We start from the raw sequence: 72089 nt of genomic DNA, 5'->3' as shown, positions 1-72089 counted from the left end.
CAAAATACCACACACATAACACATATAAGCCACTCGAGGCTATAACTCTATGGGTCCGTGCACCCAAACTCTGTGAACCCTCAAGTTCTAACTCTAGGAACCCTTCGGTTCCAACTCTGCAAACATTCACAGCATAAATCACATAGAAATAATGCAGTACAACACATAACATACATAACATACAAATACTCTGTCACATAACTTTGGTTACCTACTCAAGGTAAAGTATAGTGAGAAGACTCACCTGGCAAGCAGAAAGTAGATATCTCCATACTTGAATCTCGAACTCGCCACCGCCTAACACGTAAGGCAAAACTCTCATGACTATAACTCTCGAGACTAGAATCAATCCTCTCAATGCACCCTCTTAAGGGTAAAAGACTATTTTACCCCTCTCTTGGCCCAAAGGCCACATCGCTGACCAAACCCTAAAAGTCAACGGTCAACCCTTGGTCAAAATGAAAGTCCTCAGTCAAAGTCAACCCCTGACTGACCCTACTCGCCGAGTCAACCCTATGACTCGCCGAGTTCCTATAATCAGAACTTCACTCAATCCGCGACCTAACTCGCTGAGTCACTCCGAGACTCGCCGAGTCTAACAACTCTGAGTCCACTCGCACACAACTCACCGAGTCATCCCTTGACTCACCGATTCTCGACTCAACCAGGGAATATCAGGACTCTTCGACAAGACTCGCCGAGTCCAAGAACAGACTCGCCGAGTCCAAGACTATCATCAACCTACTCGCCGAGTTGTTCATACAACTCGCCGAGTTCCAGGCCATCTTCATCCAACTCGCCGAGTTGTTCTTCCAACCCGCCGAGTCCTAGCTCATCTTCAAGCAACTCGTCGAGTACACCCATGTGACTCGTCGAGTACCACCGGTCTGAATCCATTCAGAAGCATTCTAGGCCATGCAATTGCTCCAAAACATAGATCTAGCCTCCTACCACTCATCCATCATGTAAAGTGGCAAACTTTACGTGAATCCAAAGAGATCTAGGCCATTTGCACATTGGGCTAGTGTTTGGGACATGAAAGCTTCACTAAACACTCCAACACAGGGACTTTCATGCTCTCTGATTCTTCTCCCTTCCAGATCTGAGGTAGCAACCTCAGATCTAACCTCTAGACTTCCCATTACATCCATAGACAAGTTCCCACAACCCCAAAATGAAGAAACAACATAACAACAGCCCAAGAACGAGATATTACCTCCAAGAGATGCCCCAACTGCAATGTAATTCGAATCCAAGCAAAGCCCCCTGCTCCAAGCCTTCAATCTCCCGAAATTCCTTCAACAATTACTTCTCCAAGCTCCAATCCACTCAACAATGGTGCTTCACCGCGATTTAGGGTTTTCTGGGGCTCAAGGGGTGATAAGGAGGTTGGGAGGAAGACATAATGTTCTTTATATAGGGCTCAACCCCGAGAATTAGGGTTTTCTCCAATCAGCGCCTACTTGCCGAGTCCTCCTCACTGACTCGCCGAGTCGGCTACTTAGCACGCGACCCAGTCGTGACTCTACTCGCCGAGTCCATCCATGGACTCGCCGAGTCACTCTTTCACAACTTACTCTTTTAGCCCTTCAATTCTACTCTTGATATTTCGGGATGTTACAATTGTGTTGACATTTCTGTGCCCATTCCAGTTAAAGTTGGCTTTGCATATGAGTTCTTAGAGTCCTCAATTGGTTGCACAGCTACTTGGAAGCTATGGCAGGCCCTTGCGCTGCCAAATGGAAAGAACTTAAGATTGCACAAGTTTAGTCCGTATGAGTTTGGATTTGTCACTAACCTTGTCTTGTGATTATGGTTTTGACAAATTCATATGGGTAGGAACTCATACACCATAAAAATCTAAGTGTCATAAGGTTTCTCTCCGATTCATGAAAATGATGGTGAGGAAACACTTCCACTAAGTAGATTTGTAAGTAGATAGTAATCTTTGCATTCTCAAAGTTGTTAGTAGGCACACTAACATGGACTTATGGAAAATAGCAAAGGTCTAAACAATTAAGACTATGATTATGGAATCCCTGTTCATAGTTCTGAAATTGTTTAGACACACCTGTGAGCTATCTAAGATAAGGTGTATGATTTTGATAACGTCTTATCAAAGCAATCTAGTATCAGAAATATGAACTTTGGTAAAAAAGTCAATAGCTGATTTCTGAGTACATGTCAAAGCTAGTGGGAGCATAAGTGTTATGCTAATAATCATCATGTTAGTGGGAGCATGATAATTATGATAAGTATTGCAAGTTAGTAATGTTAATTATAGAAAACAAAAGTTTCAATTCGTGAGGTTGCAGGGGTTGAAAAAGTTGTTTTGCTATAATTAAGGGAGAGGAAATTATACTTCATTTCAATTATGAAAAGCTTAGATTGAGTTTATAATCATTCTAAGAGCTTATATTGAGATTTTAATCACCTTTAGTCAAGAATTTATATATGAATTTCATGTTGGATTAGTTCAACTTAAGAAAATTCTATATATTGCGTTCTCAAAATTCGATTATGATTACGACATCCCTTTTCATAGTAAAATTTTGAGAATATGGCAAACAAAATTATTATGGCAAAAGACTGGTCTAGAACCATGTCTTTGTGTGAAATATCATGAATCGTGTCCCATTTACTTTGGGTACAAGATCGATTACTTGTGCTATAATATTTATTCTTTCTAAATTTTCCAAATGCCTTGGGGCATTAAGGAGGAAAATGTGTAGAATTAGATATGACTAAAGTGATTAAGCAATTGTCGAGGATAATATAAGGTTTACCAAAGATTGGTTACTCAAGGACAGTTGGAAGTATAGTGTGAATTTTGGAAGGGCCATATTGACATAGTCTGAAAAGAGGCAACTCTTGTTCAGAAGTAGTAGACAAAATGGGAATATAGAGTTTTCTCTATAGATAGAAGCAATCTGTGTAAGATTAGAAAGAACTTAGTGCAAGAAGCATGTTCAAAGCAATGCATACTTTGAACATAAGGCTTTGTGTCCATGGAGTAAGTCTTCATTGGAATACCCTGTAATGGTTGTTGACAAGTCTTTGTGACTTTGTACACATTCATTGCAAGAGGGTAGTGCATTTAAGTTTAAAATCTAATAGATTTCGATTTGGGAGTGTGAAATTAGAATCATTGAAGGTTTGGTCAATTGGTTTATTTCACAAAGTAAGGATCATAGACAAACGTAGAGTACTTGGTGTATGGCAAAGCTATTGTTTAGAAAAACATAGTGTACATCTTGGAGCATTGGACAACTAGTGTTTTTAATTCAAGTATAAAGTTGATAAAACCGAAACAATGAATAATGAGTAATCGTATGGTGATAAATAGAAGTGGTCTATTTATATTCATAGGGTTTGATACCATATTTGATTCATTTATTCTTGTGTTTCACTTTGCATGTTTTGACTTCCATAATAACTAGGTTATTCTTGCGGAATGACTAAGTTATTTAAACCATCCACAGTCGGTCATATGTTGGAAGTAGATATGAATCAAGACTGTCATGGGTTGGCTTGTAGAGGTCCAAGTTGGTGGACAAAGTTGTGCTACAACAATCATGAGTGCTCATAAGTTCTGAGTATTGGATTCAACCCGCACTCATTTGAATCACTTCATGGATTTTATCACGAGTGATCATGAGATGATAATATCTTATATTCTTCAACCCTAGAGATATGAGTTGTTACTATGAGTTTGTTGTACATTGCTTGCGCGAAAAAACATTGGTAATTCGATTTTATAAAACGTGCCTTTGTGTATGATTCAACAAGTAGTAGAACAAGCCATATGAGTCGAAGTTTATCCATTCATTTTACCTGCGGGATAAAAGCGATATCTGTGGGCCCCTCGATGATTTAGCGATGGCACATGTGAGTGCTTGGCCAAGCCAAGACTGATTTCATTTGTTCAATCAGTCAGTCGTCATAAATCAGAAATCGGGAAACAACAAATGGATAGAGAGAATGATTTATAATCCATGTCTCATCTAGAATGGAGGAATATATGATCCCTTATCTAATGGACAAGTCATCGACAAAGGTCAGATATCATCGGCAAGGTCAGAGTTCGACGGAAGCTTTTGAGAGCTACGATTGCCAGTCGGTTCTTGAAATCATACGCAATAATAGTTTTAGACTTATCCAAGTAGGAGACTATTGGATTAATGCCTAAGTCCATAACTATAATTGGTAAGACTTGACCCAACCCGGCATGGTCCATTTGGGTTGCATGGCATCATGCATTTGGATAGACTATAATGAGAGAAATAACACTTAAGGTTTGTTAATATATTATAAGTTATAATATATTAATAAGATTATTTAATTAGTATTGATCAAGAATTAATCTAAAATTAATTAAGTGATCAAACGAAGACTAATTAAATATATGGGTTGATTGTGTAAATCATCCATCCTTGTATAGTGGGCTAATGCTCCATGGATTATCAAGTTAGGCTAAAACCCATATGATGCTCCATGGTGTATTTGAACCCATGGATCCAAGGAAATGGAAAGTCATGACAATTAGGGTTTACACTAATTGTAACACTATATACAGATCATACTCTTGGAAAAATCGGCCACTTTGGATGAATAGAAGGGCTAGCCGATTTTAGAAGTGTTCAAGTTTCTCTCAAGTTATTCCAAGTGTATTTTGGTGTTGTGTGAACCATTTGAGGTGTCACACTTGGGGCACTAGGCACTCAAGCTTCATGAGGACATTCTACATCAAAGAGGTATGTATTCTATCTTGTTATATTCATTGTTTTGTATGCTAGATTAGGATAATACCTTGGATGTTCATATTTGCATGTATAATAGAGAAAACATAGATCCGAGGTATTTAGGGTTGCATGTACACTTAGGAGTGTTAGAATGCTCAAAAGCCAACAGTTACTTGTCTGAAATGGCAAGAAATATTATTTCCTTTCATGGTTTGTACAAACAAGGGTTTCCCTTTTCTTTTGATAATGAAAATGGTGGAATAAATGCTTTCTTTAATAATGTTCTTTATTTTAAAGCATTACCTTGTGATGGTGTGTATGAAGCTGTATCTGTTGTAGATAATCTAGGAAATAATGTGATGTGTATTGATTCTTCAAGTAATAATAACTTGGATAAAGGATCATTATGACATTGTCGTCTTGGACATGTGAGCAAGAAACGCATATGCCAAATCCAAAAGGATGGAGTCTTGGAGTCATTTGACCTAAAGTCAGATGATAGTTGTGAATTATTCTTACTTGGAAAAATGACAAAGTCACCCTTCATTGGTTCTTGTGAAATGGGTGAAGGTTTGTTGGATCTCGTACACACGGATGTGTGTGGACCCTTCAAAACAGCCACAAGGGATGCTAATCGTTATTATTTGAATTTTACTGATGATTATAGTAGATATGGATATGTCTACTTAATCAAGCATAAGTCAGAGACTTTTGAGAGGTTTAAAGAGTTTAAACAGGAAGTCGAGAATCAATTAGGCAGGAACATTAAGATGCTTCGATCCGATCGTGGTGGAGAGTATCTTAGTACAGAGTTCCTCGACTATCTTAAGGAATGTGGGATTATCTCACAATTGACACCTCCCAGGACACCACAGTTGAATGGTGTGGCTGAGAGGCGTAATTGAACCTTGTTGGATATGGTTCGTTCCATGATGAGTTGAGCTTCGCTACCAATCTCATTTTGGGGGTATGCCTTGGAGACTGCCGCCCATATCCTTGTTCTAGTCCCTACAAAGAGAGTTGCCAAAACTCCTTATGAGATGTGGACTGGTAAAGTTCCCAAACTAGACCACATCAAGATTTGGGGCTGCAAGGCTTTCGTGAGACGCACGACTCGCGATAAGCTCGAACCATGAAGTGAGAGGTGTATTTTCATCGGCTACCCACATAAATCCTTTGGTTACCTCTTTTGCAGACCTAATGACAATGTGGTCTTTGTAGCAAGGAGGGGTGTCTTTCGAGAGAGAGAGAGAGAGAGAGAGAGAGAGAGAGAGAGTGTTTATAAGTCAAGGAAACAGTGGGAGGCTAATTGACCTTGAAGATATTCAAGAGTCAAGTGGTGAAGGAACTTCAAACCCTAGCGCTCAACCTGAGGAGGAAACTCTTGTTGAGCCAATTGACAAGTCTGAACCTCTGAGGCATTCCACAAGGGTTAGGAATGCACATGAGCATTATTATGGGTTCCATATTACTGCGGAAGGTGAGACACTTATCAGTGATGATACATTGGTAAGTCGAGATGAACCTAACAGTTACGCGGAAGCCATGGCAGGCCCCGAGTCTACCAAATGGAAAGAGCAATAGACAACGAGATACAGTCCATGTATGACAATCAAGTTTGGAACTTGATTGACATCAGGTCGTAAGACAGTTGGGTGCAAGTGGGTCTTCAAGAAGAAGACCGACATGGATGGTAATGTACACACATATAAGGCGCGACTGGTTGCAAGGGCTTTTCTCAAACTCTAGGAGTTGATTATAATGAGACCTTTTCACCAGTAGCAAAGATTAAGTCCATTAGGGTCCTGTTAGCCATCGCTGCATTTCATGATTATGAAATATGGCAAATGGATGTCAAAATCGCCTTCCTTAATGGAAGTTTGGCTGAGGATGTTTACATGAATTAGCTAGAGGGTTTTGTCAGTACAGAGTACCCTAATAGAGTGTGTAAACTCAAGAAATCCATTTATGGATTGAAACAGGCACCATGGAGATGGAACCTTTGCTTTGATGGGAAAGTCAAAGAATTTGGATTTTCAAGGAGTAAAGATGAGTCTTGTGTCTATGTCAAGGCTAGTGGGAGTATAGTCAGCTTTTTGGTTTTGTATGTGGATGACATACTACTCATAGGAAATGACATCCAAACCCTGCAGGAAGTGAAGTCCTGGCTTCGAAAGTGTTTCTCTATGAAAGATTTAGGAGAAGATGCCTATATTCTAGGGATAAGGATTATGAGAGACCGGAGTAAAAGACTAATTGGACTTAGTGAGAGTACTTACTTGGAGAAGGTGCTGAAGAGATTCAACATGTAGGACTCCAAGAAAGTAGAGTTACCCATACAGAGTACCGCCGGACTGAGTAAAACTCAGAGCCCGAGTACTGAGGCCGAGATTGTAGAAATGAGTCGAGTACCTTATGCTTCTGTAGTAAGTTCGATCATGTATGCTATGACCTGCACTCGACCTGATGTAGCCTTTGCTTTGAGCATGGTTAGCACATATCAGGGGAACCCTGGCAAGGCACATTGGACAGCAGGAAAGAATATCCTCAAGTAACTGCAGAGGACTAAGGACTGGGTCCTTACCCTCGGTGGGAGTGATCACTTGAGAGTTGTAGGGTATAGTGATGCTAGCTTTCAGACTGATAGGGATAATTTCCGCTCTCAGTCAGGCTGGGTCTTTACCTTAAACGGAGGAGCAATTTCTTGGAAGAGTTCCAAGCAGGAGATAGTGGATGTTCAACTTGCGAATCAGAGTATATAGCAGCAAGCGAGGAAGCAAAGGAGGCGATATGGTTGAAGAACTTCATTGGAGACCTTGGAGTTGTACCAGCTATAAAGGAGCCAATGGAAATTTTCTATGATAGTGAAAGTGCAGTTGCCTTAGCCAAGGAACCAAGGGATCATGGGAGATCCAGACACATCGACAGAAAATACCATTTCATTAGACATCGAATAGAAGGACTCCTCGTAGCAAAGAGGGTATCATCGGATGAGAACCCAACAAATCCCCTCACAAAGGGACTGAGTAGGGTTAAGCATCTCCAGCATGCTCGGAGCATAGGGTTGAAGGATGATATTAGTTTTAGTAGTTAGATAATTTGAAATTTGTAAAGTGTAATTGACATTTGATGATGAATAAAAGTTGTGTTTATTTAAGAGTAAAGTGTTGCTATCTTTTGTCAATCGTTTACTATATTTCTTTTGCATGTTTTGACTTCCAGAATAATTATGTTTGGTATATCATATTATTCGAACCTCCATAGTCGGTCATATGTTGGAAGTAGGTATGAATCAAGACTGTCATGAGTGGTTGCGGAGGTCTAAGTTGTTGGACATGGCTACAACACTCATGAGTGCTCATAAGTTCTGAGCATTAGACTCAACCCACGCTCACTGGTATCACTTCATGGAATTTATCTCGAGTGATTGTGAGACAGTAATATCATATAAGTCTTAAAACCTAGATATATGAATTGTTACCTATGACTTGGTTATGCATTGATCATACGAAACCGCATTGGTAACTCGATGTTAAAAAACATACTTTTGTGTGTGATTCAACAAGTAGTAGAATAAGCATATGAGTCGAACTTTATTTGTACTTGACCCAACCCGACATGGTCCATTTGGGTTGCATGGCATCATGCATTTGGATAGACTAAATGAGAGAAATAACACTTTTGGTTTATTAATATATTATAAGTTCTAATATATTAATAGTATTATTTAATTAGTATTGATCAAGAATTAATTAAGTGATCAAAAGATAACTAATTAAATATATGGGTTGATTATGTAAATTATCGATAACTTGTATAGTGGGCTAAAAGTCTCCATGGATTATAAAGTTGGGTTAAACCCATAAGATGCTCCATGGGAGTTACAAACCCATGCGTCATGGAAATGAAGAGTCATGACACATTAGGGTTTACATGGTGTAACCCTAGATGTGACACACTATATAAGCTACATGTTCTCTACCAAAATCGGCTACACTAAGTTGTAAGAGGGCTAGGCCGATTTTTAGAGTGTTACATATTCTCTTAAAGTCATTCCAAAGCATTTGGTGTTGTGTGAAGCATTTGAGGCATCACACTTGGCGTGCTAGGCTCTCAAGGTTTTCAAGGAATCAAATCAACTACAAGGTATGTAATTCTAGCCATCTTAGTACAGAGTTCCTCGACTATCTTAAGGAATGTGGGATTATCTCACAATTGACACCTCCCAGGACACCACAGTTGAATGGTGTGGCTGAGAGGCGTAATTGAACCTTGTTGGATATGGTTCGTTCCATGATGAGTTGAGCTTCGCTACCAATATCATTTTGGGGGTATGCCTTAGAGACTGCCACCCATATCCTTGTTCTGGTCCCTACAAAGAAAGTTGCCAAAACTCCTTATGAGATGTGGACTCGTAAAGTTCCCAAACTAGACCACATCAAGATTTGGGGCTGCAAGGCTTTCGTGAGCCGCACGACTCGCGATAAGCTCGAACCATGAAGCGAGAGGTGTATTTTCATCGGCTACCCACATAAATCCTTTGGTTACCTCTTTTGCAGACCTAGTGACAATGTGGTCTTTGTAGCAAGGAGGAGTGTCTTGAGAGAGAGAGAGAGAGAGAGTTCATAAGTCAAGGAAACAGTGGGAGGCTAATTGACCTTGAAGATATTCAAGAGTCAAGTGGTGAAGGAACTTCAAACCCTAGCGCTCAACCTGAGGAGGAAACTCTTGTTGAGCCAATTGACAAGTCTAAACCTCTGAGGCATTCCACAAGGGTTAGGAATGCACATGAGCATTATTATGGGTTCCATATTACTGCGGAAGGTGAGACACTTATCAGTGATGATACATTGGTAAGTCTAGATGAACCTAACAGTTACGCGGAAGCCATGGCAGGCCCCGAGTCTACCAAATGGAAAGAGCAATAGACAACGAGATACAGTCCATGTATGACAATCAAGTTTGGAACTTGGTTGACATCAGGTCGTAAGACAGTTGGGTGCAAGTGGGTCTTCAAGAAGAAGACCGACATGGATGGTAATGTACACACATATAAGGCGCAACTGGTTTCAAAGGGCTTCTCTCAAACTCTGGGAGTTGATTATAATGAGACCTTTTCACCAGTAGCAAAGATTAAGTCCATTAGGGTCCTGTTAGCCATCGCTGCATTTCATGATTATGAAATATGGCAAATGGATGTCAAAATAGCCTTCCTTAATGGAAGTTTGGCTGAGGATGTTTACATGAATTAGCTAGAGGGTTTTGTCAGTATATAGTACCCTAATAGAGTGTGTAAACTCAAGAAATCCATTTATGGATTGAAACAGGCACCATGGAGATGGAACCTTTTCTTTGATGGGAAAGTCAAAGAATTTGGATTTTCAAGGAGTAAAGATGAGTCTTGTGTCTATGTCAAGGCTAGTGGGAGTATAGTCAGCTTTTTGGTTTTGTATGTGGATGACATACTACTCATAGGAAATGACATCCAAACCCTGCAGGAAGTGAAGTCCTGGCTTCGAAAGTGTTTCTCTATGAAAGATCTAGGAGAAGATGCCTATATTCTAGGGATAAGGATTATGAGAGACCGGAGTAAAAGACTAATTGGACTTAGTGAGAGTACTTACTTGGAGAAGGTGCTGAAGAGATTCAACATGTAGGACTCCAAGAAAGTAGAGTTACCCATCCAGAGTACCGCCAGACTGAGTAAAACTCAGAGCCCGAGTACTGAGGCCGAGATTGTAGAAATGAGTCGAGTACCTTATGCTTCTGTAGTAGGTTCGATCATGTATGCTATGACCTGCACTCGACCTGATGTAGCCTTTGCTTTGAGCATGGTTAGCACATATCAGGGGAACCCTGGCAAGGCACATTGGACAGCAGGAAAGAATATCCTCAAGTAACTGCAGAGGACTAAGGACTGGGTCCTTACCCTCGGTGGGAGTGATCACTTGAGAGTTGTAGGGTATAGTGATGCTAGCTTTCAGACTGATAGGGATAATTTCCGCTCTCAGTCAGGCTGGGTCTTTACCTTAAACGGAGGAGCAATTTCTTGGAAGAGTTCCAAGCAGGAGATAGTGGATGTTCAACTTGCGAATCAGAGTATATAGCAGCAAGCGAGGAAGCAAAGGAGGCGATATGGCTGAAGAACTTCATTGGAGACCTTGGAGTTGTACCAGCTATAAAGGAGCCAATGGAAATTTTCTATGATAGTGAAAGTGCAGTTGCCTTAGCCAAGGAACCAAGGGATCATGGGAGATCCAGACACATCGACAGAAAATACCATTTCATTAGACATCGAATAGAAGGACTCCTCGTAGCAAAGAGGGTATCATCGGATGAGAACCCAACAAATCCCCTCACAAAGGGACTGAGTAGGGTTAAGCATCTCCAGCATGCTCGGAGCATAGGGTTGAAGGATGATATTAGTTTTAGTAGTTAGATAATTTGAAATTTGTAAAGTGTAATTGACATTTGATGATGAATAAAAGTTGTGTTTATTTAAGAGTAAAGTGTTTCTATCTTTTGTCAATCGTTTACTATATTTCTTTTGCATGTTTTGACTTCCAGAATAATTATGTTTGGTATATCATATTATTCGAACCTCCATAGTCGGTCATATGTTGGAAGTAGGTATGAATCAAGACTGTCATGAGTGGTTGCGGAGGTCTAAGTTGTTGGACATGGCTACAACACTCATGAGTGCTCATAAGTTCTGAGCATTAGACTCAACCCACGCTCACTGGTATCACTTCATGGAATTTATCTCGAGTGATTGTGAGACAGTAATATCATATAAGTCTTAAAACCTAGAGATATGAATTGTTGCCTATGACTTGGTTATGCATTGATCGTACGAAACCGCATTGGTAACTCGATGTTAAAAAACGTACTTTTGTGTGTGATTCAACAAGTAGTAGAATAAGCATATGAGTCGAACTTTATTTGTACTTGACCCAACCCGACATGGTCCATTTGGGTTGCATGGCATCATGCATTTGGATAGACTAAATGAGAGAAATAACACTTTTGGTTTATTAATATATTATAAGTTCTAATATATTAATAGTATTATTTAATTAGTATTGATCAAGAATTAATTAAGTGATCAAAAGATAACTAATTAAATATATGGGTTGATTATGTAAATTATCGATAACTTGTATAGTGGGCTAAAAGTCTCCATGGATTATAAAGTTGGGTTAAACCCATAAGATGCTCCATGGGAGTTACAAACCCATGCGTCATGGAAATGAAGAGTCATGACACATTAGGGTTTACATGGTGTAACCCTAGATGTGACACACTATATAAGCTACATGTTCTCTACCAAAATCGGCTACACTAAGTTGTAAGAGGGCTAGGACAATTTTTAGAGTGTTACATATTCTCTTAAAGTCATTCCAAAGCATTTGGTGTTGTGTGAAGCATTTGAGGCATCACACTTGGGGTGCTAGGCTCTCAAGGTTTTCAAGGAATCAAATCAACTACAAGGTATGTAATTCTAGCCATCTTTTAGATTAAAAGTTCCCTTGTATGCTAGATAGGATCATGAACCTTGGAAATCATATTTTGAATGTATTTTAGACAAACATAGATCCAAGGTTTTCTACGGTTGTATGTACACTTAGGTATGCTAGAATGCTCAAAGCCCATCAGTTACATCTGTAGCATAACCTCTTGTTTGATGTACACTTGCTGGCATAATGTCCCGTCTTTCCACATTTGTAGCAAGTCACCTCCTCACAACATTTCCCGAAGTGCTTCTTTTACACTTCTCGCACCACTTAGCTTCACCCCTTCCTCCTCCTTCAGACTTTGAGAATTTTCTTTCTTTGTTGGACTTTGTAGATCCCTCATGCTTCCTTTTCTCGCCAACTTTAGCTTTCTCCAGACTCTTTTCTCTTATCTGGGTCTCCACATTCTTAGCAGCCCAGATGTCGGCTTTCAGAGTGGTTGCTTGTTTGACTGTTGGACCAAAGTCCGCTGGTAATCCATGGGCAAACTTGTTAACCTTGGAGAGCTCTGTTGGAACTAGGTAAGGAACAAGCTTCGTCTTCTCCATAAAACTTGCAACATACTGAGTGACACTCGTATTTCCCTTCTTCAGATTCTGGAACTCATTGTTGATCTCTAGGAGATCCTGCTCAGAGCAGTACTGCAGTTTTAGTTGCACAAGGAAATCTTCCCAACACATCTTGCTTGCTTCTCCCTTCGACATCATATTGGCCAATAGCTTCCACCAGGTTAGCACCCCAAAATTTAACATAGGAATCGCGAGAACGGTCTTCTGTCTATTGCTACACTCGCAACTCTCAAACATTGTCTCCATCTCGGATATCAAGTCCATAACTTCCACCGGTGATGGGCTTCCAGAAAGACTCGGGGGTTTGGATGCCATGAAATCCTTGTACTTGCATCCATGTCTGTCATTTCCTTCATCCTGATTGTTTCGTCTAACTATCGGTGGGTTGCCTTGACCAACCGTCCCACTGTAGTTCCCTCCTTTTGATTGCCCATCATTGAGCTCGGGCTGTTCAATAGGCACCGTAAGTTCCTCTCGATTTTGTTGAAGTAGACGACTTGTTTCCTCCATTTGACGATCCAACATCATTTGGATCATCGCTTGTACTCAGGCCATGGTGATTGGCTCTGGAGCGGCTACCATAACGGGTATTTGCTCAATCGCTGGAGGTTGATTCTTGTTCCCATTTGCATTCCCGGCTCCACTGTGGGTTCTTTCCATTTTGATATTTACACCGAATAGAGTGAATTTAGATTTTTACTTAGGATAGACGTTTAAATCATCCTTATCCCTCCGAAACTTTTAGATGTTAGTTCTAATATCGTAGTCATACGTTTAAAATCTTAAACACATAAGGTTTCCAGATCCGGTCGACAATAGACCATAGATCCGAACAAATAGCAGCATATCAGGCACAAAGCATTTAGCACATAAAAGCATTTTAGGCACAATTCCTAAAATAAGCTAGTGCTCACACCTCACAATCATCGCTTAGCATTCTAAGTTTAAGTCTAGAAATCCTACAAATTCCTAGTTCGCTTAAACTAATGCTCTGATACCAACTGCGACATCCCCATTTTCACGGCCATAAAAGACCGATTTTGTTTATGCTTTACAAAAATCAGAGTATCTCTTTTAATAAAAATGTTGCGGAATTTGTTCCCAGAAAAACATGATAAATATATTATCACAACATTTCCGAAGAAATGTATTTTTATTCATTTTTAAAATGTTTGGGATGTCATCGTCAATACAGAAACATAAGCATAAACAGAACTTACATTCATTTACACTAGTGATCTACATCTCTTTTAAATCTCTCAGTGTAAAGTAGCATCATCTCGACACCTGTGATACAAATAAGCTTGAGTGGGTCAGGTTGGGAAACCTGGTGAGTACATAGGGTTTTAAACCCACAATAATATAATTATTATGTTTAATCATCAAACAATTAACCCAATTACCCATCCCCATTATCTTCTTTACTCTTAAGGATCTACCCTAAGAAACAACTATTCCTCGTTCATTCATTCCTAAGGATCATCCTAAGGAATCGAAACGAAGTCCATCATCACCAGGGTTTAGGCACTAAGTCTGCATAGTCGCCAGGATTTATACAACAGGCACTAAGTCCGCATAGTCGCCAGGGTTTAGGCACTAAGTCTGCATAGTCGCTAGGGTTTATAAACAGGAACTAAGTCCGCATAGTTGCCAGGGTTTAGGCACCAAGTCTGCATGATCGCCAGGGTTTAGAGTACACCGGGCGAACACATCGTTCACAACACCTATAGGTTGCGAGCCTACTAGTGTTCCACTGGACTGTCTAGATTAGTCTGTGGTTGTCATCCATACTCTACTAGATGACAGGGACATCATTTGGGAAAAAGGCTTCTCACATCGTCCACTTCTCACCCTTACTTTGTGATCTATATCACCTCTTAACTCATCATCCAACTCATATTTCATCTACCCATGTTTTACCCAACGTATTATGTAGATATAAATACATATACGGTTTAAATCATATAAAACTTGTATAAAATCGTTCATCCAGCATAGATAGCAAGTATACAGATAATATGAACATATAGCACGTAGTTTATATAAATTACTTCATATCTATATGTAAGATGAAAGTAACTATGCACTCACCTGAAAAGGTGGTGACTCGGCACTTGGACAACACTTCGTTTCTCTTAACACAATTTTCCTCGGACAAAACCTATTATCATTACCACTAGAGTTTAGTCTAATATTCACTGAGACTAATTAATAGTCTAGCTATTATTACTATTATATAAGCGTTAAACAATACTTATATAACCCATAATAATAGCCCAAGTACTTATTATAAGTTCCTAATAACGTTACTATAATTAAATAAAAGCTATATTAAAAATACCGTAGGCGTAGCTCACTTACAACGGATTTTATAGAAAACTGGGTTTTGCTTGGAGCAGCGTTTCCAAATCGAAAGACCCTTTTTCTCGGGACTCCGGGAACCTCGGGGCTTCCTTCAGGTGCTAGGGGGTTTACCTAGGCTTTTAGGGGGTTAGGGTAGGCTAAAGAGAGAAACTAGTTAGAGAAAGAGGGTTTGAATGGTGTGAGAAACGAGTTGCCTTTGGACTCTTTTATAGGCACCAGTTGCAGAGTACGCTGGGCGTTCCAGCTAGGGTATGCGGGGCGTACCTCGTATGCAAGGCGTTCCGGCCTTACATTGCGCATTCGTACAAACAAGTTTCCGAATCCGGGTGGGGCGACATAGATCATTCCGAGACCAAGAAAATCCAAACACGGGGCATTTCTCTCTCATACGCATTGCGTAGCGAGCCAGCTGTCACCCATCCGAAGCGAGTCCGTGATCCGGAAGCAACGGCCGGTATGCGGCCACGTCATCACCCCCCTCACAGATTCACATTTTTCTTTCCCAACTTCTAAAATTCATAACCTTCGCATACAAGCTCCGTTTTTGACTTTCTTTATATCCACACATAGGTGGGATCGTACTCTACAACTTTCGTTTAGACTTTGTCGGCTAATTTTGAATTTATTTTAAATTTTTAATTTTTAACAGGCCGGGACAGGATTGGTCCGTTAAAAATCCATAACTTCTTCATCCAACGTCCGTTTTTGTCTGCATTTTTACCGTTAAGCTACTATTAATGAGTTCTTCGATTCTCGTTTAGGTGGTGTCGGCTAGAAACTGCTCGATCTAATATTCAAACTTCGGGCTGTACACTGCTAAGTCGAAACTTCGAAAAATCATAACTTCCTCATATGAAGTCAGATTTGGGCGTTCTTTTTATGGATGCTCTTAGTTTAACGTATTCTATGACTTTTTTTTAGGTTGCTAAGGCTAAAAGTCGCTCTATCGTAAATTCACTATTTACGCTTCCCGGTGTTGTGTCGGTTCCGTCGCGAAACTTCGACGGGTCATAACTTCTTCGCTATAAATTGGATTTCAGCGTTCTTTATATGTATGGAACCATTAATACATATTCTAAAACTTGGTTAAGATTATTTATTCTAAATAATCTTTTGTCGAAAAGTCATTTTCGACCCCTATTATCTCTAAATTGACTAGCCTGGATCTACGCGTATTACATTTCATGAACAGGTTCAGGGCTGAGTTTGCACTGGTTATCGAGGTTCAACAGTTTGCTAGGGAGTTCCAAGATCTCTAGCAGATGACAAAGACTGGGGCGGAGATCACCGCTATGTTTAGGGAGAGGGCCCTTCTCGTTCCGCAGTACGCGGCGGACGAGGAGATGAAAAAGGCCTGATATCATGAGATGTTGCGGAGTGATATCTGCCAGTTTGTGAGTTGTTCCAGTTGCAAGACACTAGAAGACCTGATTGCGCGGGATCGTGAGAGGGAGATTGATCTTGAGATGGAGAGGAAGAGGAAGCCAGAGGCGGCGTCTCTCGCAGCAGGTTCGGGCAAGAAGTCCAAGGTGTCTGATCGCAGGTCTAGGGGACAGTAGAGCCACATTCGTTGTGGAAAATTTGGCAGGTTGAATGATGGGGTGTGCAAGGCGGGGAGTTCAGGCTGCTTCAAGTGCGGCCGGACTGGGCATATGAGTAGGGATTGTACAGCTACTACTACTACCACCACCACAACATCTGATCTGATTTGCTTTCATTGCAATTAGAAGGGACACAAGAAGTCCCAGTGTCCGAGTTTAGATTTAGTAGGGAAAGTGGTGGCACCCGCTCCTACCTCCCTGAGGATTACAGACGGCCGATAGGGTAGGGCCAAGGCGCCAGTGGCGAGGAGAAGGGCTTTCCAGTTGACAGCAAAGGAGGCACGAGCGACTCCTGATGTGGCTACGGGTATGTATCTTCTACATCATTTCTTTATTATTGTTTTGTTGTCGCTCATGATTATGTATTTGTTTATAGGATCGTTCCTAGTGAACGACATTTCAGCTATAGTATTGTTTGACTCGGGGGCTACTCGGTCATTTGTGTCGCTTGCACTTATCAAATGATTTAGCAGAGCTTCGGGGGAGCTGGATTGCCCACTCGATGTTGAGATAGCCGATGATAGGACTGTCCTAGTCGCGAGGGTTCATAAAAGATGTATGTTGCGGTTATTTGATGAGCAATTCCCAGTGGATTTGGTTCCTATTCCCCTGCGAGGGAATAAGGTTATAGTGGGAACAGATTGGTTGAGTCCCAATGGGGCAGTGATAGATTGTGAACAACAGTTGGTTAGAGTTTGCACTCCCAGTGGGGGAGAGTTAGTGATTCAGGGCGAGAGGCCCCAGCGCGGACCGGTATTCTGTACAACAGCAAGGGCAAGACGCCACATTCAACAGGGTTGTGTTGGATACGTCACATATGTTATGGATACCCAGGATAAGGGTAACACGACGGTAACGGTGGAGAACCGTTACCAACTCCTGAGGATAGACGATTTGTTCGACCAGCTTCAGGGAGCATCTTGGTTTTCCAAGATTGATCTACGGTCCGTATATCACCAGATGCGGGTCAGAGATGAGGATGTGTAGAAGACCGCTTTTAGGATCCACTATGGTCATTATAAGTTTTTGGTGATGCCGTTTGGGCTCACCAATACTCCAGTCGCGTTCATGGACCTCATGAACCGCGTGTGCAAACCGATGCTGGATCGGTATGTGATAGTATTCATTGATGACCTATTGGTTTATTCCAAGACCGAGGAGCAGCACAAGGAACACCTGAGGGAGGTGCTTGAGACCTTGAGGAGGGATAAACTTTTCACAAATTTCTCAAAGTGCGAGTTCTGGTTGCGCGAGGTGCAGTTTCTAGGGAACCTTGTCAACCAGAAAGGTATATTAATTGATCCGGCCAAGATAGAGGCCGTGATGAAGTGGGAGGCCCCAAGGTCTCCATTCGAGATTCGGAGCTTCCTGGGTTTGACAAGGTATTACAGGAGATTTATCCAGGACTTATCAAAGATAGCAGTTCTGTTGACCCGACTGACCACGAAGTCAGTGGTGTTTCGTTGGGGTCCTGAGCAGCATACAACCTTCAAGGCGCTTAGGAAACGATTGTGTGAGGCGTCGATTCTGACCCTACCAGAAGGAGTAGACGAATTCATAGTCTACTATGATGCTTCGATCACAGGCATGGGAGCAATGTTGATGCAACGAGGGCATGTGATAGCTTATGCCTCGAGACAGTTGAAGCCTCCCGAGGCTAACTATCTGACACATGATTTGGAGATGGGGCGGTGGTGTTTGCCCTCAAGATTTGGCGGCATTACCTCTATGGGGTTCGTTGTACTATTTACACGGACCACAAGAGTTTGAGGTACCTCATGGATCAGTCGAGTTTAAACATGAGGCAACGTCGTTGGTTAGACGTGGTTAAGGATTACGATTGTGAGATCCTTTATTACCCTGGCAAGGCCAACGTAGTGGCCGACACCCTGAGCCACAAGGCGGTAGCGGCCCTGATCCGAGATATCTGTCTGAGGATGACATTGATTACTCCACTGCTAGAGCAGATCCGTGAGGCACATGTAGAGGGCCTGAAGGAGGAGCGCCAAAAGTGCGAGAGGATTACAAGTTAGGTGGCCTCTTTTGACTATGACAGCCGAGGATTGTTGACCCTGCATGGGAGGGTCTGGGTTCCATACCGGGGCGGAGTACGACATGTATTGATGGATGAGGCCTGCAAGTCCAGGTTCTCCATCCATCCGGGAGCGACGAAGATGTATCGGGATCTTCGCCCTGACTACTGGTGGCCCTGCATGAAGCGGGATGTTGCGCGGTATGTAGAGAGGTGCTTGACCTGCAGGAAGGTTAAGGCGGAGCACCAGAGGCCACATGGTAAAATGCAGCCATTGGACATCACCGTGTGGAAGTGGGAGGATATTACTATGGATTTTATCACTAAGCTTCCCAGAACCGCACGTGGGGTCGATTCGATATGGGTCATCGTGGATCGGTTGACCAAGAGCGCCCATTTCATACCGATCCAGAGAGCATCTCGGCCGAGAAGCTGGAGGAGATTTATCTGCAAGAGGTAGTGGCACGCCATGGAGTTCCTGTCTCGGTGGTGTCATATCAAGATGTCCGATTTACTTCTAGGTTTTAGAAGCAGTTTCACGAAGAGATGGGTAGTCGTCTCCATTTCAGCACCGCTTTCCACCCCCAGACAGATGGGCAGAGTGAGAGGACGATTCAGACTCTTGAGGACATGCTTCGGGCATGTATGCTAGATTTTGGTGGCAGTTGGGATATGTATCTTCCGCTGGCGGAGTTTTCGTATAACAATAGTTACCACGCCAACATAGACCGACCTCCCTTTGAGATGCTCTATGGGAGGAAGTGTAGGACCCCAATCTGTTGGGACGAGGTCGGGAAGAGGGTCATAATGAGTACGGAGGTAGTAATCAAGACCACGGAGCATATTCAGAAGGTTCAGAGCAGGCTCCAGACTGCCCAGAGCCGATAGAAGAGCTAAACCGATAAGCGGCGTTTGAATTTGGAGTTTCAGGTAGGCGACATCGTCCTCCCAAAGGTGTCACCGTGGAAGTGTGTCATCAGGCTCCGGAAGCAGGGCAAGTTGGGCCCCAGATTCAATGGCCCGTTTAGGGTTTTGGCCCGGGTAGGCCGGGTTGCTTACCGGTTTGACCTCCCAGCAGAGCTCAGTCAGATTCACATCACGTTCCATGTTTCTCAGTTATAGAAGTGCTTGGTAGATGATTCAGCAGTGGTACCCCTTGAGGATATTCAGGTTGACGACAGCCTGAACTATATCGAGAGACCTGTGAGGATTTTAGATCGCAAGACGAAGGAGTTGAGGAACAAGAGGATAAAGTTGGTGAAGGTGCAGTGGCAACACCAGAAGGGTTCAGAGTGGACGTGGGAGCCCGAGGAGGAGATGAGGGAGCACTACCCGGAGTTGTTTCCAGAATCAGCATAATTTGAGGATGAAGTCTACGACAAGTGGGGGAGAATTGTAACGCCCCATTCCTGGTACGTATTTAATTCATTAACTGTTCATTTTATAACAGATACTCGACGAGTTGGTAGCCCTAACACGTCGAGTAGAGGCCAGTCGAAGTGCATGTTTAAATGATACCTACTCGACGAGTCGAATCCTAGACTCGGCGAGTTGGCCGAGCTGGAAGAAACCCTAAGATTTTGGGTTTGCACCCTATTTAAGCAACATTATGGAGTTTTAGTCCAACCTCCATCACCTCCAGAGCATTAATCCCGAAACCCTAATCCTCCATAAGTGAACTTGAGCTTTCTTGCTTATTTTGAGTGTTATTTGGTGTACTTTGAAGCTAGCGGGAGAGTTGGAAGATAGAAGACTGAAGGGAGAAAGAGTTGATCCAGGAATTACACCCCATTTGCCATCTTTTCTGGTAATCAAGTTCCCAACTTGGTTTTCTTTCTCTTAGATCTATTTGCCCCAATATTAAGAAGGTTTTCACTCAAAAACCTTGTTCCTTGGTGTTGGGACGTCCGAAGTGGTTAATGTCTCAGATCTAAGTTCTAGGGAGGGTTACATGGGATAAAGATGCAAAATTTAGGGCCATGATAGCCCCATGCACCTTGTAGACCTCATTATTGGGTTTTTTGAGGTTAAAGACCCATGCATGGATGTAAAGTTCGTGAATTTACGTGTTATATTGGCCCTAGGAGGTCAGATCTACCCTTTGGATGAGATAAGCTCAATAGAAATCGAGTTTACGGACATGGACTTTGGGGACTCGACGAGTTGTTCTTGAGACTCGACGAGTCGATATTGGCTCCCCAACCTTTTCTATTCCTGAGGAATCTGTTTGAGTCTAAGAAGGAGGACTCAACAAGATGAACGTGATTATGGACCTGGAAACATGGGACTCGACGAGTGTATGAACAGATTCGACAAGTCCAAGGCAATCTCCCAACCCATGAAGACGGACTCGATGAGTTGTTCATATAAATCGGCGAGTGATAGACTGGACACATTCATATGATGAAGGTGGACTCGGCAGGTCCAAGGAAGAACCCGATGAGTCAGTTGAAGATTATCCCGATGTTATAAGTGAAGGAGAACTCGTCGAGTTTATGCTAGAATCGACGAGTAGAGCCGGGGTTGTATAGTTTGAAAGACTAGGGACTCGACGAGTTGATGGACCAACTCGGCGAGTCAAGTGAACTGGAGGTTGACTTTGACCAGAATGTGGATTTTGGCCAGGGGTAAAATGGTCATTTTTACCTTAAGAATAGTTATCAGTTTTTGACTAAGTGTCATTGTGGAATTATAGCCGGAGAGTCGCCGGAGCAGCAGCCGAATATTTCGCACTCAAAGTTTTAGCATTCAGTCACACAAGGGGAGTTTCCTTCCAGTAGGAACGGGTCTACGGCCACAATGCTAACCTGTTTAGATGATAGTAGTTCCGGACTGTGGTCCGATGCCGGGGTGGTCCCGAGAAGTAGTTATGAATGCTTGATGTCTTCGTGATTTGTGTATGCATGTGTTATATGTTATATGCTATGTATGTTTAGCTTATTCCGGATTTCGGTCCGATGCCGGGCGGGGCCTGATGCAGTGAGCGGGGCCCAAGTTATTCTGGACTTCGGTTTGATGCCGGGCGGGGACCGATGCATTGGGCGGGGCCCAAGTTATGCCGGACTTCGGTCTGATGCCTGGCGGGGCCCGATGCAGTGCGCAAGGCCCAACATGTTTATATGTGTTATTATATGGTATGTGGTAGTTTGGGGGAGCTCACTAAGCTTCGTGCTTACAGTTTTTAGTTTTTGTTTCAGGTACTTCCGGTAGCAAGGGGAAGAGCTCAGAGTGATCGCATGGCACACACACCACAGTACTCAGCCTAGGATTTTTTAGACTCTGATATTTTTCATATGTCTTGTCACAATATTTGGGATAATGTTTTTTTACACTTGATACATGTTATTCCTTATGATTCTGGGATGATTTAAGGTTTATTATGATTTTCAAAATAAACTTTTGGGTCATAATTTTGGTTGTTAGACATCTCGGCTATCTCAGCCTCTATACTCGGGCTCTGAGTCTTGCTTAATCTGGCGTTACTCTGGATCGGTAACTCACCTTTTTTGGAATTCTACATGCAGAACCTATTCAACACCTTATCCAAGTAGGTACTCTGACTAAGTCCAATTAGTCTCTTACTCTTGTCTCTCAAAATCCTTATCCCTAGGATATAGGCAGCTTCACCAAGGTCCTTCATAGCGAAACACTTCCCAAGCTAGGACTTCACTTCCTGCAGAGTTGGGATGTCATTTCTTATGAGTAGTATGTGATCCACATACAATACCAAAAGCTAACTATACTCCCACAAGACTTGACATATACATAGGACTCATCTTCGCTCCTCGAAAAGCCAAACTCTTTGACTTTCTCATCGAAACAAAGATTCCATCTGCAAGGTGCTTGTTTTAATCCATAGATGGATTTCTCAAGCTTACACACTCTATTAGGTTACTCTGTACTGACAAAACCCACTGACTGATTCATGTAAACATCCTCAGCCAACTTTCCATTAAGGAAAGCGGTTTTGACATCCATTTGCCATATTTCATTATCATGAAATGCAGCAATGGCTAACATAACCCTAATAGACTTAATCTTTGCTACCGGTGAAAAGATCTCATCATAATCAACTCCCGGAGTTTGAGAAAACCCCTTTGCAACCAATCGCGCCTTATAAGTAATTACATTACCATCCATGTCGGTCTTCTTCTTGAAGATTCATTTGCACCTGACTGTCTTACGACCTGCTACATTGTCAACCAAGTTCCAAACTTGATTGTCATACATGGACTGTATCTTGCTGTCCATAGCCTCTTTCCATTTAGCAGCCTCAGGGCCTGCCATGGCTTCCGTGTAGTTATTTGGTTCATCCAGACTTACCAATGTGCTACCACTAATAAGTGTATCACCTTCTGCAGTAATATGGAAACCATAGTAATGCTCAGGTGCATTCCTAACTCTCATGGAACGCCGCAGAGGTACAAACTCGTCAGTCGGATCAATAGGAGTTTCCTCCTCAGGTTGATTACTAGGTTTTGAGGTTCCCTCACCACTTGACTCTTGAATTTATTCAAGGTCGATTTGCCTCCCGCTATTTCTATGGCTTATGAATTCTCTCTCGCGAAAGGCTCCTCGCCTTGCTACAAAGACCACATTATCACTGGGTAGCCGATAAAAATACACCTCTCACTTCGAGGTTCGAGATTATCGTGAGTCTCGCGCCTCACGAAAGCCTTGCAACCCCAAATCTTGATGTGATCTAGATTATGAACTTTTCCAGTCCACATTTCGTGAGCTGTTTTGACAACCTTCTTTGTAGGGACTAGATTAAGGATATGGGCGGCAGTTTCTAAGGCATATCCCCAAAATGAGATTGGTAGCAAAGTTCGACTCATCATGGAAGGAACCATGTCCAACAATGTCCAATTACGCCTCTTAGCCACACCATTCAAATGCGGTGTCCTGGGTGGTATCAATTGTGAGACAATCCCACATTCCTTAAGATAGTCAAGGAAATCTGTACTAAGATACTCACCACCTCGATCAGATCGAAGCATCTTAATGTTCCTTCCCAACTGATTATCCACTTCCTGTTTAAACTCTTTGAACTTTTCAAAGGTTTCTGACTATGCTTGGTTAAGTAGACATGTCCATATCTACTATAATAATCAGTAAAAGTCACATAGAAGCGGTTAGCATCCCTTGTGGCGGTTCTGAAGGGTCCACACACATCAGTATGTATGAGATCCATCAAACCCTCACCCCTAGCACAAGAACCAGTGAAGGGTGACTTTTTCATTTTCCCAAGCAAACAAGATTCAAAACTATCATCCGACTTTAGGTCAAATGACTCCAATACTCCATCCTTTTGGAGTTGGCCTATGTGTTTCTTGCTTACATGGCCAAGACGACAATGCCATGATGATGCTTTATCCAAGCTAGTGGAAGAATCTATACACAACACATTATTTCCTAGGTTATCTACAACCGACACAGTTTCATATACACCACCACAAGGTAATGCTTTAAAATAAAGAACATTATTAAAGAAAGAATTAATACCACGACATTCATTATCAAACGAAAAGGTAAAACCTTTTTTGTACAAACCAAGAAAGGAAATAATATTTCTCGCCATTTCAGACAAGTAACAACATTTATTCAAATCTAATGTTAACCCACTACTTAGCAATAAAGAATAAACTCCAATCTTGTGACATGTGAAGCTTTCCTATTCCCCATGATTAAGTTTATCTTCCCATGCTCCACATTCTCACTTCTTCTTAGTCCCTACAAATCAGAACATATGTGAATACCACAACCTGTATCAAGGACCCAAGAATTATAATATGGTGAATTATTAGACAATATAGTGTAAATACCTGCATGGTTGGGTTTCACTTTCCCATCCTTAACATCTTGCAGATACTTTGGGCAGTTTCTCTTCCAATGCGACTTTTCATTGCAATAGAAGCATTCCACCTCTTTAGGGTTGGCAGAAGGAGTGACAAAACCTCTTTTGGTTCCACTCGAAGAGGAGCCAACAAGGGACTTTCCCTTGGTACCCTTCGAAGGGCTCTTCATATTCTTCCCTTTACCTTGCCCGATTGCCAAGACAAGGGTTGCGGTAGGAGTAGGAGTGGTAACAACCGATTTACCTTTAAGACCACTTTCCGCGGTCTTCAAAAGTCCTTGAAGCTTTCTGAGTGTAACTTCCTCCTTGTTCATGTGGTAGATCATTCAAAATTGATCATAACAAGAAGGTAAGGAGTGCAAAATGATGTCAATTGCCAACTCCTCGGGGAATTTCACATTCAATTTCAGCAAACGGTCCACATACCTTTGCATTTTCTGCATGTGGCCCGTGATGGGTTCACCATCCTTCATCCTGGTTGTTATTATGGAGGAGATGATGTCATACCTCTCTTGAAGAGCACTTTGATGGTAGCGGTCCATCAAGTCCTGGTGCATCTCAAAAGGGTATAGTCCTCATAGGACTTTTGGAGCTCCACTGTCATCGTGGCCAACATGATACATGCCGCTTTGGTGGCATCTCTCTCATGAGTTCGATATCAGCGATCTCCTCAGGAGTAGCAGACGACTCATCAAGTTCTTTAAGCTCCTTGTCGAGGACATATTCCTTGCCCTCGTAACGAGTGACCATCCTGATGTTTCGGATACAATCCATAAAGTTGGAACCATCAAAGATGACTCTCCCACAAAGGTTCATGAGAGAGAAGGAGTTGGCAGGGTTTGAGCCAGAAGCAACATTGTTGGAAGACATCTGAAAAGAAAGAAGTGTAAGTTTAGATTACATATAAAGATATTCCTTAATAAGACACCCAAATGTAATGTTAAGGCTATGACCCAACACAATATTTTATAACTTAGAAGAGGGATGCCGTAATCCAAGCTATAAAATATTTGAAGGTAGGTGAATGACGATTCACCAATTTCCAGCATGAAAAATGAAATGAATTATTAGGTTTTAATTGGTTTTAAAACTCCTAGATTCTTTTGAGATTCAATGAACTTTTCAATGGCATGTTTCAATCTCGAATGTGCCCTTTAAGTTTTGTGACCGGGATGCCGAGGATCACAGAACAAGGTGTGAATTAACCATGCAAATTACTTGGTACTCTTAATGTTTATCACCTAATCGATGTGCCGGTTTACCACACGCGCTCCACTGGTCTATGATAAACCTTAAGCCACCCTTTGCCTACCTTGTTAAGTTTAGGTTAGTGTGTCGGTTAAGCACACACGCTCCACTAACCATCATACTTTTAATGAGGATTTAAAATCATTGTCATACCCGTTCGGCTAACGACCCTCCACCAGTTAAGGAAGCAGTGGGTGAGAGTAGACACCCATTAAGCTGCCATTTTATAGGCAACAACCTTATACCCCCATTATAGACCGACTTCGTGAATGAGGCCTACTAACGGTAAAACAACTTGATCTTATAAATATATATATATATATATATATATATATATATATCTATATATATATATATATATATATATATTATTAACTTATAATATTATAAAGTATAAGGGTTGAATTTTAACTTTTAAAATTCTAGGGGTTGGAACTAAAGTTTTCTAAAGTGACTTTATATGTTCCAAAACGCGAGGGCAAGTTTTGTAACCATTCAAAACTTTTCAACTTCATAACTTATGATTTATTAGTTTATTAAAATGAAGACTCTTCATTTTGTGTAACCGATGTGTTCATTAATGGACTTTAACAGGAGTGACTTTTGGTAATCCATAACTTGAGGACAAATTATGGATTCCATTAAAACACATAATGATCAAAAATTAACTAACAAACAATTTGCAAATAATTCCTATGATCTTACTAAAACTCATAAGTTTATGAACATTCATATCAACCATTTCAAGAATCATATAAACACATATAAACTTGAAATTTTGATAATAGCCATTGTAAATGTATTAGCATAACCATTACACCATCTAAAACAAGTTTTATAAGACCAAAACGATTTAGGGTAATGTTTCTAGTCCATTTCCAGCGGCAAAACTTGAAAATCTGCATTCAGGGCCTCCTACTCGTCGATTGCAAGAACTCGACGAGTAGGATGAAATAACACATGGACTCGTCGAGTCCCCCCATGGACTCTGCGAGTTCACTCAGCAGAATGCATAAATCTTGAGTTTTTTCAACAATTTGCATCAGGTATCAAGAAAACAAGCCTAGGCTCTGATACCACTGAAGGGTTTTGAGCATTTTGACACTCCTAAGGTGTACATGAAACCCTAAAAACCTTGGATCTATGTTTTACTAAGATACATGAAAATTTGATTTTTCCAAGGTTCTTAACCTAACTAGCATGGCATGGGGAACTTTGAAACATAAAAGCTAGTAGGAGAACATACCTTTCTTATTGCTTGGATTCCTTGAGAACCTTAGGAGCCTAGCACCTCAAATATGATGCCTCAAATGTTTCACACAACACCACAACTCTTGGAATAACTTTGAGAGAAGTACACTATCACTCAAAATTGGATAGCCCTCTTGTTCTACACATAGTACCGATTTTGGTAGCCCATGGTCCTTTTATAGTTGTGTCACAATTAGGGTTACAACATGTAAACCCTAATTGACATGACTTTTCATATTCCATGATCGATGGGTTTATAACCTCCATGGACTATCCATGGAGCACTATATGGGTTTTAGCCCAATTCAATAAACTATGGATCATTAGCCCACTATAAAAGAATGGATGATTTACACAATCAACCCCATATATTTAATTAGTCTCCTTTTGATCACCAAATTAATTCTAAATTGATTCTTGATCAATACTAATTAAATAATATTATTAATATATTAGAACTTATAATATATTAATAAACCTTAAGTGTCCTTTCTCTCATTTTGTCTATCCAAGTGTTGCAATGCCATGTAACCCAAATGGACCATGCCAATCGAGTCAAGTACATTCATGAAATAGTTATGAACTTAGACACCTAATCCAAAAACATTTTCCATAATACTTGATCGCTAGTGAATGCTACGGCTACCCCCGCACTCTTACAACACTTTCCATACCGGTCGAACACGCACTCAACCAAACACACAACTAAACTTGAGTCCTAACTGGAGCTCTAACATGGTTCCCGAGACCTGCTATCTAAGAGTCTCGAAGGCTGTCTACTGCTCAGTCCCCCAACGAAAGGCCACTGAATTCTTGGTCAGTCGGGTGAAAGGAACCACAATCTCGGAGAAGTCCCGTATAAATCTCCGGTAATTACCCGCTAGACCCAGAAAACTTTGAATCTCAATTGGAGACCTCGTAATCTCCCACTGCATCACGACCTCTGTCTTGGTCGGATTGACTAGAATACCCTTCTGGTTGTCAAGGTGCCCAAGAGATTGCACCTCGCGCAACCAGAACTTACATTTGGAAAACTTTACAAAAAGTCAACTGCCTAATAGTCGACTGCCGACAATCTGAGCTTACCAATGCTAACAATCAATTACCAGTCAAACCTTAAGATAGCCCATCCTCTAAAATCTTGAAGAGTACTCTTGAAATCTGGTCGAATCTGACACCTCAATCCATCCCCCATGCTGTCAACCGAAGGCCTTAATCTTCACTCTGGCTGATGAATCCTCGTTTCCACCCCCAATCTCGCAGCACTACTGAACTCTGACCGAACACAACCCATGCGATAAATGCAATTCTCGTGAACATCTACTGACCGAACACCCATGCGTCTAACACTCGCAACTGACTCCACTATATTCATGCTACCAGTCCTTCCCTAGCAACGGTAGTGCCTTGAACTCCAAATTTTATCCATAGACAATTGTCGACCATACCCGAACCATGAGAGAACCACTGAATGTTGACTTCATTGTAGAACTATCACCCTAACCTTGACCGACTATCCTCTAAATAATACTCTTGCATAGATCCCGAAAAAGATCCGGAATGATAACGGTACATGCGGAACCCACTCCGCAAGATACTTCCCTCTGTGGGTTCATGAAGGACTTTTCGGCATGCAGGATGGCATATATGATCCGTGATAAACCATACACTAGCAGAAAACCGACCTGAGATTTGACTTATCGGAACTCACTCACAATTTGAAAGCGACACGTATTCCCAACATCCATCTAGTAGCAGTAGAAGATGCGATACCCGCAACATCTGGAGGAATACTGATCACCTTCAGCTGACATGATCAACCCTGTCACACCTGTAGCATCCTAAACCTTTGGAGCGACAAACTCCCCTGTGCACTTTCCCGTACGTGTTGCACTGACTTCGGCCCTGCTGGCCTTTCACCCAATGATCAGAAGTCATGGTTCTCTCCCCGGGACGCTCTACTATACGCACCTGGCACAACCCTCTCTTCCCAGGGTGCTCCAAATCGCTCTGGCATCTGCAAACTCTTGGAAATCATATCCTCTAGGGTCTGACACCATGTCACGCTCACTAGTTCACTTGCCAATGGCTAAGCTGCAACAGTTGGAACATCCTCTGTCCCTAAACCATGTCACAAACTCCTCCCAGAAGTTTCTCAGATTCTCTAAGACTCTCACCGATTTGAGTATGGAACCTATGCTTTCAGTAGTTCGGGCCTAATACTACCTTCCACACCTGTCCATACTTTCCTCAGCAATCCTCCCGAATCCTCCAAGTTAGTTCCTCCAACCGATGCACCCAAGTCTCACTAAACCTCACTAATAACCCACTGAAGAATATCCTAGACTTTCCTAGGTTCCCGAACTCACCAAGTCCTCAGCTGCTGAAAGATTCCCAGTAATGTCAACTAGCTACCTCATGAATATAGCCACATGCAATAGAGATCAGCTAATCCTTCGAGTAAAAGACCCATCCCTAGAGCGGTTGGACTCAAACAAGAGTTGCACAATAGGTTCAAATCTATCACTCTAAGATTATCCAGTCTGTGCCACAAGTGACTTAGCATATTCACTTAATAGCTAGCTCACATTATTAATAGTCCCACAAAGTACAGAGCAAGCATCATTCAGACAATGGAAAATCTAACCATCATATTCCAATCGAACCATTCTATCCTCTAATCAGGAATCTGTATATGCAATTCAAAGGCTCATACAATCAGGCATAACCTAAACAGGCTATCCTATCACTGACTGATCAATACTAGCATGAAAGTCTATATGCAAATACAATAGGCATATAAGACATCCTTCATAGATCCTTAGACCTAATCTAGCATGCACTTCTCATAATCATATCATAACATAACATATCATAACTGTTGGATTAGTGTCTAAGTCCATAACTATTTTGGTATATACCTGACCCGATTATGAGCATGGTCCTTTTGGGTTGCCTTCACCATAGCAACTTGTAGGATGAATTATGGAAAGAGAAAGGTTTAATTATGATTTATTAATATATTATAAGAATAATATTTTAAAGGAGAAATCATATTGTTTAATTAATATTAGTCAAGAATTAATTAAGAATTAATTTTGTGGCTAAAAGAGATTAATTAAACCTAGGGAACTGGATTTGTAATTATAAGATAACTACAATTGGGCTATGGATCACCTTGGAATATAGGTTGGACGAATTCTATGGGAAGCCCAGAGGGAATTCGTCCAAGAGTTATTCTAAAGGAGTCCATGGGCTGCTTAGGGCTTAAGCAGTCAGATTATGGTTTCCTAGTTGCAAACCCTAATAGCCTACATATATAAAGGATCCCTATGGCCCCAAAAACATGGCTAAGACTCCCTTTAGGGTTTCTAGGCGGTTTTGGTTGCCTGCTCTCTCCTCCCTCTTCATCTTTGTTGCTCATGGTGTTTGTGACTCCATTAGAGGGGCAACATTTGAGGCACTAAGTTTTTCGAAGTCAATCAAAGGAAGGAATTGATTGTTATTGCTACATAACAATCGAAGGTAATTTCTAAACTCTAATTCAGTTCATATTATGATAGATATAGGGTTTAAGAGACTTGGATGAATTGCATGTACAATAGAGAAACCTAGATCCAAGCATCAGGGTTTGTATGGGCACATAGGAAAGTTCTTATGCATAAAACCCATCTGTGGTATCAAAGCCTTGATTGGTTTCTATTTTATGTGAGGCCTAGTATATTCATTTGCTAAAAAATGATTTTCTGGCCTCTTCTCGACCTAACTCGGTGAGTCAGCCCAACTCGGCGAGTCTAGTGAGTGACTCGGCGAGTCGGAGTGTCTGGCAGAGGGAATATCGGGATTTCTTGCTATTTTGCTGAAGGATAGTTGCCTAATCTAGTTTTAACTGATAAAATTCGATTTTTACTGTTATTATGACATTATCCTTGCCAAAAACAAAATATAATTACCAATTGATTAGATAATAAATTCCTTATATGATAAAATTTGATTATTTGAATTATTGGGTAAATTATTTTGCAAGAAATTGGACTAGTTCAAAATTAGATAATTGTCTTATTTGAATTATTGATCTAGAATGTTCTTGATAAAATTTGAAAAGTTTCAAATTACACCCTTTAGATTTCATAGTTTAAATTTGAACTTATTAGTTTTAGTTTTTGAAATTTAAATAGTTGAACCATAATGTTTTGAAAAGTTCAAAACTTGCCCTCAAGTTTTGGAATTTAAAATTTGATTAAAAGTTTATTTTTGAAATATCAAATTCTAAAACCCTAGTATATTTGAAAAGTTCAAATTACATCCGTATGGTCTTATTAAGTTAATTATATGTATAATTAAAAGAGAGTTAATAATTCCATAAAGTTTTGGTTTACATTTAAATAAATTAAAAGTATAATTTATTAAATTACACCACCTAGTATTTTAAAAGTGTAAAATACACCCTTATACTGTATGTAACATTAAAAGTCTAATATTATATATATATATATATATATATATGTGTGTGTGTGTGTGTGTGTGTATGAGTAAAGAGTCAGTCTTACCGTTAGTAGGCCTCATTCACGAAATTGGTCTATAAGGGGTGTTTAAGGAAATTGCCTATAAAATGGCGATTGAATGGGTATCTACTCTTACCCACCACACACTTCACTAGTGGAGGGTCGTTAGCCAAATGGGTAGGATAGGACGAAACCTTCCATTATAAGTATAATGAAGTACAAACTAACTAAATACTTTTACAAATTCCCAAATCATAGTTATTTTAGGCAAAATGTGAAATTGTATGCTAATCCATGGAATTACACTTCATACCATTGTCGAACGTTAGTGGAGCGTGCCTGGTTAACCGGCACACTAATTTGGGGTTGACATTGGTAGTGAAGGGTGGCTTGATGTTTATCATAGATCAATGGAGCGTGTGTGGCTAACCGGCACATTGATTAGGTGATAGTAGCATTGAGTGCACCATGTTGATTCGCATGGTTATTCACACCTTGTTTGTGATCCTCGGCATCCCAGTCGCAAACTTGAAAGGCATAATCGAGATTAAACATACCATTGAAAGGTTCAACGAATCTCAAAAGATCTAGGAGTTTAATTCATTTAAAACCTAAAATTCACTTTCGTTTTTCATGGTGGAAATTAGTCATTTACCAACCTTCAAATATTCTACAACTAGATTACGACATCCCTCTTCTAGGTTGTAGAGTATGGTATTGTATCCTAGCCTTAATAACTCATTTGGGTGTTTTATTAAGGACTCAATCAGCATGACTTGAATTTTCTCCCGTTTTGTAGATGTCTGGTTCTGATAATCATGGTCTTCCTGAATCTTTTGAAGATGATATTCCATGATATGATCGAGGAACAAGAGATCATGCTTAACTTCCTCCACCTCCTCCAATTGTTCTCCCTGACCCACAAGTTCAAAGGCTTGAAAAGTTCAAGCTCACTCAAGCCCTTTTGGCAAGTAAACACGAAGATGGGAAATCTATGTGTGCACACATCTTAGAGATGAAGTCACACATTGACAGGTTAAGGATGTTGGGTGTCGAGATTTTAGGTGAGTTGACTGTTGACTGGGTTCTTCAGTCGCTTCCTGAATCATACAGTGAGTTTGTAAGAGAGTACTATATGATGGAACACGACGTGACCCTCATTGATCTCACCTATTTGCTTATAGCTGTTGAATCACAAATGATTTGGCGTGTTGGTCAAGCAAATTTGTCTGGTGAATCAAACTCCCAAACTTCAATTGAAATTGGAAACATTGGAAGTCCAGAAAGGACTAAGTCTGTGATTGTACGATGTGTTGTGCCAAGGGAGTCCATTTGCATCTATTGCCAAGAGAAGGGGCATTAGAGACGAAGCTGCCCAATCTACCTGAGAGATCTAAGAGATGGGAGAGTCAAGATGTATGGCTCTATTTCTGGTAAAACCCACTATCTAACTCTTTTAAGTTCCTATTTTTGATTCTTAATACATGATCTGATAAGATTACATTTTGATGTTTTGTAGGATCGAAGAAAAGAGAGGGAGCTTAAGGGAAGGAGCGAGCTGAATCTGATCATGAAGAAATGGATTTCGATCGCATTGCTTGAAGATTGAATTCTTGAGCTACTACTTGGAGTTAGAATAAATTGCTTAGAAATATGTAATAGCATAATTTCATTTGAATTGCATTATAAGGACAAGTTTTTCTGCAATAAAATAAATCTTGAGTTTTATCTTATTTATTTATCCTTGCAATGGCATGTGTGAAAATGGATGTTTGTGTATTTCTAATTTTAGCAATGTTGAATTGGATATGATTCTAGGTTTTTTTCCATTTGTGGTAAAGTCAAAAGTTTACCAAATAGGGAGAGTTTCTCATCGCCCAAGTTTCAATTGGACAGAAACTTGGAATCATGCAACCTGTATTGTATGATGAATGAAAAACTTTCAAACTTGGCAAATTGAGACTAATTCCTTGACTAAGAGTCAAGTGAAGGAGTAGGAGATCAGGTACCCTTGGTTGTGCATTGGTGAAGTCCACCACAAAGAAAGATAAAAATAATTCGTCATGATTTACTAATATTTAGTAAATATGGTTTTACTTATAAAACTAAGTGTAATTCTGAGTTGATTGAAAAGGTTTCAATGAATGACAGAACGAATAAGAAGAATCAATTTGGCAGAAAGATAAAAGTTTCTCCATTCAAAGAAGAAGGGAGAGTACCTTTTATTGTGTTTTATGATAAGTCTTAATTATTAAGAACCATTTCTCAATTAATCCTCTAATTGAGTCTTAATGCATTTGTATGTCTAAGAAGAGGAATCGAGAATTGTGGAAATAGTTAAATCAATAAGTCAATCATATTGCATTCTAAAATCAAGTCTTAGAGTCATACTCCAAGATTGTGACTTGAGTGACACGTCTTAAGTAGGTTTATAACACTCATCAAATGTGGAGTTTGGGGAAAAGTTTTCTTATTATTGCACATTTGAATTTGGTAAGTTGTGATGTCTTGGATAAGACAAAGACCAACTAAGACCAATTATGTGAAGTGTTTTGTCTTGATAAGAAGTACACTAACTCTTGAATATTTGTTTTATCAAGGAATGTTTCTTGACAAAAGAATCATATATTTCAAGAGGTCAGTGGGAGTTTTAATGATCTTGAAAAAGTTTCGAGAATAAATCGAGAATAAACCTTATCAATCATCACTAGCACGCGACTTGAGGTTTACAACCTATCGTGTTGACAGGTTTGTTCTCTGTACCATTCCACTTTAATTCATCTTTTCATATAAGTTCTATGAGTTCTCAATTGGATTGCATAGAGGCAAGGCATCCTGATCAACGAAAGTACATTGATAGGTAAGGGTGAGCTTCTTGACAACCTGGAAGCAATGGTGGGCATTCGTGCTACCATGAGGCGAGAAATCAAGATTGAACAAGTTGAGTCCATATGAGTTTGGATTTGTCGCAAACCTTGGTTTTGACGAATTCACATGGATAGGAGCACATACACCATAAACTCTAAGTGTCATAAGTTTTCCCTCCTTCATGAAAATGATTATGAGGAAATACTTTCACTAAGAGAGATTTTAAGAAGATAGAAATTGTGAAAATTGTATTCTCAAATTCGATTATGATTATGGCATCCCTTTTCATGGTTCAAATTGTGAGATTTAACAATTAGTCTGAACATTTTGGGACCTTGTTCTAAAATTGTTTAGATGCACATATAAGCAATCTAGGGAAAGGTGTATGAGTTTAAGAAGCTTAGCTAAAGGATTATCGAAGCATCTAGTATTAGAAATATGAATTCTGTGGAATTCAATAAGTATTGTTTTCTGGAAGTTCAACTGTTTTCTGAATACATGTCAAAGCTAGTGGGAGCATAAGTGTTATGCTGGTAAGAAAATAATCATCATGTTAGTGGGAGAATGATTATTATGGTAAGTATTGCAAGTTATCAATATTAATTATAGAAAACAAAGATTCACTTTGCAAAGTTGTAAGAGTTGAAAAGTTGTTTTGCTATAATTAAGGGAGAGAATATTATACTTCGTTTCAAAATCTAAAGCTTAGATCGAGAAATGTTAATAAATTTATTCAAGGATACACAGTGCATTCTCAAAATTCGATTATGATTACGGCATCCCTCTTCATAGTTCGAATTGTGAGAACGTGGCACATAAAATGTTATGGCAGAAGATTGATAAAGTATCATATCTTTATATAAGACATTATGCATTGTGTCCCATACGCTTCGGGTATAGGATCGATTGCATATGCTATAATATTTGACCATTCTAAAATTTTCCAAATGCCTATTGCATTAAGAGGGAAAAGGGACTAGAATCAGTTTTTACTAAAATAATTTAACAATTATCAAAGGACGATCCAAAGTTTGCTAAGGATTGGTCGCTTATGCGTAGTTGGAATTATAGTACTGGATGGACCATATCGACATTATTATGAATAGATAAGATTCTATTTAGAATGAGCTGTCATATGATAAATATGGAAATGTTTCCATAATGGGAGTTGGATATTAAGAATCTATTTCTAGATTAGAAACTTTTATGCAAGAAGGATGTTCAAAGGAATGTACTTTGAATGAGAGACTTCACGACTATGGAATTGTCTTGTAACAATTTCTAATAGAGAACCTTGTGATTTCATTGGCCGAGTATTGGTGACTTTGTGTATTGACTTTACGAAAGGATCGTTGCGTAAAATGTTAGAATCTAGCATATTTTGATAGTGGTCGAAATTTGATATTCTTACACTTATGATACGGATTAGGAATTCTGAAATGAGCATCATTGGAAAAGTTTTCAATTGATCTATTTCACAAAGTAAGGACCATAGGAAACATAGTTTGCATGCTTGGTGCATGGGACAACTATTGTTATAATTGAAGTGTTAAGTTGATTATCTAAAACATTATGCAATCAATAATGAGTAATCAATATGGTGACTAAATAAGAGGTCTTTTATTTATACTCAAAAGTTTTGAGGCCATATAGGATTAAGTATTATTATTGTGTTTCGATTTGCATGTTTTGACTTCCAGCATAACTGGGTTATTCGAACCTCCACAGTCAGTCATACGTTGGAAGTAGGTATGAAGGAAGACTGTCATGAATCTGTCTGTAGATTGTCTAAAGTGTTTAGACATAGCACAAGTTTGTTCCAGAGTTCATGAGTGCTTTAATAAGATTAGAGTATTGGATTAAACATACGCTCACTTGAATCACTTCATGGCTTTTATCACGAGTGATTGTGAGACGATAATATTGTATATTCTTGAAACCGAGACGTGTGAGTGTTAATTACGATTTGGTTGCACATTGATAATAAGTAAAAGCACCAGTAACTTGGTGTTATAAAACTTATTGTTGTGTGTGATTTCATGAGTAAGAGCAAGCGAGCATTGGAGTCGAAGTTTATCCATTCCTTTTATCTAAAGTGGGATAAAAGCGATATCTGTGGGCCCCTCGATGATTTAGTGATGACACCCTAAGCGCTTGGCCAAGCCGGGACTAAGTTGACGTGTTCAATTGTAGTCTGTTGTCAGTCATCATAAATCAGAAGTCGGGAAACAATACATGGACAGAGAGAATGATTTAAATCCATGGTTCGTGTCTATGTACAATATCTTGTAGAATGGGGGAATATATGATCCCTTATCTACAGGACACGTGTATCTGATAAGATCAGAGTTGATAGTGGCTTTTGAAAGCTATGATTGCTGATCAGGTTCTGAAGTTATGCAAAATAATTATTAGACTTATCCAAGTGGGAGACTGTTGGATTAGTGTCTAAGTCCATAACTATTTTGGTATATACTTGACCCGATTATGATCATGGTCCTTTTGGGTTGCCTTCACCATAGCAACTTGTAGGATGAATTATGGAAAGAGAAAGGTTTAATTATGATTTATTAATATATTATAAGAATAATATATTAAAGGAGAAATCATATTGTTTAATTAATATTAGTCAAGAATTAATTAAGAATTAATTTTGTGGCTAAAAGAGATTAATTAAACTTAGAGGACTGGATTTGTAATTATAAGATAATTACAATTGAGCTATGGATCTCCTTGGAATATAGGTTGGATGAATTCTATGGGAAGCCCAGAAGGAATTCGTCCAAGAGTTATTCTAAAGGAGTCCATGGGCTGCTTAGGGCTTAAGCAGTCAGATTAGGGTTTCCTAGTTGCAAACCCTAATAGACTACATATATAAAGGACCCCTATGGCCCCAAAAACATGGCTAAGACTTCCTTTAGAGTTTCTAGACGTTTTTGGCTGCCTCCTCTCTCCTCCCTCTTCATCTTTGTTGCTCATGGTGTTTGTGACTCCATTAGAGGTGCAACATTTGAGGCACTAAGCTTTCTGAAGTCAATCAAAGGAAGGAATTGATTGTTATTGCTACATAACAATCAAAGGTAATTTCTAAACCCTAATTCAGTTCATATTATGATAGATCTAGGGTTTGAGAGACTTGGATGAATTGCATGTACAAAAGAGAAACCTAGATCCAAGCATCAGGTTTTGTATGAGCACATAGGAAAGTTCTTATGCATAAAACCCATCAATAACATGTATGGGTATCTTGGGGAAAACTAACTTGAGCTCGGTTGATTGCACGCATCACACACCTTGTTCTTTTCAAAGTTCAAACTTCTTTATATAAAATGATTTTACTTTTGAAAATTTTTCATACCATGTCCTTAGTTTGAGTCCAGACACACTCGAAAGTATGTCCGAATCCCTCAAACCAAGGCTCTGATACCAACTTGTAACATCCAAAAATTCAATATCAAAAATTTTGTTTTTAGTTTAACAATTCATAAACCAACAGTATAAAAACATTCATAATACTATCTCATGTCAGGTCCAAAGTGTCAATAATCAAAACAAGTTATCATAAAATAATATCAGAGTGAAATCCCAAAGATCTCATGTGCAGAAAATCATAGTGTGATGTGTTGGGATCGAGCTCGGTTGATTGCATGCATCACACACCTTGTTCTTTTCAAAGTTCAAACTTCTTTTTATAAAATGATTTTACTTTTGAAAAATTTTCATACCATGTCCTTAGTTTGAGTCCAGAAACACCCGAAAGTATGTCCGAATCCCTCAAACCAAGGCTCTGATACCAACTTGTAACATCCCAAAATTCAATACCAGCAATTTTGTTTTTAGTTTAACAATTCATAAACCAACAGTATAAAAACATTCATAATACTATCTCATGTCAGGTCCAAAGTGTCAATAATCAAAACAAGTTATCACAAAATAATATCAGAGTGAAATCCCAAAGATCTCATGAGCAGAAAATCATAGTGTGATGTGTTGCGATCGAGCCTGCTCCTTTCCTTTGAAAATGAAGTACCTGAAACCAAAAGTATAAATCGTAAGCACGAAGTTTAGTGAGCTCCCCCATCCTACAACATACCATACAAATCACATACTGTCAGGCATACTGGGGTGCCCGACCTACCCCATGTCAGGCATATCTGGGAGCCCGACCTACCCCGCTGAGCATACCGAGGTGCTCAACCTACCCATGTTAGGCATATCGGGGTGCCCAACCTACCCCTGTCAGGCATATTTGGGTGCCCAACCTACCCCTTCAGTCTTGTCGACCGGTAATCGGGGACTATTTCACCCCTTACTGCTACCACACAATATCATATCACATATATCATAATCTGTCTAGCATAGCTGGGTACTAAACTACCCCTTCAGCCCTATCGACCGGTAACCGGGGACTATTCCCCCTATTACCACTATCACATAACATCATATCATGCCAGCACATAAAACATATCAGATAGTGGCTAACTAGACAATTATCACAAAGACAATTATCTAACAAACAACTCCTACTAGTGGGCCGACATTGTGGCCTTAGACCGACTTCTAATGGAAGGTAACTCCCCTCACACTTCTGAAGTCCCGCAGACGAAACCCTGGAAGCAGGATGACAGCTTCCCGAACTGTCAATATCAAAACAAAACCCAATTAATAATTGGGTTCTAACACATAACCATAAGTACATACTTGGGGTAAAAACTACTTTACCCTAAGTTAGCTTTATTCAAAACCAAGGCCCAATCCAAATGCCCAAAACTCAACTATGAGTCAAAGCCCAACATGTGGCCTAATTTTCTAAATTCGGCACAAACCTTTACATGGTCTTATTCTATGGCTTAACTATTTAGTCCAGTCCAAACATTTGGCATTAAAATGGCCCAATATCTCATAATCATCAAGGCCAAATTATGGCCCATCAATGGCCCAATTTTCCAAATTGGGCTCAAAACCTCATATGGGCCTTACCCTAAACCCATCTAATTATTCTAGTCCATATGATTGTTCTTAGATGGCCCATTAGTGGCTCAAACACCAAAGCCAAATAGAAAGGCCCAACACAAAGCCCAAGTGAAATTAGGGTTTTCACATAAAATGACGATTAGGGTTAAGTGTTTCTCACTTAACCCATTAAGTAATTAATCCATTAAGCCATTCACTCTAGTAGATAAGTCATATGGTGTGATTAGGTGTAATTCACAATTCCATTCCAATGGCCCAAATGTGGGTCCCGATATGTCCAAGGCCCATATATCCAAAATTAGGGTTTTCTAAACCCTAATTAGGGTTTCCAACCCAATCATAGCCCAATAGACCCAATAGGTAGGTCTTTTGATCCATTAGGGTTCATTAGGCCCCTTAGGGTTTCACTAGACCCATTAGGGTTTCGCTAGTCAGGCACCACCCACTACCACCTCGGGTAGTGGTGGTCAACAACGGGTCATGGCGGCGGTTAGGGTTCTAGTCCAATCAAGTCCAAGCACTCTAAAAGCAATCCAAACACCAACTAAGCACACTGCCACCCAACACGGTGGCCAGTGGCACAACCACCACCCTACAGTGGTGGTTTTGAGTTTATTTTCATTATTCTACTTTCTAATTACATTTTACAAAGCTTTAATCTCTAAAATAAACACACACTAAAAGATAAATACACACACACACAACCACCTTATGGTGGTACATGGTGGCAGCCACCACCTCACGGTGGTGGTGGTGGTTGTTCTCGTGGATTCCGGCCAAACCAACACCACATACAAGAAATAACACACACACCACACGAACTTGAAGCAGAATCACACACCTACACAAACTAACAGCCACCTCCCATGGTGGCTGGTGGTGACGAGATAAGGCAGCGATGACAGAAAGTAGAAAAAAATGGCGGCGGGCGGTGGTTTTGCGATGACAGCCACCACCTTACGGTGGTGGCGAAGGTTCCTCTTGATCTTTTACCCATCAACAAGTCGACACATGCACATATGGGACACACACGAACCACCGACGACCTTGTCTTCACCGAAAACAGGCGGCGGCGGAGAGAAGATGCCACTGTGGTGGCGATCACCTCACCAAGGCGGTGTTTCGATGGCGGAGCTACAACAACAGTAGGCAGAACAAGAAGAAGAAGACACGGAGGGGCGGCAACAGCAGCGACACGGCGGCGACAGTCGCTCTATTGGCCGGAGATGGCGGCTACAATCTGCTTCCCTTCGTTTCCGGCTGAACGACGACATCACATGATGGTCTCCGTCTTTAGCAACGACGGAAAGGCACAATGGTGGATCAGTGGACGGAAAAGCAAGTGAGAATAGGGTGGCGGCCCGTTGTGGGAGGCATAAGGGGGAGGTGATGACTGTAACATGGATTAGGGTTATGGTTGGGACGGGGGTGACGGGATTAAATACCCCGATCCCCACAACTTGTTTCCATAATGACCAAAATGGTCCCTCCTTTCCCCATTTCTTTCAAAATAAATCCATATTTTTCCTTTTTAACCCCTGCCCACTAAATTCCCTTCAAATTAAGTCCATTAATTTACCAAACAGCCCCTATCCTCTGAAATCTTGACAATTCAGCTCCATATGTTACCATTTAACCCCTAAGCCTCCAAAATCTCTTTAAATTAAGTCCCAATAATTTACCAAGGAGTTCATGCCTTCATAATTATTTACGAAACCAATCCGAAACTTACACTTTTAACCCCAATCTCTAAAATTATGACAATTAGCTCCTCGAGATCAACACCTTACTATATATAATTATTGATTTTAGGGCTACTATACATTAATTAATTAATTAATTTATTTATTTAATAAATGGGGTGTTACATAATGACTGAATGTGTATAGTTTAACAAGTTGAAGGGGTAAATGTGGACGAAAAAAACTCAGTGACCAAATGTGTACAAATCGAAAATATATTACCCTTTATCTCTAATAATGCATGTGAGCTACTTTTAGAGCCAGTGGTTAGTTTTGTCTACTGTGTGTCATATGTTTCTCTATTTACATGAACGCGACCCGTGAATTTTTTTGTTTTCTATGTAACTTTTTATATATAGTGTAACATCCTGAGTTCAGGAGTGCAAGTTTAGGGTTCAAAGTGAAAATGTATAAGGGCAACTCGGCGAGTCCATGGGTGGACTCGGCGAGTAGCGTCGCGATTCTGGTCGCGTGTTAAGTGGCCAACTCGGCGAGTCGGCGGCTGGAGTCGGCGAGTTGGTGCTGGGTGAAAAAAACCCTAATCTTCGGGGTTTGCCCCCTATTTAAAGGATGTTATGCCTTCTCTTCAGCCTCTATTTTCCCTGAGTGCTCCAGAGAAAACCCTAATCGTGAGAAACTCCATTATTGAGATGATTGAAGCTTGGAAGAAGGAATTTGTGAAGAGAAGTTGGAAGAATTAGAGGATAGCACCAAGAGGGCTTGTGGATCTGAAGTCTACGTCACTTTAGGCTCATCTTTAGGGTAAGAATCCTCTGTCTTGAGCCCTTTTTCCCTTATTGTCATCAATGGTGGTTGTTTTGGGGGTTTTGGAGTATTTCATGAGTTATTTCGGGATTGGAAGACGGATCTGAGGATGCTACCTCAGATCTGGAATAGTGATGATCCAAAAATGCATAAAGTCTTTGTTGATAAGTGATTGGTGAAGCTATCTTGTCCCAAACCAAACCCTAAAGTGTAAAATGCCTAGTTCTCTTTGGATTCACGTAAAGTTCGCCACTTTACGTGATGGATGGGTTGTAGGAGGCTAGATCTACTTTTTGGATCAACTGCATGGCCTGGAAGGTTCTGTTTGGAATGAGATCTAGAGGCACTCGGCGAGTCACAAGGGTGTACTCGGAGAGTTGCTTGAAGATGGTCTAGAACTCGGCGAGTTGGAAGAACAACTCGGCGAGTAGGTTGAAGATAGCCTTGGACTCGGCGAGTCTGTTCTTGGACTCGGCGAGTCTGGTCGTGAGGTCCTATCCTTTCTTTTGGTTGAGCTGTGAATCAGTGAGTCAAGGGATGACTCGGTGAGTCGAGTGTGAAAGGACTCAGAGTTGTTGGACTCGGCGAGTTGAGTCACGGATTGGGGAAAGTTCTGAGCATGGGGACTTGGCGAGTCATCGGGTTGAGTCGGCGAGTAGAGTCAGCCAAGGGTTGACCAGTTGACTTTCAGGGGCATTTTGGTAATTGTTGGATATTGTTTTGAGTTCAGTGTTTTGGTGGTTGGCCAGTGGTGGAGATCGTATCAATGATTGGAGCAGCTTGGGTTATCTGTTCAGTCGGCAGTTTCGAGGTGAGTTATCCTCACTATACCAACAGGGTCTAAGGCACCAAGGCCGGCCCTTTATCGGATTGAGATCTGGGTATTTGTTGTTATGTTACTGCTTTGATATGTTTGCATCCTGGTAGTTAGGATGGTATATGTTAGAGACCTGGTTGAGGTCGGTATCCTGAGATATAGGGTGATGCTATGCTAGTGACCGTTTAGGTCGGAATCTTGGTTAGGATGATGATATGCTATGTGGTCTGTTTGATCGGTTTGTTGACTGTGAATTGTTATATGATTGTATGTTTATGTGCACATGGTTGTTTGGACTGGAGTTGGGTTGAGGCGGGTCCTGCTTTGTGCTGTAGGCCAAGATACCCAGGGCGGACTGGTTGTCCCGAAGGCCCAGGGAGCGGTCTGGATAGGCTGTAGGCCCCAAGAGGGCGAACCAGACGTGCCGAGGCTTGGAGAGTGGACCAGGCCGACTAAAGGTCCGGTGCGGGCGGACCAGTCATAATGTAGACTCAGAGAGTGGACCAGGTGGATTGAAGACCCGGTGCGGGCGGACCAATCACACTGCAGACTCGATGTATATGGCTAGACTCGAAGGGTGGACCAGGTGGACTGTGGGCTGGTGCGGCGGACCAGTCACACAGTAGACCCGATGTGCATGGCTGTTCTGTGTTTGGATATGATATGGCTTGTTATGCGTGTATGGTATATGTGGTTGGTATTTTGGGGATATCTCACTAATCTTTCGGGCTTACAGTTGTGGTTTAATGTCTTTCAGGTTCTTCAGGAGACCGTGGCAAGGCGAAGGCGTGATCGTACCGCTCCTCATGTTTATGTTGTGATGTGATTTTGGGAATAATCTAAATAAATTGTATTGGAAACCTTTTTGTAATAATTTAATGAAATCGGGTTGTTTTTGAAAAGTTTAAATTGGTTGGAATTTTTCAGTCGTTACATATAGATATCCAAAGTAGTTAGTCATTGCAATTCATTCTATCACTCAATTCAATGAATTTTTGAGGCAAAGCTAAACAAGTCGGTTATAGCCAAAGACATAAATCCGTACAAGACGGTTCAAGTAAAATTATTCCATGTTCATTTCCAATCTTTTAAAACTCAAACTATCTACAAGACCAAAACTAGCAACAAAACCAAAACTATCCACATTATTACCCGATGTAACAATCTTACAACGTATTTAGTCTTTTAGGGGAAAATACAGGTGATAATCCATTTATGCAATATTCTCAAAGTTTTTTTAGAAACCCAACTCCTATCTTCTCGTCCTGAGGCTTTCTGGTTTCGTGATGCTCAGTAAGTATAATCTTACAACCCTAGTGACGACTCGGTTCCCGAAAGAAATGAACAAGATGACGAACAAGTCAACAAAGAATTGCAACTCATTCTTGAGAAAAAATGCAATTATACAAAGCTCCAGAAGTCAAAGAAATGGGTGCAATATGAAGAGTTGGTTTTTAGTGATTTGTTAGAATCACTTATGTGAGAGAAAATTGAGGTCTTTTTTAAAAAGAATTAAAGGGGGCTTAATTCCTACGAGCTCTTGTAGAACCAGACACGTGTCCGTTATATATGACTATAACAAACACATCAATTACAACTTTACTAGATCATGGATAATTATGTGAGAGTCATTGATTGTTTACATAAAAGACAAAACATTAAGGACTTCAACATATCTTATGTACGGTTCAAATGGATTTTCTCTAGGTAGTTTGAAAATGTCTTATCAATTTTCATTCATTCAGGAGATTGTTCTTAAAGTTGGTTTAACTAATTTTGAAAAATGGTTTATTTCTATCTTTGAACACAAACTTCGAACCCTACACATTATTAAAATTATTAAGAAGTTATATATATATATATATATATATATATATATATATATATATATATATATATATATATATATTTTCTCTCTGATACCTCCATTTTGGTATATCACACATCCAAAAGGGACTTAGAATGAATGATAAATTAATCATTAAAATGAGGTTGTCGGGTGAATTGTGAAAAGAGGTTAAGTGAGTTTTTAGCCATGCAACATAGGGACAAAAAGGAAAAGGAAATATGTTTATAAGTAGAAAGTATTTCAAGGCATGTAAGACATATCGATTAAATTATGTCTCTTGTGTGCATAGAGGGGTGCAAATGCAAACCAAATTGGGTTGGGTTCACTAAAACTGCATACGGGTGTCCTCCATATGACCACAAAATGTCACCGGTCGACCAGTTCAAGGGCTTTTAAGCAAACATTCCTTTTTTATAACTGAATTTTTTTATATTTCTCATTACCAAACTTGAATAAAACATAAGATTCATCACATATTGTCGGTTATGATTTAATGGTTAACGACAGTCATCAGTTTTTTCTGTTACATAGTTTATGACAACATGTCGGTTATAGATTTGTCTTAGTATACATATTGCACTCTATGTGAGATTGAGAGACAAATGTTACCGAAACCATACATCTTCTACTTCTTTTTTTTGTTTTCTTAATTCGTTGGAGGTATAATGTGGGCTTTGCTAGATTGGCTGGTCTAGAAAAACTCCTTCCAACTGTTGTATCGTGAGAAACAAGCATCTGATAGCAGACAAATTTGTTTTAAGGACATTGTGTTAAACACAAGTCTTATCAATTTCTTATTTTGTTTGTTTTCGTACACTTCCATAATATTTTCTGTAGAAAACTTAGTGAAAGTATGCCTGGCTGATGACGTTCTTGCAATTCCAATGGCTGACGAGGTTTTGGCAATTCCGATCGACTGGCTACTTCGTTGATCATCTCGTTCTCCCTCTGTTTGTGTGTGTATGTGTGATTTACAAATGGTGAGTGTTGATCAGTAGATGTAGATTTAGGTCGAAGCTCAATGCCCTCCACGATAAGACCACGCTTCCAGTTTAAATGCTTAACCTCGTCAAAAGCCATCTCAATCTCACCAGCATCTTCGTCATTGTAATTAATAAATTCTCCCAATTTGATCTCCATCCACCCATCCTTTCTCCTATGAGGAAACCTATCATTTTCTTGCCATATTTCCCTAGCCTCTGGTCTTTGAAGATACACATTTTCGGTCTCGATTTTTACCCCATGAAAATACACCGTTGTTTTAGCGGGCACAGAAAGTCCTCGTGAATTGCTAGTAGTTCGAAAGACAAGGTATGCTACATATGTAGTGTATCCTGACAACATCATAGATGCTATTTTGCCATGGATAGCAAGCCAACATACATCTTTAAGTATACAAACCTGTGGAAACCTACACGAATGAAAGCATATGTTCTTCTAGATTATACTCCAATAATACAGAGGAGATGGGACCATGTGTAACTTGTTAAAGCTATTTTGGACAAGGGTGCAATGCATGCCAAACACGTTATAACTTGTAACATTATAACATGTATTGTATGTTTGTTATTCTATAGAAAATGGCACTAAAAGGACAAGAGAGACCTTGATTTAAGTGTATGTCCCCATTCCCAGTAGTTTGGGTTATCTTGCCATTCAATTGATAGCTGCTTTGCGCCCAACATATAACACTTTTTCCCACTCTCCATATCTAGCTGGAAGCTCTGTTTATATTGGGATTATGTGAGACCAAATCATAGTTACTATAAGTGTTTTTTTAACAATTATATCGAAAAAAAACCCCTTATGTTGCATGGTATTAAAAATTTCCAATGGCCAATGAGTTAGAATTTTGAGAAGTCTTCTTTATTACAACAGTCACGCACAAAGATGGACGAGGTTATATATACATATTTAAAAAGGAAGAAGCAAAAATAGGGTATCACAAGGATGATCGATTTACCAGGTAGCCATCATCGAGGAAAATAGGTGAGTCCGATAAGCAAAAGTAGAGTTGCTTTTTAGAGTCAAAATCCAGCGGTGGAACCGCCCTCGCAACGATTTCTTGGTAACCCTGTGGCAGAAGTGGCTGCCAAAAGTCATCGTAATATTCCACTGAGTTGATTCCTTCGGAGATGCCAGACATCTGCACGCATCTCTAAGTGAACTTAGTGGTAGTATCTCGAGATACTTGCTGTTTCGTTCATCATGTGTAAGTGTGTTTTACTACAAATAGTTAGGGCGTAACCTCCTTTTATAATATGTTGGGTAATGTGATTTGTTTTATATTAACTATATTTATTAAGCTATAATGGTAAATGATAAAAAAAAGATTGATTACAATGAATGTTTTAGAATTTACAAAATCGAATAGCTAGCTATCTTCGTCAACAACCTAACGCTCACTATTAATTTCACGGAAAAAAAGTAAATATAGTAATTTTTTTTGTTAAGTTTTTCACGGTGAAGTTATTGAGAAAAATATTTAGCAATTTAGTACAGTTTGAAAAATATTTAACAAACTAGGTCTTTTTTTTTTTTTTTTTCATTTTTCTTACATTTTTTTGTTTTGCGTACTTTATTTTTTCTAGTTTTAATATCCAATTTTTTTTTTAAGTTTTTTTTAAAGGTTTTCTATTTTATTTTAAAATATCAGTTTTTTATTTTTTTTATTTAGATATTTTTTTTTTACTTTTTTTAATATACATTTATGATTTAACATAAATACAAATTATACAGACTTTTTTGAAAAGCAAATTTTAGTCATTTTTATCATTACATATATACTGCTTTTTAAGATTAAAAAAAATGTTACTGCTGCATTATGCACATTGGATGTGATCTTAATTAATCGATCCCCAACATTGATTTAATCAAATATTGCTCCAAGAGATCGTAGTGCCCTCATAACAATTCAAGGACTGGTGCTTGCAACATCAAAATAATGACTCACTTTCACTTTCCGATATCTTTACATTGCCTAATCCATGACAAACTTTTTGGGTTCTTTCTGATTCATGGATCCAGGCTAGAGTCTCTCTCAGATGTTCATAAACAAATTGGAAATTAATTTTACCTGAAAATCTGTTTCCAGAATGTGTTTATGGAGGAAAGATAAGTGTTTTGGTTGACTGTATTGTTATAATAATAAAAAAAACAAAGATTATAGTCAAGATTAAAATATGCATGGAATAATTTATAATATATTATATGCAAATATGTTTCCTTAAAAATATCAAACAAAAAGACTTACTTGGAAATTCAACGCTTCCTCAATCGCCTTGATGATCCTATCCATCGTGGGGCGTTTCTTTATGTCCATGTTAATGCACTCATGTGCAATTTCGTTAAATTTATGAAAAGACCTCATATCAGTCCGATCTTTGATAGTGGGATCTTTTAACTTGTCAAGTCCGTCAACAAGTCCATGATCGTCATAATAACTTCGGACTATGTCGATCAGAAACAGTTCATTGGTATCTTCTAAGGGCCTTACCTTATAAGCCATCATCCCACTCGACACTTCAAACATTACGACTCCAAATGAGTATATGTCAGACTCTTTAGAGAGCCTACCTCTTTCGTTGTAAACCGGATCCATGTAAAACCTAGTACCAGAAGGCCTTGTACGGACGAGGGTATCTTGCTGATTTCTTGGACTTAATCTTGACAAACCAAAATCACATATTTTGGCTTCCATATTTTCATCTAACAAAATATTTGCACTCTTCAAATCTCTATGAATTACTCTGCTGTGCTCCCCAAGACCAGAGTGAAGGTACTTTACTCCTGTTGCTGCCCCTAAGCATATCTTCAGGCGCTGTTCCCATGTTAGGCGACGCCTCCTATCTGGGTCTTGGAGGTGATACTCAAGGCTTCTGTTTGTAGCATACTTGCAAACTATAATTTTCTCATTTGCATCATCACAGTAGCCAACGAAAGGGATGATGTTTGGATGGTTGAAACTTGAAACCAACTTGACTTCATTATGGAACTCGTCGGTTCCTTGATAACCTTGAGGATCAAGGCGTTTGATGGCTACTAGCTGGTTTCTCCAGCGGTTAGAGAGTTGTCCTCTGTAGACCAGACCAAATCCACCATCTCCGATTAGAGTTTCTGAACTGAAGTTTTTTGTGGCCCGAGTGATCTCCACTAGTGGGATTTGAAATTTTTCTAGGTCTACCTCTGAAAAAGGCATTGTTTTTTATTGGTGATTAAGTATGATTAACTGATTATAGGTATAGCTGCTTTTCTTTGAACATATAGAGAACCGAGTTTGCTTAGAAGCGCATTACAACAGTTCACTAGCATCAGGTGCTTTACCATTCATCACTCAACGCAAGTGAACAGAACCGCCTCCTAGGATGCTCTCACATGGAATGCTGGCCAGTACTCATCACGAATGAGCACAAATTCAAGGTACAGTTCACTGGCATCAGGTGCTTTACCATTCATCACTCAACCCAAATGAACAGGACCCCTCCTAGGAGGCTCTACTCAAGAAATATTTGCATTAATGTCCCGTCATTTAATACCAATTTTACATTTTTTTTAACTTCTTATTTATTTTTTATTTATTAAATTAATAAAAGTACATAACAAAATATAAAATAAATCATACATTAAAAAGATGTCATCCATATGTCCAAAATAAGACAAATATTGCATATTATTTGTATCAATATTAATTGAAAATTATATTAATCGGTAAAAATAGTTCTAAATAATCTTTTAAACTTGATAGTAATATTTTTGTTGAGGTGGTATAGAGTCACATTAAATTATAACTAATATATTGAATCGTCTATATTTTAGGCTATACGGTGTGGGTATATCATATCCTCACGTGTGAAATCCGACGTCGACTCCGTTCTTATGCGTGCAACCCAATGTACTTCGTGGTATTTTTGACAATACAAAATACAGAAACACATCAGAATCTACGTCACGATCTGACAAAACACATATGACAAAAGCAATTTGAATAAAACAATGACAATACTTCACGATCTGACTTTTGGCAATACTTCATGATATTTTTGACAACACAAAATAGAGAAACACATCACAATCTACGTCACGATGGGCTGAGTATATATAGTAAAAGCAATTCCAATAGAACAATGATAATGTAGATGTCCCCTCATCTCCAATGAACACCTATTCGAGAAATATTTGCATTAAATAGGGAGCAAACCCTAAAAATTTGGTTTTGTCCAAACCATGCATACGCCCTACGTACTCCCACGTACGCCCGGCGTAAGTAGATGAAGTCTGACATCATCAATGGGCTAGTACGCTAAGCATACTCATAGAGTACGCCCGACGTACTAGCCAGCGACCAAAGTGTTAATAATTTGCAATATGGCTTAAAAGTGAAACTTACCAAAACTTGAATGTTACATATACGGTTGGGATTAAATAGCCATATAATCCTCGACTTCACCTTACTTCCTGCTTTTTTGGTTGTGGACTTTGGGTAGAGTTTATTATTCGACACTCTATTTTTCCCCATATTGTGTATGACAAGCATCCACAAAAGCAACCAGTGGTACGGGAGCGAGGATAATCCTCCGAAAAGTGCCTAGAAATTTAGTTATAACTCGTATGAGAGGTAGATGTTAGCATACCTAGGAGTGGTCTAGTGTAATGACTTAGGACCTTGGGATGAATTCCGAATCGACTACGGATAGGTGTGGAAGGTAGTATGGGGTTGTACTGCTGAAAGCACAGGATCCATATGATATTTAGGAGGAACTTTGAGGTTACTAGGGAACTAATAAGAGGGTAGCCTGGAGTGTTGAGCACTGTGTTTGATGTTTGATATTTCCATGGTGTATTTTTTATAGTATGGCGGCTATTGAAGATTCAAAATTAGGAGTTGTCAACTATGATAGAGAAGGTCTGAGTGAGGAGGAGATCCGCATGATCATTGCTGCCGGAGTGGCCGTGGCGATCAGGAAGGAAATGTTGGGTTTTATCTACTCTACCATCCATATATACAACCCTAATGCTTTGGATCTACGTTTTCTCTAGTTATACATGCAAAAAAATATCCAAAGCATGAAGCCTACAACTAGCATGCAATTTCTATATTTGAATCATAAAATATAGTTAGAATAATACCTCAAGTGTGATGCCTCAAATGGTTCACAAACACCATGAACAAATGAGGACTTTGAGAGAGTATGGAGCACACTAAAATCGGTTATATGAACTCTAAAAATACTTGGTTAACCAATTTTAGGCCAAGGGTAACATATATATATATATATATATATATATATATATATATATATATATATATATATATATATATACTATCTTATAAAACAAATCCCACTATTTCTAAAAATAGATTGAATAAAATAATAATATTTTTTCAAGACGTCCAAATCATTAAGCTAATTGTACAACTAATCACTAATAAAATAATATTAAAATTTAAACAAACTCCTATAAATCTTCTCTTCCAAGGTTTTGACCAGATCTTTTTTCATCCAAATAAATACTCAACACCTTATAATTTGGTCATTTCATGAATTTTCTTTATTTTTAATATGACATGTTTCCTAAAACAAACTAATGATTGAATTGAAAATAATCAATTCTCCATCGAAAAAAATTAATTGTCGAAACAAACTATTTGTCGTCCGCCGCTTTGCGCGGGTAAACGGCTAATATATATATATATATATATATATATATATATATATATATATATTATATATATATATATATATATATATATATATATATATATATATATAGTAGGATTCCAAGAGTCATAGGAAAACCCCAAATCCATACACTTAGGTTATGATCCATAACTCATGCGGGCTAACTCTTCATGGATATTTACATAAACTTAGCCCGTCATGGATCAATAGCTCAATCCATATATATATATATATATATATATATATATATATATATATATATATATATATATATATATATATATATATCACTGATTTACATAATCAGTCCCCGTTAATTTAATTAGTCTCTTTTGATAACTAAATTAATTCCAGATTAAATCTTGATCAATACTAATTAAATAATATGATTTCACAATTAATATAGTATACTTGTAATATATTAATAAATCATAAATAACCTCTTTCTCAAATATCCATCCTATCAGATTGTTCTGGTGAAGGCAACCCAAATGAACCATGCTACTCTCGGGTCAAGTACATATCAGTTATATTAATGGGCTTAGACACCTAATACAATAGTCTCCCACTTGAATAAGTCTAATAATTATTTTTGCAAGTACGACTTAGTCAATGACGTGTCCGTTAGATTAGGGATCATATATTCCTCCATTCTACAAGATATAATATGGACTAAGACATGGATTATAATGTAACACCCGATTCCAGGTACGTATTTAAATTCAAGAAATTTTGTAATTTACTTTGGGACTTGGCGAGTTGGAGGCCCAACTCGTCGAGTAAACTCGACTTTTGATTGGGGGTTTAAGTGACCTACTCGACGAGTCGGAAGACCGACTCAACGAGTAGGACTGTCTGGATGAAACCCTAATATTTGGGTTTGCCCCTATTTAAACACCTTATAACACCCCAATCTAGCCCCCATTGTCCCTCCCAGCCCAAAGAAAACCCTAACTCGAAACCCTAGCCATTATTGAGTGTTCTTGAGCTTTGTGGTGCAATTTTTTTGTGTGATTGAAGTTTGAGAAGGAGAAGGAAGCTTGTGAGATCAAGAGGAAGTAAGAAAATCCATAGTTTTGGGTACATTTCCAGCTTATTTGAGGTATAAAGCTGAAACCTTAGCTACTCATTGCTTAGATCTTGATTTGGGGCTATTTTCTACATTTTTCTATGTGTTAGTGAAGTCAATTTTGGGATTGGGTGTAGAAGTGGGTTTGTGCTTCAGATCTGGAACCATTGAGGGTTCACATGGCATAAAGGTGCCAAGTTTATGGCCATGGGAGACCCATACATCTTGTAGACCTCCTTTTATGGCTTTTTGAGCCAAAGGCCCCATGTATGTATGAAACATCCCAAAATACCGACCCAAAAATTTTTGTTTTTTTAAACATTATAAAAACCATAATATCATCTAACATTTAATAAAGCCATGATTCAAGCGTCTCAAAAGGACATAGTAAACGTATCAAATTAAATTAATGTCAATATCATATCAAACATCTAAACAAACTGTTGGGTAGCGTAGCATTTTTGATGTATTGCGTCCATTGGGCTCGGTTAATAGTCCAAGTTTTGTTACTCCGGTTTGGGCCTGTCCAACCGTGAGCTAATAGGGTTTAGTATAAATTAATGTGCTTGCATGCATATTAGGTTAACGATTGATAGAAACGTTTTTTTAGACGATAGTAATTACGAAAGATCACAGATTTATTTCTTCATCGTTCTTGTAAACCCTAAATCATCTACAATAGAAGTTCTTTATCGAGCTCTGCTGAGGATTGTTGATTAATCATTCGACATCTTTGATCCGCTTTCGTGTTCTTGCTGTTTACTCGTTTATTATTTTACCTATTTTAAAGATCTAATCGATCTTCAAGTTAGTTTTTAACTTATCAATTGGTATCAGAGCAGGAGGCTGTGTAAATCATACACTTCTTTTCTATGAAAAAGGTTTCGATTAGGGTTATTCCGCATTTACTGATATTTATTGAGCCGTCATCTCATAATTGACGTAACTCGATATTTATTGTTTTGCCCTAATTCAATACATTACAAGTCTGATCTTTTAACAGGTTATTCGATCAAGTATGGACGAGTCGCAATCCAATCCTATTAATATTTCGAACAACATTGGATCAACAACGAAGATTCCTATCCTGTACACCCATGATTATGAAGTCTGGGCGCATCACTTTGAAGATTATGTTATAGGATCTGAGGATAATGGATACCTCATCTGGGAAGCAATTGTTTCTGGACCCTTTTCTCATTCAGCAACTTCAAGGATTATTAAAACTCAAAAGGAGTATAATGATCTTTTGAAAGACGTTAAAGACATTGCTCAAGACGAAAAAGATAAATTTCAGTGCAATATCAAAGCGTTAAGATTAATCAGATTCGCTCTTCAATCCGATACTTTCAGGCTGGTGAGTTCATGCACGACTGCAAAAGAAATATGGGATAGGCTATGAGAATTGTACTCTACGGACGAAGATCTTGAACACTCCATTCAAACCTTAATCTTGTCCGAGTTTGGTGAATCCAAGCAGGGAGCCGAAGAAACAGTGACTTAAACGTTCGATCGCTTCAATCATCTTCTTAGCAAGATGATTAAACATGACATTGAAAGGAAGCTAATTGAGCAGAAGGTTACGTTTTTGAACGGCCTCAGATCAGAGTGGAGGGCTGTAGTGTCCACAGTTAAAGCGCATGAACAATTCAAATCCTACTCTTTAGCAAAATTGGTGGGCATCCTAAAATCTCAAGAAAAGATCATGTTACAGGAGAAAAATGTGGTCTCAAGCCTGGGTTCGTTGGCCCTCCTGTCCAAAAGCAAAGCGATGATGGAGGAAGAAGACCTCAACTTGGAGGACTATGACCTCACTTCTGAGGACTATGCTATGATGGTGTCAAACCCCAAGAGGTTTATCAAGAAGAGATTTCCCACCAACAAGAACCGAAATTGGAAGGGGAGTTATAGTTCTGAAAAGGTCAAAGATGAACTGAAGGCTGAAGAATCAAAGAAGGAACCGAAGGCTGAAGGAGATTCGGGAGTGAGCTGCTATTATTGTGGAGGAAAGAACCACTATGCAAAAGACTACGTCCTCAAGAAAATGGAAGAAAAGGACGATGAAAAGGATGAAGAAGCTTTGTTGCAGAAAAAGCTAGATGAAATCAGGAAGAAGAAATCTGCTGCTAACCCTTCTATGAATGCTTTAATTATGCAGGGTTCAGTAGCTGATGATGAGCTCGGTGGCGTGGAGGTCTGGTCAACCGACTCTGAAGATGATGAAGTAAGGAAGCCTTCTCATGGAAAGGCTTATGTGGCGAAAGAAGAGAGCAGTGGAGGAAAGTGCTTGATGGTGTCCGACGTATCTCAGATGAGGGGATACAACACAGATGGTGGGAATGAAGACACGAAGGAGCAACATAATTTGTGCTTTACAGCTAAACCGCTTAGCATGCAGTTCAACGAGCTAGATGAACTGATCAAGAAGGTACAATCCGTTTTTGTTTCATTCAAAGTCCCGCAATGCTCATACGAAAAAGAATTAAAAAGTGTTAATTCAAGAATCTCTCATCTAGACAGTAGTTTAACTCAAACTCGGGTCACCAATTCTAACCTAACTGACCAATTAAGCAAGGTGTCTTTGAAGAGTGAGGAACGGCGAATGTGGATCGAACTGAAGGAGTCGGAGTTAATCAAAACAAAAGATGAAAACATTTATTTGCAAAGAGACAATTTAAAGCTTTTAAAACAACGAAATGTTTTTTGTTTGATTGCTAAACGTCTTTACACTAATATTACTCAGCTTCATTTGGATTGTGAAATAGGACAAAAGATTCATCGCATGATTTTACCCTTCCTTGAGTTTAAGGAGGATGAAATTGATGATGAAGCGTATAATTGTGAAAGTGTTATTTCATCTGAGGATGTTAATCCGACGTATATGTATGGACTGGACAAAATCGAATCTTTCGTTAAGTCCAAGGACCATAAGGACATGCTTAAAAACCTTTTGGATGAAAATGATAAACTGAAACTGAGAACCGAAACCATACAAAAATTTGACTCATTGAACGCCAACTTGAGCTCAGAAAATAAAATTGATGTTGAAAATGCATCTGAGCTTAATGAGGACGACAATATGAGTGAAATTTCTGTAGAGGACACAGTTGACTGTTCAGAATTTGTCAAGAGCGAACCCGAAAACCACAAGAATCTCATTTCAGAAAATTCAGTGGAGTTTGTTCGTTTGTCCCAACAAAAGTCCCTGATTCTTGCAGAGAAGGCAGTAGTATACCAAAAGGTTAGAACCACTCCAAATCAGGTGTATAAGGTCACAGGCGTAACCGAACATCAGACTGCTGAACTCACAGCTATTGTAAACGAAGATAATGCTGATGGCTGTGACGAGTTCTTCTGGTCAGCTCCCATTGACAATGCTGATGAAACGGTAGGTCTATCTGAAAGGACCTCATGGAAAAGCAAAGGCAGATATGTGCCAGAACCTTTGAATAAACCTGATAACTTCGATGTGCCAAGTACTAGTGGTACAAAAGATGTTCCTCAAGAAAAAGGAATTCCTGCAAAAGAAGTCACACCTCCAAGTGAAACTTCATCAGTTCAGAGTGAACCAACTAAAGAAAAACAGAAACCGAAAGCTAATATCCATCATTAACCGAAGTAGATGAGAAATCAAAAACAGCAAAGGAATCAGAGATACAGAAAGAATCTCTCTGAAAGAAAACAGTTTTGGCAATCTCAGAATGCGTATTTCTCACATCAAGACAGGAACTTAAAGTCAGAGAAAAGTCTTGTTGAATCGCAAGAGAGCAATAACAACCGAAAGCAGAGGTTCGGTTCAGAGAAAAACATCAACTGAAAGCAAAGGTTCGGTTCAGAGAATGATTCCAACCGAAAGCAGAGGTTCGGTTCTGAGAACAAAAGAGATCAAAATTCTAGGGTCGGTCCCACTAATGATCAAAAGCAAAAGGGTCACCTAGAATCTCCAGCCAAGAAATCATCTCAGTCTAAGCTCTCTCATTCTAGCTCTTCTGATTCTTCCAATTCTTCTAAACCCCATTCTAAATTCCATTCTGTTCACTCTCAAAAATCTCAATCATCTGCTAAAAAAAAAGGAAAACAGAAGGTTTCATCAGTTAAACCAGAGTCCAAACCTAAAACAACGAATCCCAATAAAATTAAGGTTTTCACCATCAAAAAGAAAGATGACACAACACTAATAAAAAGAACATACCTTGTTGACATCTCTCTTACTATTCCTGTTCCTGTGAAAAGCTCACGTGGACCCAAGAAACTTTGGGTTCCTAAATCTACTTAATTTTTGCAGGTTATCAGTGACGAGCAGTTTGACGAAGAATGGTACATTAACAGTGGCTGCTCGCGTCACATGACAGGAAGGAAGGAAGAGCTAAGGGAATACATGTCTCTTTCAAACGGTGGAAATGTCAAGTTCGGTAACAACTCCTTCGACACCATAAAAGGCTACGGAATGATTACAAACGGTGATTTCACGATAAGGAAGGTTGCATATGTGGAAGGACTACAACACAACCTCATCAGCGTATCTCAGCTTGTTGGAGGTACCGGTCTCAAAGTCTCATTCGACGATGAGGGCTATGAAATAATTGAGAAGAAGACGAACAGAGTTATTCTCAAATCGGAGCGTAAAGGTGAAATGTTTCCCCTAAACCTCAAACCAATCAAAGGAAACCCAACTATCTGCCTGTTATCCAAAGCACAATCTAACGAAAGCTGGTTGTGGCACCAAAGGCTCTCTCATCTTAACTTTAAGGATATCAACAAACTTGTCACTGGAGGTCATGTTCGAGGTCTTCCATTGCTCAAGTACGATAGAGATCATTTGTGTGCTGCATGTGAAATGGGGAAGCAGAGTCATCAAAGTCATCCATCAATAATAAACATTAAAGTTGTTGAACCACTAGAATTACTTCATATTGATTTGTGTGGTCCATCATCTATCGAAAGTATCGGTGGTAGCAAGTACATTCTTGTTATTTGTTGATGACTTTTCGCGGTTTACATGGGTGTTTTTTCTGAAGCTTAAATCTGAAGCGACTCATAAGCTAAAGGTGTTCATCAAGCAGATTGAAGTACAGCTGAATAAAGTCGTTCGCAACATCAGGAGCGACAATGGACTGAAATTCAAAAATAAAGAATTCGAAGAATTCCTGGCAGAAAAGGGAATTAGTCACAACTTCTCAGCTCCATACACACCTCAACAAAACGGAATTGTCGAAAGACGAAACCGATCATTGTGTGAAGCAGCCCGAACCATGCTAAGTTTCGCTTCCTTACCTCTTTATTTTTGGGCTGATGCTATTTCTGCTGCTTGTTTTACACAGAACAGGTCATATCTCAACAAGCGATTCACTCTCACTCCTTATGAGATCATCAACAACAGGAAACCGAATGTTAAGTTTTTCCATGTGTTCGGTTCACGGTGTTCCATCTTCAATTCTAAAGAACACCACAACAAGTTTGATGTCAAAGCCGACGAAGGGATATTTCTGGGCTATTCTCTTACTTCTAAAGCATACAGGGTATTAAACAAGCGTTCGAGGAAAATAAAAGAAACTTATTACGTGACCTTTGACGATAGCTATGTCAAAAAGCTAAAGGAGAACGAGGACACAACTGGAGAAATCTTTCCTCAAACTGGACAGGTCACAGCCTCAATCGCTAACCTATTTGAGAAGTTCATGGAGTTGTTTGATGAACCAGAGAAGGCCACTCTCTCAGAAGCCAGCGCAGCTGACAACAGGGTAGATCATATGAAGCAAATTGTCAAAGATGCTGCAAAGAGAATGAATGAAGGAGGATCAAGTTCTGACGATCCTCCACAACACAATGCTTCAGTCGAGGGGGAGGATCCGCCATCGTCATCACAGCCGAGCTCACATGTTGAGGGGGAGCTAAGGTCTCAAACTGCTCCCGAAAGCACTTCACCAACTGAAAGTACAACACCAACCGAAAGTGCCTCACCACCCGAAGGTGCATCAACACCTGAAAGCTCAACACCACAAGAAACCTCTGTAGCTCAAAATACTCAAGACATTCCTGAAAGCTTATCTGTCGAGGGGGAGCATGCTAATATGTCTTACGACTATGAAAGTCAATCCGAACCAGAAGAGATGATAAACGCTGAATTGGATCCAACCTTTGATCCAAACTACCCTCCTCTCATCAAATGGACCAGAGATCGTCCTGTCACTCAAGTTGTTGGTGATGTATCTGAAAAGGTTCTGACCCGATCACAACTCAAGGAAAAACAGACTTCCTTGTTTTCAAAAGTCGAATTATGTATGTTTAACTCCTTCGTATCAAAAGTTGAACCAAAGACAGTTAACACTGCTCTTGATCACTCCGATTGGGTTCAAGCTATGCAAGACGAACTGAATGAATTCGAAAGGAACAAAGTTTGGAGACTCATTCCAACTCCTCCAGATGCCTCGGTTGTTGGTCTTAAATGGGTCTTCAGGAACAAAATGGACAAGGAAGGGAACGTGATTCAAAACAAAGCACGTCTTGTAGTGAAAGGATACTGTCAGGAGGAAGGAATTGACTATGAAGAGACTTTCGCTCCTGTAGCTAGGCTGGAATCAGTTAGAATATTTCTCGCCTATGATGCACACAAAAACTTTGAAGTCTTCCAAATGGACGTCAAGTGTGCATTTCTCAATGGAGAACTTGAAGAAACTGTGTACGTGGAGCAACCTCCTGGATTCGTGAATGAAAGGTATCCTAATCATTGTTATATTTTCGATAAAGCCGTGTATGGACTGAAACAAGCTCCAAGAGCCTGGTATGAAACGCTGAGAAAGTTTTTAAAGATGTCCAAAGTCAAACAAGGTTCGGTTGACCCAACCTTCTTTCGTAAGAAGGAAGGTTGCCACCTTATGATTGTTCAAATTTACGTCGATGATATCATCTTTGGCTCAACGAATCTTAGCTTAACAGCTGAATTCAGAAAACTGACGGAGACTAAATTTGAAATGAGCTCAATGGGTCCTATTAACTTTTTCCTTGGTTTAAATATTAGACAGGGACCCGAAGGCATCTTTATGAATCAGGAAGCTTACACGAAGACTCTCCTTGCAAAATTTGGCATGATGGGAGATTCAAAAGTCAAAGTTCCAATGGCGTTCGGCACCAAGCTCACTCCATCCTTGGATAAACCGGCTGTTGATATAACGCTTTATCGCCAGATGATCGGTTCTCTGATGTATCTCACTGCTAGCAGGCCTGACATAATGTTTTCTGTTTGTTACTGTGCTAGATTTCAGGCCAACCCACGCGAACCTCACATGCTTGCAGTGAAGAACATTCTACGATATCTCAAGCGAACTACCTCTTTAGGTCTATGTTATCCATCCAACTCAGGCTTCTTCGTTCAAGCCTACTCAGATGCAGACCTTGGAGGTTGTGGACTAGATAGAAAAAGCACCACTGGAGGCTGCCAATTCCTTGACGGGAAGTTGGTTAGCTGGCAATAAAAGAAAGAAACGTGTGTGTCTTTGTCTACAGCTGCAGCAGACTACATTGCAGCTGCATCCTGTACCTCTCAAGTGATTTGGATCCAGAGTCAACTCCGAGACTATGGACTCAATATGAAAAAGATCCCACTATATTGTGACTCTGAAAGTGCAATTAGGATCTGTCATAACCCAGTGCAACACTCCAAAACTAAGCACATAGCACTGAGGTATCACTTCATCAAAGATCATGTGGAAGATGGAAACGTTGAAATTCACTTTGTTAGAACCACTGATCAACTGGCTGATGTCTTTACCAAAGCCCTTCCTGAAGCATCATTCAACAAAATTCTACAAGGGCTAGGTATGATGGAATCAGAGTCAGTACCACAAACTACCTCTCAAACTCACAAGTAAGAAGCGAAATAGACCGAACGTTCGGGTTTGGTTTTTGTACTCAAGTACCGAAATGAATCGAACGCTCTGGTTCGGTTGGATAATCTGTACTTCGCTCATCAATCAAAGGTAGTTTTCTTGGTTGTAAATTTCATGTATAATGGTTCCTATTATATTTCTCTTATTGTCAAAAGCATTTCCTTTTTGAAAATCTTATTTCTTCGGTAACCGAAATAGACCGAACGTTCGGGTTCGGTTTTTCAAAATTTTTCAAAACCGAAACCAACCGAATGTTCAGGTTCGGTTTTCCAAAATTTTTCAAAACCGAAACCAACCGAACGCTCGGGTTCGGTTTTCCAAAATTTTTCAAAACCGAAACCAACCGAACGCTCGGGTTCAGTTTTCCAAAATTTTTCAAAACCGAAACCAACCGAAGGCTCGGGTTCGGTTTTTCAAAATTTTTCAAAACCGAAACCAACCGAACGCTCGGGTTCAGTTTTCCAAAAATTTTCAAAACCGAAACCAACCGAACGCTCGGGTTCGGTTTTCCAAAATTTTTCAAAACCGAAACCAACCGAAGGCTCGGGTTCGGTTTTCCAAAATTATTCAAAATCGAAACCAACCGAAGGCTCGGGTTCGGTTTTTCAAAATTTTTCAAAACCGAAACCAACCGAACGCTCGGGTTCGGTTTTTCAAAATTTTTCTCAACCGAAATCAACCGAACGCTCGGGTTCGGTTCCAAAGTTTTTTTTTTTCTCAAAGATTTTTTTAATCTTTTTATTTTATTTCTTAGTCTTATTTTTATTCATTTTTTTATCACTTTTTTATTTTTTATTTATCATTTTTTTTATATATCAAAAATTCCAAAAATACTTCTTTTCTTCTAATATCAAAAACTCCAAAAACAGTTTGTTTTTTTTTATTTATTTTTTTTTGGCTTTATTCTTGTTTATGTGTTTGTTTATGGGGAAATAGTTGAATTAGTTAAGTGTCCCTAGAAGCATGCTGCTGTATGTGCCCAAAGCCTCATCAGATTCTGAATAATAGCCTTAATGACTTGGTATACACAAACCTTGTCTTCCCAATTAGGTTGTCACATTTATTCTAATCATGAGCTACCTAACTCTCTTCTCACATGAGATAAGAGTTTTCTGCTAAGTCCTATTTTTCACAGCAGAGGTACTTCGATTTCTTACACCATCTCTATTACTTTCTCCATTAAATTCGTTTCACAAACGTAACCCTTGAGACTCTCAGAAAATACCACTGAGGTTTATGGTTACTCAAAAACTGCATTTATGATCTTAGTCTCGTGCCACTACGAACTAAGTGAAACCCAAAATTCAATACCCAATCTGAATTGACGGTGAACAATTAATTTGCTCAAGTTTTCACTAATGAATTGACGGACGTATCTTCATGAAATCTCAAATTTTTATTTTGTGTGATTCCTATGAAATTGTTAAAAACCATAACATTTCTTCCCTTGGGATCCAGGTTTTAATCTTTTGTTGAGATTTTATATTTCCCAGCCACTTTAAACTTATTTCAAACCTACTTGTTCAACAGACTACACCGGTCTCATAAGTACTTTATTCACTTTCTATCTTATTTCAAGATTAGAACTGTTGAATCAAAGCAAAAGCCACCCTAAGAAGCCTAATTAAAAGAAACCTTTCAACACTTCTTAATAAGTGTTTGATCGTTATTCAACGAGAAACCACACTAACACTTTAAGGTCTCTCTTGACTTTGAAGGAAGAGATTCGTGCCCAGGATCATTTGTTTCGTGTCTTTATTGACATCACAATTTTTCCTAAAAAGGATTGCTTTATTTCTTTTCTTTTACACCCTTAGCACGAAAATCTTTGATTTTCCAAAATTATGGTTATAATAATTACAGGCTTTTTCATTGGATTGGTGGTCGATTAAAAGCTAAGGTCAATTTTAATCCACGTGGGCGTATTATTCAAAAGATGCCGTTACATTTTAAAGGGATAAGATGAAGAGTTGCTGACTCAGGCGGGAGTTTAATTGATTTGATTTCAACCGGCGGAAAAGGGAACGCGTGCGAATTTGAAATGTCTAATCTCTAACTGACGTCACAGACGCGTGTGCGAATTTGAAACGGTTCTTCTCTGGCACAGAAAGGGCGCGTGTGAATTTGAAACGGTTTATCAGAAACGACGCTTGATGGGAGGCGTGTTCTTCAGAATCTGACACTCTCTCTCATGCGTGATCATCGGTTCCCTCACTGTCACGCATCAGTCACTCCGGAAAACTCTTGGTATTTCGATAGAAGATTTGGGAAGATCTTTCTCTCTCCTTAAACCCTAGTATAAAAGGCGACATCATCTACCATTTACCTCTTTACTGCAATCAAATTTCCCAGAGCGTAAGAATTCCCTGAACCCTAACTGTTCATCATCTTCTTCCCTCTCTTCAACAATGGCAGATTCATCCTCTGTTCACGCTACTTCTCACATCCTTCCCATTCGCCCTCAACAATGTCTCATCATCGACTTAACCCCTCACGCATATGACTCCTACATGTTCCCAATCATCGAGTGCTTAAAGTATTCGCCGATTGCTCCTGCACTTTCAAGGGCGGAATCAGTGCCAAGGGAGTTCTTGTCGCAGATCTATGCGACTGCTCATTACGATAAAGTGGTCGATCGGATTTTCTTTGACGTTTCTCATCACAAAGCGTCTATCTCCAAGCAACGCTTTTGTTCTCTGATAGGGTTTGAAGCTGATCCTACAAGGGTTAATCCATAGACAATTCCTATGGGGCACCTCTTCAACATGTTCTACAATATGGGGTATACGGAGGCGCTGACTTCCATCGCCAAGTTCAAGAAGTCTTGCTTGCCGCCACAGTGGAACGGCATGTTCACTGTGCTATTCAAGGGTCTCTCTGAAGAAGCTCTGGCTCAGATGGCTCCAGTCGACTGTTCCTGTCCATCTTGTACGGTGTCTACAACGGCATTAATGTCGATTATGGGTTTGTTCTCTGGCAACAACTCATCCAGAGTTTATCTTCTTCTTCACGGCATTCAGAGGTGTCGTATGCGAGGTTTTGGACCCTGATTACGAAGTGGGTCATGGACAAGTACAGCATTCCCACTGTCGCCTGCGCACCGATGTCTTCGATTGGTACATTCCACACCACGAAGATCATCGTCTCAGATGCATCCAAATTCCCATTTGATGGTTCCATTTCGGAAACCATGTTCGCTGATGTTGCAGCTGACAGCAGAATCATCCGGACCTACAAAGAGTTCAAGCGGTCTGGTCCAAGGGATCTCATGCCGGAGATGCTGAAATCGATTCACGATGCCAATAAGCCTGCTCCGAGAGGCAAAAAGGCAGACAAAGGGAAACAGGTGGCGAAAGGGGCTAAAGGCCCTTCTCCCAAGAAGAGGAAACCCACAAAAGCTGCTCAGTCACCGCAGCAGAAGAGGCGAAAGACACAACCAAAGAGAAAGCTGATTATTCCTTCCTCTTCCAGTGAGTCGTAGGGTGAGAGTTTGGATTCTGACGACTCTCCAAGAGGCAACACACCACCCAGATCACCTACCCCTGAAATGCAAATCCATACTTCTCCAATTCCCTCTCCTACTCAAACAATCCCTACTTCCATTCCCACCATAAACCCCTTTACCCATATTCGCAAAACTTCATTCCCAATGCCACCACCCATCTTCACCGATGCAACAACAACATCCACTGCAAAGGTTACAACCAACGTATCAGATACGGGGGTTCATACTGATGCAACCGAACCACCACCAGCAACCGAACCCATACACACAACCGAAACCCAAAAAGCACCCGAACCTACCCCTACTCAAAAACAACCTGAACCTACCCCTACACCTACACCCGAAACAACCCAAACCGAACCCACCCATACAACCGAACCACCAGCTTCACCACCACCACCATCTCCCGGTCATGCCTCTGACGCGGATGATACTTTCCTTGGCGGGGAAAACATGCAATTTGATTCGGTCTATTACAGTCCATTTCAAGTGCAGAGCGACGATGATGATGACGCTCTAGTCACAAAGAAGCATCTTAAGGAGCTACATGACAAGGTCGACTTGCTCATTGCTTCTTCCTCTACCTCTCAATCATCCCTCTCTGAAGCTGCTCTTCAGAAGATTGTTGATGCCTTCTCAAGGGCTCAGCATGATTCGGTCGCTTCTGCCACCGCCGCTATCGATGCCTCGACGAAAGCCTGTGAGGCTGCGACCGAAAAAGTCGATAAACTATTCTCTGATGCCTCTACCCTGTTACAGTATTTACAGGAGAGTGCAGCTGCCACCAAGACTACGTTGGAACCAATTGTTCAGCAGTTGGCCACGTTTGTCTCTACAGAGTTGAAGTCCTTTGCCACACTTCGTCAATCTCTGACAGACAACTCTGCCTTCCGTGCTTCCATTGACGAGCGCCTTTCTAAACTTCAAGAGGATTTGGCCGCTGAGAACTCATTAATGGATGTCTTGGCAAGGAAGACCACTGCCCTAAAGGTCAAGAGTGCTCAACTCTCCCATTCTCAACAACAAATTGACACTCTTCGGTCCGAACGGGAGGTCATCAAGACGTGTGTTTCGGATGTCCACTCAGCCATATCCAACATCCTGGAAGCACATGATCCCATACTCAATCATTCTGTGAGGCGTACCCTTGCAGAGAAGCTCGCTCCTGCCCTGGATCTGTTAAGTAAAATTGAAGGGCTACCCGATTTCGTGTCCAATCCGAAACAAGGTGGAGAAAAGGAGTCTGGATCTCAGCCACCTCATTCCTCAAAGGCAACTCACACAACCGAACCTCCTCCTATAGGCCAAGCCTCTGGTTTGGGTGTGAAGGATAAAGGCAAGAAACTTGCTGAGGAAGAAGAGGAAGATGATCAGGAAACCATTGCCGACTTGCTGAAACGCAAAAGTCGACGCAATGTTGAAGATGATAATGTTCGTGTGGCAAGAGAAGCTGAATAAGCTGAACGCAAAAAGAAAGAAGCCCACGACCTTCTCGAGAGTAGGAAGACTCTTTTTCCTGCTTGGACTCTCGAAAGGATGATAAAGGAGGCAATCGACACTCCGAGCATCTTATGGCTTGAACCAGTTATCTCATTTGACTGTTTCAACTCTGTCGACTCTCAGTTCGACATGCCATTGACCCGAAAGACGTTCATCTTTCACGCCTTCGCCAACGTTGCCGAGTTCCCTCATCCTCATCCAAGGTTGATCGGGAATTGATTGAATTCTATCTGAAGGCTGCTCAACCTCAATATCAAACCTGGAGCGCTCAGAAGATCATCAACGTTCGGGTCTTGAAACCGTACACCGAAGGGAGGTTTATCAACGTTCGGTTCAAGGTGCTCAGGGGATCTGCAAAAACTGAACATGCCATCTCTTTAGTAGATCTACCGAACCTCAACCCCCATGACTGGATCATCTTGCACAACATCCTACTGACTAATGAAGCTGAATATGGTCCGATCATTGACCATCTCAAGAGGATGCTGGTGTGCTATATCATGGAGGTCGCACTGATGGATCAGGAGATTGCAAATGTCTTCAAGAAGAAACCGAAGATATCTCCTGTTGGCTCGGCCAGTGATCTGAACTAGATGAAGATGGGAAAAATTGACCCGAGGCGAAACTCAGTCATGTTCACTAGGAGTGAAGGACAGAAATGTCTCTTTGCCTTAGCTGATAAACATCTTTATACCACTGCTTGTCTAGAGCATGTGTTGGGGATCATCCATAGATGCAAAGATAATACAGCGGATGATATCAAGTATTTTGACGATATGATACAATGGTACATTCGGTTCAGACAAATGATTCTCGTGCTTATATCACGTCTGTTTGATACTGTAAAGAAGAAGGTTCCTGCCGCTGGCCCAAGCAAGAAGACGAAGTGATTTCGCTCCAATTTGACGCGAAGGGGGAGATTGTTGGGTAGCGTAGCATTTTTGATGTTTTGCGTCCATTGGGCTTGGTTAATAGTCCAAGTTTTGTTACTCCGGTTTGGGCCTGTCCAACCGTGAGCTGATAGGGTTTAGTATAAATTAATGTGCTTGCATGCATATTAGGTTAACGATTGATAGAAACAATTTTTTAGACGATAGTAATTACGAAAGATCACAGATTTATTTCTTCATCGTTCTTGTAAACCCTAAATCCTCTACAGTAGAAGTTCTTTACCGAGCTCTGCTGAGGATTGTTGATTAATCATTCGACATCTTTGATCCGCTTTCGTGTTCTTGCTGTTTACTCGTTTATTATTTTACCTGTTTTAAAGATCTAATCGATCTTCAAGTTAGTTTTTAACTTATCACAAACTCGTAGAATAAAACTGTGGTGTGTGCCATGCCATCGTCCCGTGCTCTTCCCCTTGCTAGCGGAAGTACCTGAAACCAAAACTAAAACTGTAAGCATGAAGCTTAGTGAGCTCCCCCAAACTACCACATCGTACAAACATATACACACATATTGGGCCTTGCCCATTACATCGGACCTAAGTCCGGAAACTGCATCAGACCGAAGTTCAGAACTAACCAGGGCCTTGCCCTCTGCATCAGACTGAAGTCCGGAAACTGCATTGGACCGAAGTCCGGAACTAACCAGGGCCTTGCCCTCTGCATCGGATCGAAGTCTGGAAACTGACTGAACATAGCATAACATAATCATAACTACTAGCATAAACACATATACTGCATACTGCATCGGACCGAAGTCCGGAACACATAACACAAAAACATGCTTGAGTCACAAAGACATCAAGCACACTGAACTACTGCATTGGACCAAAGTCCGGAACTACTGCTAACTAAAAGGGTCGGCATTATGGTCGTATACCTGTTCCTACTGGAAAGGAAACTCACCTCGTAACGCTGGCGGCTGAGATGCTAAATCTGAAACTGGCTGACTGCTGCTTCAGAACTCCCTGGCTACAAATTCCACAGACACTAAATCAGATACTGATAATTGTTCTCAGGATAAAATTACTAATTTACCCCTGGTCAAAGTCAACTTTCAGTTGACCGGACTCTCCGAGTTACGCCGTCAACTCGCCGAGTACCTATCACCTTTTCTAATCCTCTACTCGCTTCAACTCATCGAGTTTGGCAATAACTCGACGAGTTCTCCTTCCGTACTAACGTCGAATCTAACTTCATCCGAATCGCCGAGTAGTATGAACAACTTGTAGAGTTCTTCTTCATTATATGAACACGTCCAAACTGTGACTCATCGAGTTTTATGAACAACTCCTCGAGTCTGTTCTTGAGGCAAGAAGATTGCCTTGCACTCACCGAGTCTCTTGCATGCCATTACTATACAGTCGATTCTAGTCGATTTTAGTGCATCCAATTCATAGATCTGGGCTTCTAGGGCTGGTTTTGCACGTAAAGTTTCCAACTTTACGTGCATGCACACGAGAATGGGGCTAAAACACCAAAATCATCCAACACTAAGCACTTAGGGTTTGGAACAAGGCTATATTTGCATAAAGGTAGCTATATTGAGTTCCTAGAGCTCAATAACATCCAGATCTATGGTCTCCATCCTAAGGAGAGCTCAAATCTCGAGTTGAATCATATAAAGCTCCAAAAGGGACATAAACAAGCATAAAAGAGGGTTTAATGGAAGAATAAGCAAGATAATAAGTTTATTACCAGAATATGAAGCAGATGCAAGCTAGCTCTTGGATCTTCTTTCTCTTCTATTGACTTCCTTTCCTTCCTTTTCTTCTACAACTCCCAAGCTATCACAAAATACTCAAGCTCAACAATATGGACTAGGGTTTTATAGAGAAATGCTCTAAAGGTGTTGGAGGTTGGGGTGGGAGGCTATAATGACATTTAAATCGGGTACAAACCATGGGATTTAGGGTTTCATCCAGACTAGCGGACTCGCCGAGTTCGGGATACAGGCTCGTCGAGTCCCCTACTAAAGACGCGTGCAAATCTCGTCTCTACTCAACGAGTTGGTCTACTGACTCATCGAGTTCCTCTTAAGGAGGAAAAAATACTATATTTAAATTACATACCAGAAATGGGGCGTTATAATGTACATCAAGTTTGAAGCTTTACGTATAAAATGGACCCTAGGAGGCCAGATCTATGGTTTTGACGCGTTAAGGCCCATTATAATCGACTGTATAGCTTTGGACATAAAGGGTCTCGACGAGTCATTCTTGGGACTCGACAATTCGGGTATTGGTTCCACGACCTTTTTTGTTTTGAGGGATCTGGTTGAGTCTAGAAAGGGACTCAACAAAGATGGACGTGATTATGGATATGGGAATCATGGGACTTGGCGAGTGTATTAGCAAACTCGGTGAGTCCAAGGCAATATCCCAACCTATGAAGACGGACTCGACGAGTTGTTTATATAACTCGGCGAGTCATAGACTGGACACGGTCATATGATGAATATGAACTCGACGAGTTCAAGAAGGAACTCGGTGAGTCGGTTGAAGATGGACTCGATATTATGGTTGAAGGAGAACCCGTCGAGTTCTTGCTAGACTCGATGAGTAGAGTCGGGGGTTGTATCGTTTTGAAAGAATATGGACCCGACGAGTTGGTGGACTAACTCGGCAAGTCAAGTCAAGTGGAGGTTGACTTTGACCCGGATTTGCATTGACCCTTGTAAAGGTCACAAGTATGAATTTCTAAGTTAGAAAGGTTGTTGTGTAGGGATTCAGGAATCAAGGGGAGTTGGTTTCATACCGAGATCAGTGCAGACACTACACGACTTCAAGGTGACTTTCCTTCTAGTAGGGGTGGGTCTACAGCCACAATGTCGGCCCACAAGTAAGAGTGTTGGATAGATGATTGTCTTTCTGATAATTATCAAGGATTGATATGTGATATGCTTACTTTGCTTGATATGATTATTATGCTTAATATGTGTTAGCAGTAGTAGGAGTGAAATAGTCCTCGGTTACCGGTTGAAAGATACTGAAGGGAAGGTTAGCTCCCAGTTACCATTTGAAAGATACCGAAGGGGAGGTTATTTCCCAGTTACCGATTGAAGGATACCGAGGGGGAGTCCAGCTCCCGGCTTTGCCTGACAGTTATCGGTTGAAAGATACCGAGGATTATGCATTATTTCGTATGGGTATGATGGGGGAACTCACTAAACTTTGTGCTTATGGTTTTTAGTTTTGCTTTCAGGTACCAATTCATCTAAGGGGAAGGAGTCGCCGGCATAGCAGCGCTTCACACATTTGTACATGATTTCCGCATTTGAGAAGCTTGGGATTTGTACTCTGATATTATACTATTCGTTGGAATGTTTTTGAAACTTATGACTTATGATTTTGTGGTAAAAGGAATTGTAATGTTGTTTTCTGATGAATGTTTCTATAAGTAATATATATTGAAACAAAAAATTTTGAATCCCGATTTTGGGATGTTACATATAATCATTCTCTCTGTCCATCTGTTGTTTCCTGATTTCCGATTTATGACGACTAACTAATTGAACAAATCAAATCAGTCCAGACTTGACCAAGCGCTGAGGGTGTCATCACTTAATCATTGAGGGCTAATGAGGTTACATGTCATGGAGCGAGAGGTTCAAGGTCTAGATCTAGTTCTAGATCAAGCTCGGGTGTGGGATCCTAGCAGGTTGATGACAGGCTGCACGAGTTCATCGCATCTGTGATCACGAGAGATATCCTTGAGGCGACCCCGGTCATTTTCATACCGATCAAGGAGGGGATTATTAAGCTGATATAGGATCGCCTTCGGACATTCAGGAGTGATTTGGGATCTAGCCAGTCGGGTAGGCGAATGTTGTCCTTCAAGGACTTTAGGGGGAGTGGTGCGCCATATTTTTATGGGGTGAAGAACCCAATTGTGGCCAGGAGATGGATTGCAGACATCGAGTCTACATAGTTGACGAGCTTCTATCCGGAGGGGTCAAATGTCCGCTTTGCTATAGGTTGTTTGAGGGATCAAGCCAAAGATTAGTGGGAGTTAGTGGGTGATTCACTGGGGGACCCGGCCATTGAGGCTATGACTTGGTCAGATTTTTTGACCAGGTTCAGGGCTGAGTTTGCACCGGCTATGGAGCTTCAGCAGCTGGCCAAAAAGTTTCTTGATATGAGGCAGACTACTGAGACTGTGGTGGAGATCACTGCCAAGTTCCAGGAGAGGGCCTTGTTGGTACCTCAGTATGCAGGGGATGAGGGGATGCGAAATACCCGCTATCATGATACGTTGAGGGCTGACATTCGGGAGCATGTCAGCTATTCTGTTTGCCCGACTCTGGATTCCATGATTGTCAGGTCGAGGGAGAGGGAGCTCGATTTAGAGCACCTCAGGAATAGGAAAGCGGAGATAGATAAGTTGTTGGGGTTTCAGGGAAGAAACCCAAGGGATTAGACACTAAGTCGAAGGGCCAGCATGGCCGGGACCGCTGTGGGAAATACGGTAGGTAACACGAGGGATTTTGCCGCACAGGGTCGGGATCAGGTTGTTATAAGCGCGGCAAAACTGGGCATTTTGGCTGGGATTGTACTACCCCTGCTCCCACGGTTCAGACATCAGACCTGATTTTCTTTCATTGCAATCAAAGGGGCCATAAAAAGGCCAACTATCCCAGATTGACGATGGCAGCAGCGACCTCAATGGTGGCGCCAACTCCAGTGACTGCACGAGTTATGGACGACCGGAAGGTCAAGTCAAAGGCTCCAGTGTTGAGGAGCCAAGCATTTCGGTTGACAGCTGAGGAGGCACACGCCGCGCCTGATGGGGCGACGGGTATGTTTTCTTCTCATAAACATTTATATTATGTCGCTTGTGATATCGATATGCCATGTTATATGTCTTGCTAAGGGTCGTTTCATGTGAACGGTATCCCAGTTCAGGTGTTGTTTGACTTGGGTGCTACCCGATCGTTTGTCTCTCTTGCGCTTAGCAAGAGGTTTCCTAAGTCCTTGGGCATGTTGGATTGCCTTCTAGAGGTCGAGATTGCGGACGACCGGTCAGTGAGAGCATCATAGGTTTTCAGGGATTGTGTGCTGAGGTTGCTCGAGGAGCGATATTTGGTAGACTTGGTTCCCATACCGTTGCGGGGGAACAAGATCATTATAGGAATGGATTGGTTGAGCCCCAATAGGGTGGTGATCGAGTGTGCATAGCAGTTGGTCTGGGTCTGAACCCCAGGTGGGGGAGAGCTGGTGATTCTGGGCGAGAGGCCACAACATGGACCAACTTTATGTTCAACAACGAGAGCTAGGCGCTATCTCCAACATGGGTGCGCAAGGTACGTCGCCTATGTCTTGGATACCCGAGAAGTGGGTAAGGCGACGGTGAGTGATGTGTCAGTGGTACGATAGTACACGGATGTATTTACAGAGGAGCTGTCTGGGATACCTCCGGAGAGGCAGGTGGAGCTCAGGATTGACCTGGTCCCTGGTGCGGCTCGGATAGCCAAGGCACCGTATCGGTTGGTTCCTCCTGAGATGCAGGAGTTATCTACATAGCTGCAGGAGCTGTTAGACAAGGGATTCATCATACCGAGCACATCGCCCTGGGGAGCCCCGATACTATTCATAAAAAAGAAGGACGGGTCGCATCGGATGTGTATAGACTACCGAGAGCTGAATAAGGTAATGGTAAAGAACCGTTACCCACTCCCAAGGATTGATGCTCTCTTTGACCAGCTTTAGGGAGCTTCTTGGTTCTCCAAGATTGGTTTGCACTCGGGTTATCATCAGATTAGGGTCAGAGAGGAGGATGTGCAGAAGACTGCTTTTTAGCTGTTA

The 72089-nt window shown here is 40.4% G+C and overlaps 2 protein-coding genes across 2 annotated transcripts; both read right to left on the bottom strand.

The window, feature by feature from the left end:
* Positions 1-45448: 45448 nt before the first annotated feature.
* On the bottom strand, positions 45449-47156 carry LOC145086645 (F-box protein PP2-B10-like). The gene is made up of 3 exons (XM_079024465.1): positions 46662-47156; positions 46304-46422; positions 45449-46109 (listed from the first exon to the last, which is right to left on the bottom strand). The coding sequence occupies exons 1-3, from the start codon at positions 46842-46844 to the stop codon at positions 45485-45487; spliced, it is 927 nt and encodes a 308-aa protein (XP_078880591.1). The 5' UTR covers positions 46845-47156; the 3' UTR covers positions 45449-45484.
* A 777-nt stretch (positions 47157-47933) lies between these two features.
* Positions 47934-48896, bottom strand: LOC145089488 (putative serine/threonine-protein kinase PBL22). Its single transcript, XM_079027919.1, has one exon. It carries the CDS (start codon positions 48894-48896, stop codon positions 47934-47936), a length of 963 nt encoding a protein of 320 aa, XP_078884045.1.
* Between the last annotated feature and the right edge of the window lie 23193 nt (positions 48897-72089).

This window comes from Lactuca serriola, chromosome 2 (assembly GCF_051521515.1).
Source record: "Lactuca serriola cultivar US96UC23 chromosome 2, Lser_US96UC23_V15, whole genome shotgun sequence".
NCBI lineage: Eukaryota > Viridiplantae > Streptophyta > Magnoliopsida > Asterales > Asteraceae > Lactuca > Lactuca serriola.
The sequence above is the reverse complement of the archived record's forward strand: the minus strand, read 5'-3'. Positions and strand labels throughout refer to the sequence as shown.

Bases quoted from the DNA above. Each gene is read 5' to 3' on its own strand.
- LOC145086645 (XM_079024465.1), bottom strand. From the start codon at position 46,844: ATGTCTGGCATCTCCGAAGGAATCAACTCAGTGGAATATTACGATGAC. The intron at 46,423-46,661 runs GTAAATCGATCA...CAATATAAACAG, and splicing joins TCCTCGATGATGGCTACCTG to AGCTTCCAGCTAGATATGGA. The intron at 46,110-46,303 runs GTCTCTCTTGTC...TCATTCGTGTAG, and splicing joins GGACATACACTTAAATCAAG to GTTTCCACAGGTTTGTATAC.
- LOC145089488 (XM_079027919.1), bottom strand. From the start codon at position 48,896: ATGCCTTTTTCAGAGGTAGACCTAGAAAAATTTCAAATCCCACTAGTG.